Below are 72,089 nucleotides of genomic sequence, written 5' to 3'. Positions count from 1 at the left end.
TATGAAACAAATAACTTCAGCTTTCCTGATGGGTTCTGTCCACTTCACGTAGTATCTGAGCCGTCTGTGAATATCCTGAGTATGCAAACACCTCTAGCTCTCCTTCTTAGGTTCTGGTTAGAACATGGGAGATTAATGGTTTGAGTTAAAGTAAACTCATTTGATACTTTAGGCATGAAAGCCAGATTTATTCCCAAAAAAACCTCATCCTTGTAAAAGATGAGGTAGATTGGCTCACCATAGTGGTTTGTAACTCAGATGCCCTCCAAGCAGACATCAGAGCAATAAGGACAGTCCTCCATTTTATGAACCATAATTCTGCTTCATGGGCTGGTTCAACTGGATCAGTTCTAAGTTTTTCAAGCACAAGACTGAGATCCCCAAGAATAAGTCAGCTGTTTTCTAGAAGGACAAATGTAAAAGACCGCCTTCAAAAACTTGAAAATAGAAAGAAACAGGCATCTAAGTACAGACAAGCGTAGATGGCTGCATACCTCTCAACTTCTTAGGGCAAGAAATCTGGACAGTTGAGAAGTATGGATGGCTGGCAAATGAATCTTGATGGAAAAGTATGAAGCCAAAGGACAGTGACTCACACAATCTAACACCAGAAGCAACTTGGACATAAAAAGGCACTGGCTCATAGAACGGCACCAGCTAAAAATCACTTCCATTTACACATATATGATTTTCTAGAAGCTGGTCTTCTAGCCTCCTCTAGTATCTGCTGCATATCCTCAGAGAAGAGGTGTCTCAAAGGAATCAAAACTCTATTATCCAGCCAGCTAGTTGTTGACTTTCCAGACTGGGATGGCTCAAACAACATTTATTTTTTGTGAATAGATTCATGCTGTATGGGAGCCTGTGATAATTGCTCTTGGCCAGATGAAAAGAAGGGAAGACCACTGTTGCCTGGGCCAAAGGTAGTTACCACTATAATCTTTGATAAGTCATTCTAGATCTCTAAAAGAAGTCTGGGTATTAGTGGAAAGGGTGGCAAAGTACACAAGCTCATTCTCGTCTAGGGGAATTCCTGGATCATAACTTGTTCAACTGTCTGTTTTCCAAGGAGGTGAATAGGTTACGGCCTAGTATAATGGTTAAGTTACTTGACTCACAGACACAAGGTACAATATTTGATTCTCACCTTTGAGAAGGAAATGGGTTCGGCTTAGAATGGCCTATTAAGAAAGCTAGCCATGTAATTATCTATGAATTTATAAAATCATGAATCTAAAGAAAAGGGTAAATAAAAATTTCCTGGGACGACATGATCAATAGACTTCAATGCTTTGCCAGAGATGGTTTTCATCGGTCACCCCTGGGATTTCAGCTACTGGCAAAGGCTCTTGCCATCCCATAGTGCCTTTGTTAGGTAATGTCACAAGGACAAAATTCCCAATGTAAAAATTTAATCAAAAAAACAACCTGAAGGTTATCCTGCTAAATGCTAGGAGTCTTAGCATGAAACTGCATTCACTGGAAGCAATCCTCACCTTGGAAGATGCTGACATCTGTGCAGTCACAGTGACCTGGTTCTCTGCAGAGAGCACCTCAGCCATATTGGGTTACACCTCCTACCACATGTTCAGACCATGAATGGAAGGCGAGAAAACTAAAGGAGGTAGTGTATCAGTATTCATTAAAGATAAACATACCTCCAGATTGGCTAAAGAGTATAATTCCTTGGAGAAACTTCAGGTGCAACTAACTGTTGGTAGGACACCTATTCAAGTTATTGCCAGTTAAAGGACCCCTCCATGAATTAAGATACCCACTCTGCCTACTTGGGTCTACTGGAATCCATCAAGACACATCCAAGCACCATGGTTCTGGGTGATTTTAATTACCCATCCATTGACTGGGTAAATTACTTGCGCACAACCTCATTGCCCAAAGGTTCCTTGAGTTTATTAACTCCAACAGCCTGGACCAGCTGGTGGACAACCCAACTAGGGGTGCCAACATCTTGGACCTGGTGCTTGTCAGTATGGGGGACCACTGCAGCACCCCCATTGTGAGGCGTTCCCTTGTCAGATATGACCATAAGCAGTCTTATGTGAAGTAACTATCACCCCCCCCAACAGCAACTAAACTAAAAAAAACCTCCAAAGCAGATTATAAGGGATGGTATAAATAGCTTCACTTCACCTCTCCCCTCAGATGGAACTGACAACTATGCCATGTCCTACACCAATGCTTTTTACAAACACCTGCATAACTGCATTGATGCAGCCATACCTGATATGACCAAAACAAGCTCTTCAAGGAAGAGCAAACCTGCCTGGTGGGCAACTGCCATTATCAGACTTTACAATAAAAGAAAGAAATTCACCAAAAGTAAGAGGGAGTGTGCCCTAAACTGGAAAGCCTCCCTCCTCAACTTAAACATGCAAATAAGACTTCTTGTGAAGACCTCCAAAGCAAACTACAAATCCAAATTAGCATTCTCAACTAAGGACAACCATAAGGCGCTTATTAGTTGCATCCATAGCCTAAAAGATAAGACCCAGATTTGTGCCAAACTAGTGGTTAATATGCACTGAGCCTGTGGACATAGCAAACCTATTAGCCAAAAGGTTCTGTAAAAACTTCACTCCCCTGTCTCCACCAAACATACCCAATGACATTTCTTCCCCTGTACCCACCTTGTATCTCTAAAGAACAGGTCAAACATGCCCTGTCTAAGGCCAAAAACACAGCATTTGTGGGACTTCATAATATCCCAGGCTATGTCCTACATGGGCTCCAACAAGAATTAGTAACACCATTGGGTACTTTTTTCAATCATAGTCTAAGCACTGGCTTCATCCTAGCTGAATTGTAAATGGCCACCATTATTCTCTTGCACAAAGGTGGTGCTTCCACTCACCCCAGGAACTATAGCCCTATTAGCCTGACTAGTCTGATCTGCAAGGCCATGGAATGAATCATCATGGATCTTATCAACAAAGATAAAGGTAATATCCAAACATTTGACCCTACTCAGTTTGAATTTGTCAAAGGGAGATCATGTCTGTTAAACCTGGTGGACTTCTTTGAGACAGTCACCAGAGCCCAGGATGAGAGGAAAACTGTGCATACAGCCTACACTCACCCAGCTCAGTATCAACAATTACATTGTTAGGTGGGTCACTAACTGGCTCACCGATAGAACCCATACAGTCAAAATAGGGGAATCCACCTCCAACAGCTGACTCATAACCAGTGGTGTTCCACAAGGATCAGTCCTGGGACCTTGACTGTTCAGAATCTATTTCTTCAAAGGACAAGCAAAAACTAAAGGTCTGTGACTGACATAGTTTGCTGATGACTGCAAACTGAGGGCGGTCATAAAATTCCCAGATGATGTCAACATCCTACAAGAAGGTTTTACTCAAACAAAAGATTGGTGCTAAAGTCACAGCCTTAAACTCAATGCAGAAAAAAGTATTACCATTCCTTTCAGTAAGAGTGATGTTCCAGCTAACTACCACATCAATAGAAACACCCTAAGCACACAATCAGTGGTGAGAGACCTGGGCACACAGGTCAACAACAACCTCACCTTTGATCACTGTGCCTACTCAGTGGTAAGAAGGGCATTCTAAATTGCTCATCTAATAAATAAGGGCATTGTCCCCAGAAAAAAAAGAAGTTATAACGTTTCTGTACTCTTCCCTCATTGGGCCAATAATTGAGTACAACTCTCCTTTTTGTATGTCCAAGAATCTAGAATCTATGCTCTCTCTCACTCAAAACAGCAACACAGAAAAGGTTGTCAACTAATTCACCACTACATATTCACATAGTACCACTACTCATACACATAGTACTCATCAGGCATGTAAATTCACATACATGGATGTTCTCTTGACAAGCTTACTGAAACACCAGAGACCTCCAAAATGCAATTCTACTACAGCTAACACAGTCTCCACAGCACCCATGGGACATAGCAACACCAGTGTCTCACCCACCAAGCCCGTAAGGCATAACACTCAACAAGTTTTCTTGTCATTGAAGACTCAATAGTGAGACACACAGATGTCCGACTCATCAGGTTGGACAAGGAGAAAGACATGGTCAGCTGCCTGTCTGGTACCAGGATTCACCAAATCATGCATGCACTCATGTCTCTCAGCAACAAGAACTGCTATGACTCTGTCATAGATCATATTCGTGTGAATGACCTGAGATATACCTCACTGGACTATATGAAGAGAGACATGGTCAAGCTCTCTGAGTATGTGTCCCAGGCAGATATGTGCTTAGACTTGAGCAGCATATTACCCTCACTTAGAATGATGCCACACTATAAACAAAAAATGATTGATTTCAATAATTGGGTTAGTTTTTTGTGTCATTCCAAGGGGATCCAGTTCCTGTCTGCCTGGGAAGCCATGGTCAACAAACCTCACTGCTTTGCCAGAAATGGTTTGCACCTGGCACCCCTAGGCTTTTGGATGATGGCAAATGTTCTTGCTGCCCCATAGTGCCTTTTTAGGCAAGGTCACAAAAACAACATTACAGATGTGAAATTAACCAATCAGAACAAAATAAGGGTCATGCTGCTAAATGCTAGGAGCTTAAACCAAAAGCTGCACTCCCTGGAAGCACTTCTATCACTAGAAGATGCAGATGTCTGTGCAGTCACAGAAACCTGGATTATGGCCTCAGATCATACCCTGGCTCTGCAAGGCTACAATGCCTTCTACACCTTTAGACCACAAAATGAATGTGTGAAAACTAAAGGAGGTGGTGTTTCACTCTATATTAGAGATAAATTCACCACATCTAGTTAGACTGGACAACCCCATGGAGTTACTCTAGGTCCAGGTTATGGCAGGTAAGACCCTCATTTAAGTCCTAGCCAGTTATAGATCCCCCTCCATGGGTCACAACACTCACAAAGCCTACTTAACCAAGATGAAGACAATTCAGATTTTACAAAACACACTGATTATGAGGGATTTCAGTTATCCCATCATTAACTGGAAAACCTACTCTAGCTCAAACTTGTTATCACAAAATTTCCTTCACTTTATGAATTCAAATACCCTCAGAGCAAATTGTCCATACCCCTACAAGATGAACAAACATTCTAGATCTGGTCTTCACCAACATATCAAACAGGTGCACTGCTGCAACTGTTGGACCCTCAGTAGTTAAAACTGACCACCAATCAGTCACCTTTGAACTGACACTAACACCAGAGCTCAGAAAGGGTGAAATCAGACTAAAAAACTTCACCAAGGCAAACTATACCCTCCTAGGTGAAGGTATAAATGTATTCCAAGCCCCACTCCAAACTGAAAGTGGTAACTACGCCAAAGGTTACACTCAAGCCCTGTGCAATCACTTGTATAAGTGTATAAACTGGCTGTATCAGATAGAGTCAAAGCCAGGGCCCCAAGTAAAATCAAGCTGCCATGGCGGACTTTCAGCATCAACAAACTCTACAATAAACACAAAAAAATTGCTGTCCAAGAAAACAAACACCCAACAATGGAAAAGCACCGTCCTCAGCCTTAACAGGCAAATAAGGTAACTTGTCAAATCCTCCAAGAGCTCCTTTGAGAGAAACCTAGCAAGTACTGCCAAGGATAACCATAAGGCCTTTTACAGCTATGCACGTAACATAAAGGGTAGGACCCAAGCATGTGCAGAACTGATGGCCAATGGTATCATACACACTGACCCACACAGATTGTGAACCTGCTAGCAGATAGGTTTGGAAAAAATGTCACTCCCTTATCCCCTCCTAACTTACAACAAATCCTCCCCCAAACTTTCCCCCCAGCTTACATATATGAAGAGCAAGTCCTCAAAGCCCTGTCCAAGACAAAACATGCAGCCTCTATGGGACCTCTATAGGACCAGATGACATCCCAGGCTGTATACTAAACAGGCTAAAACATGAACTACATCACCAAGTACCCTGTTCAATCATAGCCTAACCATAGGCTTTGTTCCCAAAGAATGGAGAACAGCTACAGTTATTCCCCTCCACAAAGGTGACCTAACAACAAACCTGAGAAATTACAGACCCATAAGTCTGACCAGTCTCAACTGTAATGCCATGGAACATTTCATTATGGACCTCATAAATAAAGACATAGGTGACCTCTAAACACTGGATCCTACCCAATTTGGCTTTGTGAAGTGCAGATCTTGCCTGTTAAATTTGGTGGATTTCTTTGAAAGTGATACCAAGGCAATTGATGAGCACAAATCTGTAACATGCCATACGTTGACTTGGCAAAGGCTCTCAACACAATCCCACATTCAAGCATTACCGGCAAACTTAACAAACTGAATGTAAACTCCTTTGTTGTAAGATGGGTTGCCAACTGGCTCACAAACTGAACACACACTATCAAAATGGGTGACTCCACATCAACCAGCAGACCTGTTACCAGAAGGGTGCCACAGGGGTCATTGCTGGACCCCTTACTGTTTGGTATATATACTTTTCAGACGTTCAGGTCAAAACTAAAGGTTGTGGCTAACCAAGTTTGCATTTGCAGACAGCTGCAAACTAGGTGCAATCATTGAATCCCCAAATGATGTCAGTATACTCCAGGATGGTCTCACACAGACCAACTACTGGTGTATTAGTCACGGTCTCAAACTGAATGCAAAGAAATGCATCATCATTCCTTTCAGCACAAACAATGTCCCTTCAAACTATCAAATCAAAAACAATACCCTAAGAACCTATGAAGTGGTAAGGGACCTGGAATCACAGGCTGACTGCGACCTTAACTTTAACCACCACGTGGCTACCATTGTAAGGAAAGCTTTCCACATAGCTCACTTGATTAGTAAAGGCTTCACCTTGAAAACAAAAGAAGTTTTAACCTGCCTATACTCATCACTTATCTAGCCCATAATTGATTATAACGCTCCATTCGGTATGCACCATACTAAGCATCTAAAGCAATTAGAGAGACCTCAGAGGTTTCTAACAAAACAGATCAAGGGCCTCCAGCATGTACTTTACATGGACTAACTAAAATCCCTGTCACTGTACTCCATATCGTATAGACTTCTTAGGGGAGACTTATGCCTGGCCTGCAGACCAACCGAAGACCCAAACCTAATGAACTTACTGCATATCCATAAATCAAATGGGTCTAGGGTTACCCATTCCAAGGAATTAAATATGACCTGTGACTTAAATAGGACATGCTGGAGGGACAGATTTATCTCCCAGTGGCTTCTGCATCTTTGGAACAGGCTACCAATTCATGTGAAACAGACCAACTCTATGACACTCTTCAAGAGGAACCTGGATGAGGCACTGTGAAGTCTTACCAGAGATAGTGCCCACAACCCTGCTGGACATGGGCAGTCATCACTAACTGCAGTCTTGGGTATTGACTAGCACCTCTATGATATTACCCTGTGTTGTAAAGGCTAGGCTTAAAATGACCACCGGGTTGATAGCCTTATAATCTCCTATGATCTTGTGATCCTATGATTCTACATACCTTTCCAGGCACCTGTAGCAATTGAAGAGACCACAAAAGTTCCTCACAAGGAGAATTCAAGGTATTCAGCATCTGTCCTATGTGGATCGGTTGAATAAACTGTTGCTTTACTCCATTTCACACAGACTACTCAGAGGCGATCTCCACTTTGCATAGAAGTCAATCTCTGACTCACTTTATTGGAAATACTGCATATCCGTAAGTCCAATGGCTCAAGGGTTACTCACTCTAAAGACCTTAACCTGGTATGTGACATTAATAGAACCTGCTGGAGGGACAAAGTTGTCTCACAGAGGTTACTGCACCTGTGGAACAGATTACCAATTCATGTCATGCAGAGCACTTCTTTGGCCCTCTTCAAGCGAAATCTGGATGATTGGATGAGTTAAACATAAATTTACCCTGAGGGTTCCATCTGTGTCTCTCTTGGACAGGGGCAATAGGTGCTGATCGTGGAAACAAGGGCAGACATTGGCTAGGCTTGTAAGGGCCCTAGGGCCATTAGCCTAGTAACTTCCAATGATCCTATGATTTTATGATCTATTTGAGGTGCTCCTTGAAAATAGATCAATTCTTGGCAGTCTCCTTGGTGATGTTTTCATTCATGAGGGTCTGCCTTTGTTCTTCTCAGCTTGTCTGCAGCTATGTTTTGTTCTGACTGGAGGTATGAAGCTCAAAGAGTCAAATTAGCTTGTTATCTGTCTTCCGGGCTATCATAGCAAGTCTACAAAGGGGGATAGTACATGGTTCTTGCTGTTTGCTCAAGTGCCGCATTACTATTGTGTTGTGTTGCTTATGATTACTTGAAGATGTCCTGTTGTTTAGAAGTTGTGTAAGGTTTTCAGAGACTTGATTGCTGTGATCCTCTCTTTTTGACTGTCCTGCTTGTACCACAAACCTCACACTTTGATCCCTTGTGACACTGCTCCCAATGAAAATCTGGGAGATCTGTTGCTACCAACTAACAGGAGGTTGTCAGAGAGAAGGGAAGTCCTGCACTGAGAGACAGTTGGGTCCTCCTTTAAAGCAATTTCCATTTCACAAAGATATAGCACTGGAACTTGAAGACCCAGTAGGTGCTAATGCTGTTACCACATTGGTCTAATGAATCAAGAATCCAGCAAACCCTGACTGACAGGACCATGATGATCAGAGATGCCATGAATCCTGATATCCAGCAATACTCTCCAGCAGAAACTAGTGTCCATCTGGAAAAGTCCAGAAGGATTTCTCTATCAAGAGCTACTTTGTTTTGAGGAAGAAAGACTATGGCAGTGTCTAGGAGGCTTCCCCAAAAAAGCAGCCCATGGGAAGGAATGAAAGAAGATTTGTCAAATTTAGTTGACACCCCAGATGGAAAAATTCCTGACAAAACTAAAGGAATTTGTATATTTGGTAGAAGAGCCTGCATATGTAAGACAGTCTTCCAACTATGGAAAGATATGAATGCTTTGAAGTCTGCAGTATTCAATTACCGAGGCTAGACCTTTTGTAATTATCTTGGAGTAGTAGATTACCCAAAGGATAAGACAGAGAACTGAAAGTAAAATCCAGGCTCAGAATATTATGAAATACCTGTGTTGCTCGTAGAATGGGATATGGTGATAGGCAACCTTCAGTTCCAGAATTACCATATAACTGAATGAAGGGAAACGAGATAATGAAAGGTTGAAAGAGATGCATCTTTAAGGCTGCTGCATTTACATGCAGGTTGAGAAAATAAAGATCCAGAACTGGTGTCTGTGTCTTGCTCTTCTCTGGAACTAGAAAGATTCAAGAGTAAAACTTTGCATTTCTGCTCTGGAGACACACTTACACAATGCAGATTGGTTTGCTATATGAAAGGGTTTTCCCCTGGAATAGAGGAAGGGACTCCCACTGCTGTTTGCACCCTGGTTGGATTTCTGTCAGTACCCAGCTGTTGGAGGTTATTTTATTCTGGAGAGGAAACTGAAGGTGTAGACGTGTGGGAACTTTAAAGAAATGCCAGGGTGGGAGAGGGTGGGAAGAAAAGTGGCATATAGTCACTCATACTTTTTGGGTTGCCTCTGATTCTGGTAAGCTCCCCATTGCTTGCTAGAGTTTTCATGTCATTGTACTTACTTTTTCCAGCTGAGGTTATTTGTTTTGCTCTTTTTTAAACAATATTTTTCTTAAAACTGTCAAAGATGTCTGGAAGAAATTGAAAAAAACCCTAGTCACTTGCCCTATCTCATCAAGCTTTTAGAGTACTTCAGAAGCAAAGAACCAAAAAAACATCTTTTTCCAGAGTCAGTTAATAATGTTGGACTTCACCTGTTCAAGCAGATATTGAGAGTGCGACCAAGCACATCTTCTCACAACAGAATTAGTGGCCCTAGAAAGAGTATTAGCTGCATTGTGAGAGATTGAGTGAGGGTTTAGTAACTTGGGAAGTAGACCCAATGAGAGAATTTAAAGAGGTTTTGAAATTAAAAAAGGCAGGTTGGAAGATAAGTTCTTTATCAAATTCTCCAGCATGAAAGTGAAGCATGCGAGCTTGGTAGTTTAAATCTCCAAGGTTGAGGAGGCGTACTCTTCTTTCCTATAGTTTTCATAGGCTTTCCCATCCTTATTAAAAGGGATAGGACTAGTCTTAGCAAACAGTTTAGCAGACAAATTATTGCCAGAAATTGTAGCAGGCTTTACCTGAGGATTAGTCATCAGATATTTGCGAAACTGAGGGGCATTATAGAATTTATTAGGATATTTAGATGTATGAGCTTTTGTGTCAGGCATATTGCCAGCTATTAAGAAAATTTCCTCCAAAGCCACTAAAACTGGAGGAATAGCTACTGGATGAAGTAAATACAATTGCAACATACCGCAAAATTTCTTCTGAGGGGAAGAAATTCAGTCTGCTTTCACTTCAAGAATTATGTCATTTTATTAGTCTTAGAAAAAGAAAAGGATTCTGAAGGGATATCTGAAGAGACACTTTCTTCAGAGTCAGAATTTTCTGGGGCAGAACAGTTTTCAGAAACAACATATACTCCCTCCTATCCCTTTCCATCTGACACAAGTTCAGATGAACAGTTGGAGGAAAACCTCTTTCTTTTTCTGTCAGTAAGAAAAGAAAGGAATAAGCAGGATTTAACATTTAGAAAGACAACCCTTTAACAAATCCAAGTAAATCTTCCTTATTCAAGGAAAAAGAGACAGAAAAAGCAACATTCTTAGATTTCTGTTTTCTTCTCTAGGAAATCACAGAAATCAGTCCAACTGAAGCTAGTGGTACTAGCCCAGAGATCAGACACTCTTACTTGGCTATATAGTATAGCTGGAACTATTCCTTTTCCCATATTTGCCTTTTTTAATTTCTCTAAATCTTTTAGGTTTCTAATACCATGACGGGAATGAACCCCATTACTAAGTCAAAGTATGATGAAAGTTCATGAAATTAGGATTGTTTCAACCTTTTATATCAGCTAGAAGTGCTCTATGCAGCACCCACAGTATGCCCATTAATGACTCCTTCTGCATTTTGTATGGGGTTACATGGATTGGTAACATATCTAAATATGCTTATAAATTCTTTTTTATAAGACTCGTTGCTCCTGCTACTATTGGAACTGTGTGGGTATCTTTTTTTTACATTGCTCTCATTTCTGCCTGAAAATCCTGATATTTTATGACTTTGTGCCTCTCTGTACACAAGACACTGTAGTCACTGGGTGTGGCAATTTCAGTAATCAATGCTGCTTTTGTCTTCTTTTCATGGACCACTATATCCAGTTTTCTAGCATCTAATTTTAGAACTGTTGGTAATGGATCATACGATGTGATGTAGACTTCATTTTCTATGATGCTTTGTGGCTCATGTTTCCAGTGCTTTTCAACCACTTCAATACCATAATGTTTGCACAATCTCCAGTGCAATCTTGCCACATTATTATGCCTTTCAGTGTACTGAACTTCTGCCATTAGTATGTCACAACCAGCAATGCTGTGTAAGACTGTTTCCAGTTCTGTTTTACAAAACTTAAATTTGTCTGTTTCTCCTACATGTTCAGTGGACTTTGTAAACCAATGTGTATGTAGCCCACTATCTTGGGCCATCAATATTAACCTTTCATCCCTTGGTTTGAATTCACCTCTCCTTAACCATTCCTGCATTCAATCCAGATCAACATGAATTTCTTCCAGAATTTTTCTATACATGCAACTATATTTATGCATTTTCCACATTTCTTGCCTTCTCATCTGATCCTTCACATTATATTCCTTCTTTTGTTTTTTGCCACATTCAATTGTTGCTTGTTTTTTTATCTACTTCTGCTTTTATTTCCATTCCTGCTTCATGATGATATGCTTCTGCTAGACTAAGCAGGGATGCCATCTTAGATATATTCTCCTCATGCTTCAAAACTTTCACTATGTTTGGGTCTTGTGAGGTCAGCAGATATGTATGCAGTCCCACAATTGAAGATCTATACATGTAATCAATTTCAAGGAAGCCCATACCCCCTTCAGAATAGGGAATATATAATTTTGGTATGCACTGATATTTATATATCATTGTGAGCATGAAGCATCCTTCTTGCTTTCCTGTCTACTCTATCCACATGTTTTGGGGCCAATCAATCATTCCAAAACTGTAAGTTAGGACAGGAGGAGGAAACTGATTTATAGCTTGAATTTTGTTCCTAGATGTAAATGCTGTTTTCAGGATTATATTATGACTTCTGAAATATTATTATTATTACTAAGTTTTATTTGCATTGGTTCATGTTTTATTGTTGATCCTTCATCAATTCCCAAATATGCATTCACTCCCTCTTCTTGAAGTTCTTTTATATCACCTTCTTGTCCCAAATTGACGTTTTCTCGATGCTGCAGTTTTCCTGCTTTAAGGTTGCTTTTGTACATTTATCAAGACCAAATGACATTCTTATATCATCTGAAAAAGTTTTGACAACTTGAAGTTGTGCTTTCAGTTCTTCATCTTTTTGAATCAATTTTAAATCATCGACAAAGAGAAGATGAGAGGTCTTTACACTCTGTTGTTTACTAGGAGCCAAATTATAGCCATGGCCTAAGCTGTTAAGTAGACAGCTTAATGGGTTAAGGGCAAGACAGAATAGCAGTGGTGGCAGACAGTCACCCTGGAATATCCTTGTTGAATATTTATCTCTGGAATAATTATCATGGCTTAATTGCAAAGTGGTCTGCCACTATTTAATCGTCACTGCAATTTAATCAGTGTAGGTTATATCTTATACGTTTTAAGCACTCTTTTATCCATAAATGTGGGATACTATCACATGTTTTTTTGTAGTCTACCCATGCCATATTTAGATTCTTCCCCATTTTACAGTTCTCCATTATGATGTTATTTAACAGCAAATGATCCTTTATTCCATATGACTTTCTTTTATTGCCCTTTTGTTCTATTGCCGTGATTGAGTTTGCTTCTAAATGTCTATAAACTCTTGTCAGCATCAATTCCATTGTATAGTTTATATATTGTCAGAAGGCAAATTATTGGTCTATAGTTTTTAGGATAGCTTACAGTTTCACTCTTAAGTGGGAGTATTGTATTTCCTGTTGTTAACCAGGCTGGTGTCTGTTCGGGGTGCACATATAAACAGTTCTTACTCATGGCTAAATCTTCATGTAAAGATGTTAATATTTTTAGCCAGAAGTTAAGTACTGCATCTGGGCCTGGAGTTCTCCATTTAGGAGCTTTTCTTAACTTTGTTTTGATCTCTGTGGCCATTACTTCATCCCATTTCATATCCTGTACATTTGAACTTCTTATTCTTTCTTTTACTTCTTTGGTCCATTTAGCATCTTTGTTATGTTCCACAGGATCTGCATAGATATTTCTCTAAAATTTATTTATTTCTTCTTTTTTTGGTGGTGTTTCATTTACCTTTACCTCTATAAAACCTTTTTGGGTCATCAATACATTGTGTATTTTGTACTTATATTTTCTTTTTATCTGCATATTGTCTAAGTTTTTCTGCCTGTGTTGATATTTTTAGTTTATTATTTGCAATAGTGTGCAATATATCCTCATCTCACAAACTATACAGTTTTAAATCATCTGCAAAAAGAAGGTAAGTTTTTACACTTTGTCATTTTCTGGGAACCAAACCGTAGCCATAACCTAATCTATTAAGTAGACAGCTTAATGGATTAAGGGCAAGACAAAAGAGCACTGCTGACAGAGAGTCACCCTGAAATATTCCCCTTTGAATTTTTATCCCTGGAATAGTAAATTGTCCTTTATCATGGCTTAACTGTAATGTGGTTTGGCACTGTTTCATGGTTGCTGTAATGTAATCAATCAGTGTAGGATATATCTTATACAGTTTTATGCAGTCTTTTATCTATGAATTTTGGATACGGTCAAATGCTTTTTTGTAGTCTACCCATGTCATACTTAGATTCTTCCCCTTTTTGCAGTTCTCCATCATGACTTTATTTAACAACAAATGATCCTTTGTTCCATATGATTTTCTTTTATTGCCCTTTTGTTCTACTGCCATAATTGAGTTTTCTTCTACATGACTATAAACTCTGTCAGTATCAGTTCCAACTTCCAGTGTATAGTTTATACATTGTCGGAAGGCAAGTTATCGGTCTATAATTTTTAGGGTAGCTTGTAGGTTCACTCTAAGTAGGAGCATTGTTTTTCCTGTTGTTAATCAGGCTGGTGTCTGTTTGGGATGCACATATAAATAGTTCTTACTCATGGCTAAATCTTCATGCAGAGATTTTAATACTTTTAACTGGAAGTTAGGTATCACATCTGTGCCTGGGGTTTTCCAATTAGAGTCTTTCCTTAACTTTGTTTCAATCTCTCTGGCTGTTACTTTATCCCATTTCATATCCTGTACCTTTAAACTTCTTATTCTTTCTTTTACTTCCTCTAGCCATTTAGCATCTTTGTTATGTTCTACAAGATCTTCATAAATACTTCTCTAAAATGTATCTATTTCTTCTTTTTTTGGTGGTCTTTCAATTCCTTTTACCTTGTTTCCCAATTCCCTATAAAACTTTCTTGGGTCATCAATAAATTGCTTACTTTGTACTTTTCCTTTATATTTATCTGTGTATCTTTTAAGTTTTTCTACCTGTGCTGAGATTTTTAGTTTGTTATTTGCAGTAGTACATGATAAATCCTGATCTGTTCTAATACTGCACATTGCCTTTATCACAGCTATATTTCTAAGTATTTTTGTTGATCTGTTCCTTCTTCTATACTCCTCCAACAGTAACAGTTCTTGTCTCAACTGCTTTATAGTTCTCTCTGTTTGATACTTCCGTGATGGTATTCCGTTTCTCCCCTTCCTTTCCCTCACTACCCTGTGTTCTTGCAGCAGAACTTTATCAGTTATTAATTTATCTTCACAGTAACGTATCCTGTTATTTCTGTTATATCACATGGATCTCTATGGACAGTCTTAACTACTGTGTTCATTTGTTTTATCAAGCATCTAGCTTTTTGGGTTTTATTGACCTTCTGCAGTCTATTTCTTTATGTCTATCCATCTCTATCAAATCAAGCAACTCCTCTTAGCTCATTTTTTTCTAAACTGAGGTCATATTTTTTTGTTTTGAGGACAAATTTTTTGTTTTCCATTTCCTGCAGGCATTGTTTAGAAAGTTCTATAGCATCTTCCTGTGTCACATTATCTTCAGTTTCATCACGTGCCATTTGTTGCTCTGTCATATGGGAACTCACTGGCCTATCATTCCTCAACACTGACTGCATCAGAATTTCCACAGTTTCATGTTCCTACTCTTGCTGTTCAGCTTCAAGTGAACATTTATAGTGGTTTCCTGTGGAAAGCTCCAAAATACCTTCCTATGGCATCTGACCAATTGCTTCCTATTCCACTGGTTTCCCCCTTAATTTGGATGTCTATTGCTCTATCCTGTTGTGGTGCTTTCTGAATTAGATTTTCTACACTGAGTCCTTCACTTTGCAGCTGCTGCATAACTTCAGTTTCTATTTCTTTAACTTCTCCATTACAAATCTCCTTTTCTTCTTTGTCTTCTTATTTTTTGTATTGTAAAGTTTTCCATGTCCAGATTTATTTGCTTGTATTTCTCTTCAAATAACGGTGGTGCTGCTCTTTTTGTATTGATTAGTTTTCTCCGTTGCATAGACATTACACCATATTAAATCTCTTTTTCTTTCCCATGTCCATATTTCTTCCTCAGATGTCTCCTGATCTTCCTGTTTCTCCTTACTCTGGGGACTCATCACATCATACGGTGATGTAACCTGTCTTAGACCTTCTACACCAAATCCTTCACTTCACAGGCACTCCATAACTTCAGCTTCTGATTTTTAACTTCTACTTTACTAATCTTCATTTCTGAATTCCCTCTTTGTGATATTATTTTTTTTATTGTGAAATGTTCCGTATCTGGATGCCTTTGCCTGTATTTCTCTTTGAATATGTTTCAGGCTGCCATCTTTATATTGATTAATTTGGCTTTCACCTTTGCATAAATATTGCACCATATCAGATCTCTCTTTCTTTCTCATGTTCGTATTTCTCTTTTATGCTTTTCAAAAATCTCTAGGTCTTGCTGTTTATATTTTCACACTTCCTCAGATGCTTCTATTTCCAAACAGATAAAAGTTTCTTATCTATATGCTGACTTTTCACAAATCTGTTGCATTAATGAACACAAATTTTTACTTGAGGCTTCTGTCAGTTTTGCTTGTGGAAGTATTTTTCTTTCCTCTAATTTCTCTCTTAATCTTTTTGTATATTGTGTGTCTGGAAATTCTGGGCTTTTCGCATAATAGTAACAATACATAATTTCCTTCTTATCCTTAAAAATCCACTCTATTGTCTTTATGGCTCTTCTTTGGCCTATCTGTTTTTGTGATTTTTGTGGACTGCTACATATTTCTACAGCAGGGGGGCCAATTGCCCTTTTTTAATTTCTCCAAGTCTTTTGGGTTTCTAACACCATGATGGGAATGTACCCCATTCATAAGTCAAAGTACGATTAAAGTTCATGAAATTAGTATTGTTTCAGTCTTTGATGTTAGCCAAAAATGCCCAATAATGACTCGTTCTGCAATTTGTACAGGGTTACATGTATTGGTAATATGTCTAAATATGATTGTAGATTCTTTTTATAAGACTCATTAGTTGCTGGAATGGGTGCTATACTATACAGACAGAGTGGATGGTCTAGAAAATTGGCTTTCTCCACTGCTGAGTCACTCATCCACAGCTGAAGCACCAAAGAAACTGACACTACTCCCAGCTCCTTACTTTTTCTTCTTGGGTGCGGAGCAAGGAGAACTGAGGAGACTGGAGATTGCTTCACATTCCAGCTGAAAAAGAATTCTGAGCATCAGGTGGCAGAAGCTGTAAGTGATGGTAACCCTTCTGACAGAGTTTTTTTTTTCCCCAAAACAGTTACACTAAGCACCAAATGTTATACAAACAAGATGTTTCTCAATGGGAACAACGTCCCTAAATGTAGTACAAAATACAAACAGATGGTGTACTGCTACACAGACCAAGACAAGAGGCCCTTGTCAGTAAGAGATTAAAACAATAACAATAAATCCTAACATAAGAAATCACAGCTTCTTTCAGAAACAAACCTTTCGCTGAAAAATGATGAATAGCAGGTATTAGTTCCCCAAAAGACACTTATCTGCTCAGAAAGAAATAATGCTTGCTGGTTGTCAATTCCAAGAGGCCCCTAGTGCAGATGTACTTTGGTGACAAGAAGGCTGTAAAGCTTTTAGAGCCATAACTGCTCCTTTAATACAGCTCTTCTCAAGCCTTGCTGTGGTTAGAGTATGTGGAACGTGCCCTAAAGCTGTGAAAAGGTGTCTGGTGGTCATATTCTAGACAGGATATAACTCATTTAGGTTTGACTACTGTAACAGTGGTCATTATGTTGGACATTTAGAAGATGACCTGATTTTGTCTGGCTTGCTGCCTTTGCAGTTATTGACCTATTCTACATCATCAATCTACAGTTAAAATATCTGATTTTGATATGTTCAATATTTTCATCTCTGAGATAAATGCAAAAAAACTATTAGCATCTAATATTTTCTAAGAATGAAGGGAGTACCACCCCTTATTGAACTATCTGTATGACATTGTACAAAAAGATAGTAAAATGCAGGTTTCCTGGTAATAGCTTGATAAAACTCTATAGATATAACAGAAAAAAACATGTTTAAATGATAAAAGGATCCAACAGGAAAATAACGGTAACAAATGCACTAGTCTGGCTTTAGAAGTGAGTATGACTGCAGCCATGGATCAGTCAGAATGTTGGGATTTCAAGGAAAAGGTGTTAAAGGAGCAGATCAGATGAAAAACAAAATAACTCAACACTGAAGGAGTTTTAGTGGACAAGACTGAAGTTTGTGATATTTAATACAAAGAGAAAAAAGTGGAGAGTGAAGGAAACAGACAAAGCCTATTATGGACCTAAATGGTGCCAATATTAGTGTGATGCCCCTGCAATAGTCCAGCAATCAAGGAGCCACAATCCTCACCACTGGTAACAGCTAGGGGATGTACACACTGGGAAGGTGACAAGTACACACACAGTAAAGTGCAATTTCCCTTAAGAGTACACAGAGATTACAGTCAGTCTGAGGCTGGTTTCTCCATATTTCTCCAGAACCCCAATAAGACTCCCCACTGGCACAATTAAGAACTCAACTCTATACTTGTGCCAGAACCACAATAAGAATCCTCAGTGGCACAGCTATAGCACTGAGTCCTTAGCCAAGGTTCCAAGCCAAGTCCTCCCAACACTCTCTTTGTCCAACCAGTGCATCGTGTCCCTGACAAAGTAGCTGACACACACACACACACACACACACACACACACACACACACACACTTTGAGATTTGATTTATACACAAACACACACCTGGGAAAGGCTGGAACAGGTTTACTAGCTATGCCCCTTCTGCCCCATACTATAAGGTAGTTACCATTGCCACCAGAACCCCTTATCAGCTACTTTTAAGGCCCCTAACAAAGGGTGTCTAATCCTACTGTGTAACGTTACTATTATCCAAATGGTAGTCTGACCAAGAGCAAGGCTATTGGAGTGACCTGTACAGTGTCACCAAACAGATATGCAAGTACTCTAAGAGCTTAAATATGTCTCACAAATATCAGCCACAAAGATAGGGTTAAATAAGTTTAGTAATAAATTATAAAAGAACAAAACAATACTCAGTAAATCCAACACAGTTACTTCAGAGTTCAACATCACAGGAAGTATTTAAAATAACATTGCAGGACAGTTTCAAATAAATAAAGAAAACATCTAAGTTATTTTTACTATATTCCTATCTATATCTAAAAGAGATAATATGCCCTAAATCTTATTTACAGTAAGGCAAGTGCAGAAGGTGGCGATGAATGGATGTTCATACTAGGCCCAAGACAAAGTACAAAATGCACAGTCTCTCTCTGAGAGAATTCTTAAATTAATATCACATATTACTGCTGGGTTAGCTTGGATGACATCACTTTTTGTCACCTGACTTCAGCTCCCAGGCAAAATCCCCCATTGTAGCATTTGACATCTCCTTGTGAAAAATGCATAGCCTTCAGATATTTGCAGTTGCTAGAAGACATAAAACAATAAAACACAAAACAATGCAGAAGGCACCCTAGTTCTACACATCCTGTCTCCTTGCTTCATTGAAACTAACTTTTATTACACAATCATAAAACAATTTAATTTCCACTTATTTTCTTGAAGTTTTGCAAGTTAACTCTGCATGTTCCAGTTTCTACTATTAAACCATACATTTGCACAGGTATGTAATTTATATACATTTCTGTTCTTTTCCAGTAGGGTTTTGCCTTGCATGTAAGTTTCTTATCAGCAGGCAAAATCAATACTTTATATGTTAATCAGTACACATGATGCAAGCTGAAAGCTTATTGTAAGCATAATGGTTTCAATAGCAGATATGACTGTTTTGTTTAATGCTGTTTGGAAATCTCAATGAAATATGATTGTGTAAAATTAAGCGGAGATGTCCATTTTTTGGGTATGTGTTGGGAGGCTATTAAAACTTACGACCTGTAATGCACAAAAACAACAGTTATAATTACTAACACTTTACTAAGAAGTAATAGAAATCAAACAAATTATGACTGAGATTAAGCATGAACCAGAATTACTGCAACAGTGGAACAAAACTAGGACTAAAATGTAGTATTTACTCATGGCATAGAAAAATGAGGATAAATTAAGTGGATAAGATTACAGCATAGCAAATGTAACTTGCATGTAAGATCAGGGAATGCACAATCATAATAAAATAATTTAATTGTATCAGTCACAGAGCGAGTGTCTTGATCAAAATATACATGTACTTTCTAGAGACCTACATCTTTATTTTGGGCTTAATGATTTCTGCTTTCTAAAAGCTGTGTATATTTATGTACGCTTGCGTGTGTTTTGTGTGATGACAATTCACTTATTTATCTACTTGCCAGGCAGTTTGCGTTTAAAAGTTGGTATCCCACAATTGCATTGGAGTGGGTGGGGTTACATAATTATGTATACAAATTTTATGTTAATCAGTGTACAGATTTTTGGCCATTTGTACCTCTTTTTCATGGGCCTTTGTCCAGATTTGTGATGCTTTCAGTTTGAGAGGTATGGCATCAAGTAGCTTAAAAGGCACAGTCATGAATAGGAAAACAGTGATAATTGGTGACATTAATTTAACCTTATTTTTTTCTATTATCAGCCTTACATATGTACTTCCAGCCATAGACCAACCTCTTAGCCATAGACACTCAGACTTTCCCATCCATGTTTTATAAACCCCCATCCTTAACTGCCCATTTTAACAAGCAGTCAAAACTCAGACTTCCAATGAGAAAATTACAAGTTCCTGCACAGTTCATCTTCTTCACATTGCACAGATCTTCGCATGTTGACCCCCCCATATCCCCAAACAAAAACATCAGGAAAAATCCATGCAAATGAGGTGAATTTGCGATCCAGGAAGCTGGAAACTGGCCGTGCAGGACTAGTGTAATCAGCAGAAATGTACTCCATCAGTAACGGAATACATTTCTGCAAACTACAAAACGGAGCCATGACAGCTCCAAATAAAGGGTGGATATTATGTAGAAAGCATGCCAATGGCCAACCATAAGGCCACTGACATGGAAAACAGTTGCAAAAATAAAACAATCAATTTTTTTTAGCCAAACTTGGCTGTTTAAGTGTAGGGCAGCAGCGCGCAAACGGGATTGGGCGGAAAATAAGAAAGAAAACATAAAACAAGCATTCTAACCAAAATCACTATTTTGCTAATATACTCAATGGCAGGCAGAAGACAACATGGCCAGTAAATAGTGGTTGCTAACGGGGAGGCTCAGTGTGGGACATGTAACTATGCATCAGCAGGCAATCCTATGCAAATGAGGGAAATGATACTGAATCCCAGATTTCCCCTGCATGCTAGTCAGCACCCAACAGTGTAAGACAGGAATAGCTTGATGCAAGCCTAGGAGTTAGCTGACATTATAGGGGTGTGTTCAGGCATACTGTAAGTGGATTGGAGCCCTGTGGCTCGGGTTTTCCCTTAGCTTAGCAGAGCTAAGCAAGGGAGTGTGTCTGAGGCTGCCTAGTACTCTTTATATTGCCTAAGCGGGTGTGTGCGCAGTGCACTGGGTTTTAAAGGAAAAAAAAAACAAGAAATAGCAGCTCTGTGTACATTTGAGCACTGTGTTTGCACAGCGCACCCCTGGGCTTAAACAGGAAGGCAATGGGAAGGGAAAACAGCAGTAGTAAATAATTGAGGAGAACTAGCATAGCTGGCAGGTGAAATGTATCAGAATCAGCCAATTACACAGGCAACAGACCAGTCCAGCCCAGAACACTACTATAAACTATGCACACACCTTTTCCTCTGTTTTTTCCCACATACTCTACACCACCGGTGTATACAAGTGGGAAATCTTTAACAAACAAAACAACAAAATAATAGGGGCTGCAATAGCTATCATACAACATGTGGAAGAGGCTGAGGGTGGTGAGGATGTGAATGCTGTCGTCCAGCCACAGTGAGGAGATGCAGAAGAGTGTACAGACCCAGGGTAACTTACCAGGAGCTACATGAGCTGGAGGTAGTGGAGCGCTATATGGTGGACAGGAACCTCCTACAGCAAATTGTTGAGCTGTGCTAGCCACGCCTGACACACAGAACTAACAGAGGGGAACCCATCCCAGTAGATGCCAAGGTATGTGTAGGCCTAAGAATACTAGCTACAGGCACCTTCCAAAGGTCAACTGGGGATATCATGGGGATCTCACAGGCATCAGCATCCAGGGGACTCCACCAGTTCATGGATGCCATGTCAGCATATGCCAGTGAGCACGTATATTTCCCCAACACAGTGAGATGTTGGCCAGCAATATGCATCTGTTCCACCAAATAGCAGAATACCCTGAGGTAGTGAGTGCTATAGACTGCATGCACATACACATCAAAGCACCACCCGGTGAGCGTGGTAGAGTCTACATCAACCACAAGGGCTTCCCCTCCATCAACTGCAAGGTCATGTGCAATGGCCAGGGCATAATAAGGAATGTGTGTGCTGGCTGCTCTGGAAGCTATCATGGTTCTCACATCTGGCATCTGACACAGCTGTACCAGAGATTTTCCAATGGGGACATCCCTTACAGTCACCTAGTGGGGGTGATGACACCCATCAGAAATGCACACACACCCAAACAAGAACTCCATAATGAGTCACACGCACAGACCAGAATTATAATAGAGTGTGTGTTTGGGATGCTCAAGTCACGGTTTTGGTGCCTGGACACATCCAGTGGATCCTTGCTGTACTCACCAGCTACATGTGCTCAGATTGTCATCGTAGTTGCCATGCTACACAATATGATCCTTCAGAAACAGCTTCAGCAGGAACAGCACGGGGCAGGGCCACAAAGCCCCCCCATCATTGCCAAGGCCTGCACAGGCACAGAGTGACTCGGAGGAGGAACAACCTGAGGCTGCTCCAGTAGGCAGAAGGAGGCATGCCCAGTATGCCATGGTCTTGCCAAAGAGGCAACTCATAGCACATACACTGACACAGGAGGGACCCAGGGAATGACACCTCTCTCTGACTCACACATACAGAAAAAGGGATGTCAAACATGACACTACCTGTGCTCAGCCATGTGTAAGGAGTGTACTATGTGCATCTGACATAGGCAGCCCTTCAGCACCACCCTCAAAACTGGCACACCCACAAGGTAAGTCACTCAACTTACCAATTGCCAAGTGTTGTAGTATGTGTTGTTACCTGTATCTATGCTATGGATGTGAGCATGCAAGGGAATCGGATGGCTAAATGGGATGCCAGCAGATAGTAGACAACTATAGTGGCAGCATGAGATCTGTAACAAATACGAGTGTCACCACAGTAGCCAGTACTACACATGGTGACAAAACCCACTGCAGGAAATGTGCTGGGCCACATGTGTGTCCATATGACACACACATGCCAGTCAGGGAGGTTCACATACCCAACAACAGTCACAGCCAGCAGGACAGGTGTAGACAAACACAAACAAAGGCTGTGCTAAGGCCAATGAATGATCCCTATGGGTAACCTTCCCCCCAGGCCTACACAGACAGACTACATCAGGTCAGGCAGTGGGATGTTAGTTCTGAAGGGTAGGAAGTCAGAAACTAATATGTAGGTCAATCAAATGTAAGACCTGTGGTACACTGACATGCCTCTAGTCAGCATGATAGGTTAGGAAACAATGAAATGCAGTACCTGACATACCAGTACAGTCACAGCAAATGTGTACAATTATCAGGTGTGCCTCCCCCAATCCTGTGTAGCAGTGTAGGATCAGTTAGGTGTGCCCACCCCTATAGCCTATATAGACATGTAGTAACTGTCAGGTGTGCCTCCCCAATCCTAAGTAGACATGTAGTAACAGTCGGGTGTGCCCCCAATCCTGTGTAGAAATGTAAACATAGTCAGGTGTGCCCCCCCATATCCTATGTAGACAGTAGAAACAGTCAGGTGTGCCCCCCCAATCCTATGTAGCAATGTAGTAACAGTCAAGTGTGCCCCACCAATCCTATGTAGAAATGTAGAAACAGGTGTGACCCCCCCATCCTATGTAGAAATGTATAAATAGTCAGGTGGCCCCCCACTCCTGTTTAGAAATGTAGTACCAGTCTGGTGTGCCCCCCCATATCCTATGTACACACATTGAAACAGTAAGGTATGCTCCCCCAATCCTGTGTAGCAATGTAGAAACAGTCAGGTGTGCCCCCCCATATACTATGTACACATGTAGTAACAGTCAGGTGTGCCCCCAATCCTATATAGAAATGTAGTAAGGTGTATGTGTAGGTATAATACCCGTGGAGCACAGATGCCCAGAGGTGGCCAAGGTAGCAGGTTAGATTGTAGCATTTGCACAATATGCATGTATGCATGTGTTAGGTTGGTGTGTGTTTCATATTGTGTGAGAGTGGTTAGTATGTATGCATGCTGAGGTATGACCTGGTGGCCATTGCCCACTACTGCTGATGACAAGGCCAAATCCTCACAACTGCAGTGCCAAATACAATCCCCACCAGTATTACACATGCTAGCAGTAAGCCATTGTAAATGTATGGTGGTAATATGTGTCATCATCTGAAAGATTGACATGGCATGGCTATTGAGCTAGATATACAAGCAGTACACAGGGGAAAGTACCCCAGACATGCAGTATATAATGTATAACTGTGAAATGGACACACCCTTGGAATTGTACATACAGGTATGCATCACATTATATGGGCCTGTAGTAGGGGATGCCGGTGTCGTCTGCCCTAACACTTGCAGATCACAAAGGTGGTAAGACTGATGTATTGGGAAACAGCCGATGTACCTGCACATGGCAGCATAACTGGAATGCCCCATGCATATCTGTGCGTCAGATGCAAGTAGTGTCCATAGCTCACATGCACCCAGCTCACCCAAACACCACCCCCAGGTACCTCTCTGGTGGTATCCCTGCTGTTGGGAATGGGTACAATATGACCCCACCTGTATATGGCAATAGCAAAGGAATGCAGCATGCAGTGCAGGTGTCCCATGCAGGTGTGTCACTAGCTGTAGGTAGCACCCTGCCAGCATCCACACCACCTGATCAAGACTGCTAGAAAGTATTGGAATAAACACCTAGCACACCTACCCTGTCACCCCTGGGGAATATACTGTATGGTGGACGGAGACTGTAGGACTGACAGAATGCAATGGCCTGCCAGAGCTGGCCTGCATCACCACTAAATGGCCTTCAGGCCTCTGCCAAAGGCCTGTGTCTCACACCTACTGCCAATGCATGTTATGTCATGGACACCCAAATAACATAACACACTCCACATAAGCCATATGCAAGGCCATGTGAACAAACCACAGTAACATGTCCACCATGTCCTACTGCATGAACTGTGAACCAACACCAAAACACAGCTGTGATGAGGGGATAACCTTAGGGAAAGTATCACAGAATGTATGCATAATGTATGGCAGAGGATAGAATAATGGGGGGGCGGTTGGGAGAATGGGCAGCATGGAATGTGCAAGGTCTGACACAAAGCTGTGTGCACACACTATCCCTGGCTGCAAACACATAAATGGGTAGCTACAAACTTGCCCGTACATCACAACAGGGGTAATGTCCTGACTCATGGCCCCTGCCTCTGGGTAACCTGTGTGAATCTGTAGAGCTGTGAGGTATTGCCACAGCAAGATAAAGCCATACTGTCATGTCGATGGGATGTACAGGTATGGGATCCTCTGCCAGCACTGTACCAAGGTGCTGAACCATCTACACAGACCCAGCGACAAGTGTCTGCAGCTCCCTCTCCAGAATGGCATAGCTTACCATGAATATGTAGGCATCTACCCACAATACTGGACACAGCTGCATTCACCCTTGTTCCCCAGGACATCACTGTGAGCAAGAATGTCCACCTTACAGTACTTGAGGACATAAAAAATCACAGTGTATAACAGTACACATGTCTGAATAAATCTGCTAATACCAGTACCATGTAGCAAAAGCAGCACAGACACAATCACTATCCCTTACACAGTTTGTCCCCATATTGCCAAATGATCTATGGATACCCTGCAGAAACAGTTTGCTACCTGTAGGTGTACAACAAAAGGTCTGCACTGGAGTACTAACTACCTGGAATGGATCCACTCCTTCAATACAGAAGGGCATACTGGGCATGCTCACACACTTAGAGAAATGAAGGCAATGTCAGACAACAACATACCAAAAGGTAATACTGGGCATGCTCACACAGCTTAAACAAATGAAGACCATGTCTACAAACAACAGTGGACCATACATATCTGACAGTTGCAGACTTTAGTGCATACACTCCTCAGTATGCACCAGTCATGCTTTGCACACACACTGGATAGGAATACAGACATATATCCAAGGACAACACACTATAATAAGCCAAAAGTAGACATACATAGATGTGTGGAAGAGAGTGACTGTGACAAAGAGCCATCCATCATGAGGCCTGTCCCACCCAGCACACAGCCAAATGGCTACAACCACATGATGTGTAAATGTCACTCAATGTAGAAATTAGCCACTGGTATCCATCAGCATTACAGACTATGTGGTGCAAGTGCTAGCTGTGCAACATGATTGTACAACGCAGTAGTCATCTAGCAGATGTACACATGTACCTGCGGAATATAACACTGTGTGTGCCTGCATGTAGTGTGTCAACCTCTAGATGAAAGGGTTATGGCCCATGCACACACACTGCCCTCCCCATAGCCCTACTATGACAAGCCTGCTGATGTCTTCCACTTTGAAATACACCTTTGGGAATGGAGTAGCCCAGTAATCTCTGTGGCACATTTTAATACTGCATAATGCTGTAGTGTGACAAACTAGTTAGGTAGGAGTTCTAATCTCAGACATAGCACCTGTGTGTGTCTCTGCCTGTGTAGGGAGCAATGCTTTTTAGGCTAGTCACGCTCACTACAATTCAAATGCCCTACTCTGGCAAGGCTGCTGATGTCATCCACTGAGAAATACACCTTTGGGAAAGGTGCAACCCAGTAATCTCCATGGAGTGTCCTATAACTGTGTACTGCTGAAGTGTGATAAACTATGTAGGTAGGATATCTAATCCCAGACATGGCAACTGTGTGTGTGTGTGTCTGTTTGTGTTTCTCTGTGTAGGGGGCAATGCTTTTTAGGCTAGTCACACTCACTACAATTCAGATGTCTTACTGTGGTAAGGCTACTGATGCCATTCACTGTGAAATACACCTTTGGGAAAGGTGTAGTCCAGTAATCTCCATGCTGTGTCCTATAACAGCCTAATGCTGTAGTGTGATGTAGTACTCTGAGAGGGGTTCTATTCCCACACATGGTAAGTGTGGATATTTGTGTGTGTGTTTCTATGTAGGGAGCAATGCTTTTTAGGCTAGTCACACTCACTACAGATCAAGTGCCCTACTTAGGTAAGGCTGCTGATGTCATTAACTGTGAAATACACCTTTGAGAAAGATGTAGCCTAGTAATCTCTGTGGCGCGTCCTCTAACAACATAATTCTGTATTGTGATATAGTACTCTGGTAGGGGTTCCATTCCCACACATGGCAAGTGTGGATGTTTGTGTGTGTGTTTCTATGTCTGTGAAGGGAGCAATGCTTTTTAGGATAGTCACACTCACTACAGATCAAATGCCCTACTTTGGCAAGGCTGCTGATGTCATTCACTGTGAAATACATCTTTGGGGAAGGAGTACACCAGTAATCTCCATGGCACGTCCTATAACTGCATAGTGCTGTAGTGTAATAAACCCATTAGGTAGGAGTTCTAATCCCAGATATTGCAGGTGTTTGTCATTCATATCCTGTGTTGAGGTGGCCGTGAGTGTGTAACTACTGGACTCATTGTGGAATGGGCTTTGTAAATTTCTTATATGGTGGCCCTATTATATGTCACAATGTCCACCTTACAAGGCGACAGATGTGAAATAGCCGAGAGACTGGGGTGCCAATCCATACCCCTACATGTGACATCAAGACCTGGTGAACAAAGTTAGCAACACTTGTATTAATCAGAGAACACTCTCAACCTATGTCTCTTACACAAACACACTTGCCTAGTCAACAACAGCTATGGTGGTAATACCCTGCATATTGCCCACAGATAGTAACCATGGTGTGATTGCAGTGGATTACAGAGGGCATGGCACCCTGTCCGTCAGAACAATAGGCATGTACATGCAGACAGTGCACCTTCACTATGTTCCTCACTGGAAAACTGCAACACCTGTGGTGCCATCAAATGTGACCCACAAAGGACATACCATGCCTTAAACACATGCTCTGTATGGACAGATGCCACTGACACCAGGGAATACCTGTATCATGCTATCAATGTAGGTGCAGGGTCAACCTGCTGTCCATTATCTGTTCCCGTCACATGAGGCCAGGACTGCATATCTGATGATAACAATCTGTGTACACAACATGGGCCAGCCACCCCAGGTACAGTTCCACATGTCACTGTACATGCATGTGGGATGTGTGCACATCCCAGACACTGTCCATGTCATGGATTAAAGAACACATACATGGCAAGCAATGCACAGCAATGGCCACACACAGTAGTTACCCAGGTGACTGGATGGTGAATACATTACCCACCTGTGTGGGCCAGTCCAGACACTACACCCGTGAGCCACACTTCAGACCTTTGTCATGTGGCTTAATGCCAAGGTATACCCATCACCTAACCTTGTATAGCCTTCTGGCACAGTCAACCACTACACACCCGTGAAGTAATGCACCCATGCATGTCAGTACCAGCACCCTGTGTCTGTGTATGTGGTGTATGATGCTTTTGACCACATTCATACTCACTACAACCCCCACTGGCATACTGAAGCATGCTGTCTGATGTCAGATACCTCCACATACCGTTTGCCCATATAACCTCTGGATAACCCCTGTGATGCATGTGATACCTGCACAGAACTTTACTGTGGCAAACTAACTATTGAGGATGTGTATTCCTGACCCTGCCAGTGTGTCAGTGTGTGTGGGTCCCAGAGAGAGTGTGGCTGTGTTGACTCTGACACCTGTTCATGTGGACAGGTACGTGTACTACACCTACCGTATCATTACCATATCACTGTTGCAGATGTCACTCACCATCACATATATGTTTGGAGAGCTCTTCAACATGTAAGCTATGTGGCGCATCCAATAACTGCATGGACATGTGATAGCAGTACATAGTCAGTCAGGGGTTTGATATTCTGTACTGGTAGGTTTGTGACACAAACATGGTTAGGTTTTACTCTCCTACCCCCTCCCTGACCTATCTTTGCCTCTGTCTGCCTCTTACACTCCCTCTGTGGTGGTTGTGAAGACTTACACCTGCTTTGCTTAGGCAGCAGCATGTGCTTTGTAGGTGATGCTCATGATCAGCTGATGGTCTCTGCACGAATTGCAGCCCTCCTCTAGCTAATTGTATGTGGAACAGCTGTGGTAACATTCCTATGGCCAATTGCATGGAAACACACTCCAATATTTAGGAACATCATGTTGGTGTTGGGCCTTTTTATTTACTGTGAGCAGGGCCTAGATCTATTGTTTGGCAAACAGCATCACAGATGGATTGGGGATTTACCTCTAACAACATACACTGTGGAAACAGGCCAACATACAGGAGGGGGTGTGCCTGACATGATTACAGAATGTAAGTGTCGCTATTCTGCATTTGGTGTAATGTTGGTTTAACAGGGTGTGTGTGGATATGGCTGGTCATGTGTTTTAATACCTGTCATGACAATGCTATGTTTCTGAGGAAACTCCCGTCTGTAGGGTCATCTGCAGATTTGGCAGTGTGTGGTGCCTTTTGTGTCTTGTGTTACTCACAGAGCACCTATCTGTGAACTGCAGAAGCATAGTGTGAGGATTGCAGACAGTGCATGGTGACAGACATGAGAGTTACTGACTTCATATCCCTCATAGGACATATGTCACAACAAACCCTGTTGCAACAGTAAATGTATGAGGTTATCACAGCAAAATGTCAATATTGGCCCTGTGATTGTGCCTCCAGCCACAACTCTGTCAACCTGTGTACATATGTCATGCAGTAAGAGGTGCATATGTTCTGTACACCATAATTTATTAACATCATATCTGATAACAAGCCAGTGAGATTTCAGACTGCGACACGTTATGTATAGTAGGGGTTATCTTTGAGGACATAGCCTGGACATTCTGTGGTTGTGTGTACAGTACTGAGGTTTGTGTACTTATGGTGATTGTCGATAGTGTGTCTATTGTGAATATGTACCTTGGCCTGTGTACAGACTGTGGTAGATGTCATTGTCCTTGGTATTGTTCTATCTGATGTTACATGCTGCTTCAATGTATGTTACCCTATCGGCTTACATGTTTGTAGGGCCAAACACACACATGTCCCATACCACAGACAGGCATCGGACCACACTGTGTAGTGGCCCAGTATATGTAGGATTAGTGTGTGAGTGGCACATATGAGGATGGTGTTGCTCAGATAGTCCATATACTATAATATTACGCTAGCTACCATATGTGGCTGTGGCTGTGTTCACATTGGTTGTGATTATGCACTTTTACAGAGGTGTCTGCTACTATGTGCTGTGACATGTCTGTAGAGCCTGCTATATATGCAGGTACATGTGTATGCCCCCATAAGAAATGTAGGCCAGTGTTGTGGCAGTCTGCCTGTAGCCTGCACAGTGCTTTGTTACTTGCCTAGCAGCTTAGTGTACTTACCCAGTGTGATGTTATGTCCAGATACTTGCCAGATGTACTGCTGCCAGGCCACCATAACAGTCATATATGTCAGACAAAGCAGTGGGATGCTGTACAGATAGATGTCACTAACTAGTGGGTAGTATGTGGCCATGGCACCATTGTACCAGTGGTTAGTATGTGTCAGGACAGACAGGGGTGTGCAAAATACAAAAATGGAGGCAAAATGGTAAACCACACACACACAAAATTTAATGTTAGCGCTTTCGTACACCAAATGTAATGTACTCCTTCAGACATTATTTCTCAAAATGCAAAGGCTTAAAAGCATCATTGTCTTACCAATTAATTAATTGCATAAATTACTTAATCACAAGAAAAATCATTGTTGCTTAAAGGAACATACTAAAATCTCACTTATATTTCTAATTCATAATGCAGAAGTATGCTTTTACTAAAATAATCATATCTAAATTATTAAAAAATATCATATACATGCTAATATTAATTATAATAATAATAGACATAATAATTTAAAATACTTTGATCAAATTTGTGTATTCTTATACATACACGTACTAAAACTTAATCAAACATCACCTATCTAGTGCTTTTAACTTTAAGAGACATTTAATAGAACATGTCTCATTGAGTCTAGGATAGGTGTGTGCATTAGTCTGGAGCTGCCACATTAATTATCTTTCTTCAAGCTTAAGCTCCCATGGACCACCCCTGATGTTCTTTTCAACGTAGTCAACCACCATAAATTGAAAACTGTGGGACTGAAACTCAGCTATATGTCTAGCTAAGGCATTAGTACTAATATTCTTAGAAATATTATATAGATGTTCATATATACACTGTTTGAAAGGGTGTTCTGTCTTGCCCAAATAAAAAACTGGACATTGGCAACAGGTAGCCAGATAAACTATACCTTGGCTTTCACATGCAAATTTACCTTTGATAATATATTTAGTCCCACAAATTAATACGTATGTACCTGTCTTAATGTACCGACAATACTGACATCGTCCACATTTGTGCATTCCCCAAGATTGGCTATAAGTGATTATGGGTGCTTCTAATGGTGCCTTTAAATTAAGTCCTCTTTTATAGGTCACCAAGGGCCTCAATCCTAATGCATTCATGATTGAATGGTCTTCTAAGATAAAATTCTAGTTGTGAACTAGGAAGTTCTTGAAACCTACAGCATTAGTAGAATATTGAGTTAAAAAACTAGTAACATAGTTATTTGAAATGTTCCTATTTATAAGTACCTCATTAACAAAAATGAGTTGGTGAACAAGGAACTACCTCCTCTAGGGAATGACATCTTGACAAAATAGGCTTGAAGTGACCTCTCTCTCTTTTTATTTTTACTTCCAAAATAAGGTGGTCAATAATGGAATCCGGGTACGCCCATTTGATGAACATATTTCTAAATTTATCACATTCTTCAAAGAATTCATCATCTCTAGAAATCATTTTCTAGGCCCTTACCAACTGCCCTTTGACCCCTGCTCTTTTCTGATGGTATGGGTGATTACTATGGAAGTGTAGGAAGCAATTGGAATACGTAGGTTTCCTGTATATTTGTGTTGCATATCTATTATGTATCCCATCCTTATAAAGCCTTATATCTAGGAAGTTAATAGTCTGGCTATTAAATTGGAAAGTAAATTCCAAAAAATTGGTAAAACTAGTCATCTCCTCGACCAATTGGGTTGCTTCCCTTTCTTCACTTTTAAAGATAAAAAAACATGTCATCTTTGTAGCTAGTGTGGCAAGCTACTTTTTCTTTAAAAATTTGGTACTGAAAGAGAAACGTCCTTTCCCAAAATGCCATAAAAGCATTGGCAAAACTTCCACCACAAGGGGAGCTCATGGCAACCCCTGATTTTCTTAGAAAAAAATCCCCTTTGAACATAAAATAATTGTTGCTTAACACAATTTCAAGCAATACAATTATAAGATCAATATCTGTTCCTTCTGCTTGTTTAACTAGAAGAAATTCACAAACCCATTCAAGTCCAAGTTCTTGGGGTATGACTGTATAAAGATCTTTAATATCTACAGTCAAAAAATTGTAAGAGGAATCAAAGGGTAAACTATTAAGGCCTTCTAAGAAGGCCCAAGAATCACGACAGATCTGTGGTTCTGACTGCAAAGGTAATTTTAATCTAGAATCAACCCACTTAGCACAGGCATATGTGATAGACTTACGTACATCTATTATGGGACGAAAAGGTGGGTTCATGAGGTTTTTATTATTTTCATAATACCGAAAATAACTGGGATGAGTGGAGCTGGCATACTTAGATATTGATATGTATCTATCGAAACAGAAGCATCTACGAATAGATCACATAAATAAGATTTAATGTGTTTATACACCTGATTAAGTTCATTTAATGAAACTCTTTCATAATTGTTGCCTGTCATTCTTCTGTCATACTCCATTTCATCCATAAAAATGATACCCACACCCTTATCTAGTTGCATTACTCGGATTTTTTGTGTTTTTAAATAAGCTATAAAATCCATTTCTGCCTTTATATTATAGCCTTGAATCTCAGGGTTATTTTGATTATTAACCAAAGCTCTAAAATGAACTTCACTATTTTTTCAAATAAGGCAAGAGTCCCCTGTAAAGGGGGGTTGAAAACACTAGACACATGTCCACTCGTCACCATACTAGCACTATTGCCAAACATGACATTTAAATTGAGTTTATGGGCAAATAATTTTAAATCACAGATAGTTTTAGCTATATTAGCTTTACAACTAGGTACAAAATTAAAGCCCTTTGCCAAAAATGTCCACCATTTGTTGTGGAATGCATATTGAACTGAAATTATAAACATTAAAGTCACCTTGTTCACTTTTATATATTGTCAAATTGTTCAAATAAGCTTCCTGGTCTATCTCCTGCAACGATTGTTGTTCTTCTTCTGCTGTTTGGAATTGCGATTGTTGAAATGTACCCAGTTGGTGTTCTTGTTGCCTCCCTAGTAAAAAAGCTGTCCATTACTATTTTGTTGATCATTTGCATTATGCAGACTTGGTCTATGTACATCCTCACCATACTTGACATTGTTGGTTCCCTCTAATGCGTTCACTTTGCCGAACAACAGGATCAAGTTGGCCATTAGTTTCAGACTGACTATCCGTGATGTCATCAGACTGAGCCCTGGTCTGGTTTACTGTTGCTAAGGTAACTGTCATGTTATAAGACAGCTTATTAAAACTATCTGGTGGATCAGGATAAGCCATTGTTTGATCGTATTCGAGTCTGTCTCTTTTCAATTTACATGTTTTAGTGTCCATAATCATTACAATGAGAGAATCTATGCTGGAAAAAATTATTTTAAAATCATATTCATATCTACTGAACCCCGGATCTGTTTTGATCTCCCTGTCAAGAGTCTCGAGTTGTACTTGCAGTTTATTCATTTGCTTGTCATTATTGACAATTAGCAGTTTAAGAAACTCGAGACATTGTCTATTGAACATGTCCAGCAAATGTAAATGAAATTCCAAATTTTTAATAAGGCCGGAGGGGTACTTCCATAGTCTTAACCCGTTTGGTACTAACTTGACTTTGATACATTATCTAAAATAGAGAATTTCTGTCTGTAATTTCTTATACTTTAAAAGTTTATTATCAGATTCTTTTAAGTTAGATATGATATTTTTCACTGGTGACTGCTCAACTTTTTGTTATTTGAGTCTCCAGACATGAATTGCAGCAGCATTTTTATAAAATCCGCCAAAGACGGTATGAGCAGTCTGTTCACAGGCATAGGCATATCCTGAGTATTGTTTAGACCACAATTGGTTCGCCTTAGTAAATTAAATTGTTCATTACTTACTTCTGCCATACCTGGTGTAATAATGGAAGTAGAAGCTCAAGCCACTTCTGAGTATGTTCCCCCTGAGTTTTGACTGGATTGAGCAATGGATCAAAGGGTGTTGTCCTGTTTGGAAATTCTCCTTGACAGGTCATCTACCCAGTTTGTAAGTTGTTGTATAAGAGCAGTTAGGGCCCCCACGGCATTCGCCTCTGTTGAAGAACCTCCAAGAACACTGAAATTGTGCTCTTATGAAAATAGAGACAGAGTGTGGGCTGTTACCATTCGCCATCAAACCTGAACAAACCAAGTCAAATTCAAAAACAAACTAGTAAAATACAAAAATTGAGGCAAAATGGTAAACCACACACACAAAATTTAATGTTAGCGCTTTCGTAGACCAAATGTAATGTACTTCTTCAGACATTATTTCCCAAACTGCAAAGGCTTAAAAGCATCATTGTCTTACCAATTAATTAATTGCATAAATTACTTAATCACAAGAAAAAATCATTGTTGCTTAAAGGAGCATACTAAGATCTCACTTAAAATTCTAATTCATAATGCAGAAGTATGTTTTTACTAAAATAATCATATCTAAATTATTAAAAAAAATCATTATTATTATTATTTGGAAAAATTAGTGAAGTTCATTTCAGAGCTTTGGTTAATAATCAAAATAACCCTGAGGTTCAAGGCTATGATATAACAAAGGCAGAAAGGGATTTTATAGCTTATTTAAAAACACAAATAATCCGAGTAATGCAACCAGATAAGGATGGGGGTATCATTTTTATGGATGAAATGGAGTATGACAGAAGAATATATTCTATGTTGACAAGCAATAATTATGAAAGAGTTTCACTAAATTAACTTAATCAGGTGTATAAACACATTAGATCTTATTTAAGTGATCTATTCATAGATGCTTCTGTTTCGATAGATACATATCAATATCTAAGCATGCCAGCTCCACTTATCCCAGTTATATTTGGCACACCGAAAATACATAAAAACCTCATGAACCCACCCTTTTGTCTCATAATAGATGGACATAAGTCTATCTCATATCTCTGTACTAAGTGGTTGATTCTAGGTTAAAATTACCTTTGCAGTCCAAACCACAGATATCTTGTGATTCTTGGGCCTTCTTAGAAGGCCTTAATAGTTTACCCTTTGATTCCTCTTACAATTGTTTGACTGTAGATATTAAAGATCTTTATACAGTCATACCCCAAGATCTTGGACTAGAATGGGTTCGTGAATTTCTTCTAGTTAAACAAGCAGAAGGAACAGATATTGATCTTATAATTGTATTGCCTGAAATTGTGTTCAGCAACAATTATTTTATGTTCAAAGGGGAATTTTTTTCTACAAAAATCAGGGGTTGCCATGGGCTCCCCATGTGGTGGCAGTTTTGCCAATGCTGTTATGGCATTTTGGGAGAGGACATTTCTCTTTCAGAACCAAATTTTTAAAGAAAATGTAGTTTAGTACACTAGCTACCAAGATGACATTTTTTTTTATCTTTAATGGTGAAGAAAGGAAGAAACCCAATTGGTCGAGGTGATGACTAGCTTTACCAATTTTTTTGGAACTTACTTTCCAACCTAATAGCCAGACTATTAACTTCCTAGACATAAGGCTTTATAAGGATGGGATACATAATAGATATGCAACACAAATATACAGGAAACCTACGTATTCCAATTGCTTCCTACACTTCCATAGTAATCACCCATACCATCAGAAAAGAGCAGGGGTCAAAGGGCAGTTGGTAAGGGCCTCAAAAATGATTTCTAGAGATGATGAGTTCATTGAAGGATGTGATAAACTTAGAAATATGTTCATCAAATGGGGGTACCTGGATTCCATTATTGACCACCTTATTTTGGAAGTAAAAATAAAAAGAGAGAGGTCACTTCAAGCCTATTTTGTCAAGATGTCATTCCCTAGAGGAGGTAGTTCTTTGTTCACCAACTCATTTTGTTAATGAGGTACTTATAAATAGGAACATTTCAAATAACTATGTTACCAGTTTTTTAACTCAGTATTCTACTAATGCTGTAGGTTTCAAGAACGTCCTAGTTAACAACTGGAATTTTATCTTAGAAGGCCGTTCAATCATGAATGCATTAGGGATGAGACCCTTGATGACCTATAAAAGAGGACATAATTTAAAGGCACCATTAGAAGCGCCCAGAATCACTTATAGCCAATCTTGGGGTATGCACAAATGTGGATGATGTCATTATTGTTGGTACATTAAGACAGGTACACATGTATTAATTCGTGGGACGAAATATATCATCATGGGTAAATTTTCCTGTGAAAGCCAAGGTATAGCTTATTTGGCTACCTGTCACCAATGTCCAGTTTTTTTATTTGGGCAAGACAGAACGCCCTTTCAAACAGCATATATATGAACATCTATATAATATTTCTAAGAATATCAGTACTAATTCCTTAGCTAGACATATAGCTGAGTTTCAGTCCTACAGTTTTCAATTCATGGTGGTTGACTATGTTGAAAAGAACATCAAGGGTGGTCCATGGGAGCTTAAGCTTGAAGAAAGAGATTTAATGGGGCAGCTCCGTACTAATGCACACACCTATCCTGGACTCAATGAGACATGCTCCATTAAATGTCTCTTAAAGTTAAAAGCACGAGATAGGTGATGTTTGATTTAGTAATAAACCAAGTTTTAGTACGTGTATGTATAAGAATACACAAATTTAATCAAAGTATTTTAAATTATTATTGTCTATTATTACTATAATTAATATTAGTATGTATATGATTTTTTTAAATAATTTAGATATGATTATTTTAGTAAAAACATACTTCTGAATTATGAATTAGAATTTTAAATGTGATCTTAGTATGTTACTTTAAGCAACAATGATTTTTCTTGTGATTAAGTAATTTATGCAATTAATTAATTGGTAAGATAATGACGTTTTTAAGCCTTTGCATTTTGGGAAATAATGTCTGAAGAAGTACATTACTTTTGGTGTACGAAAGCGCTAACATTAAATTTTTTGTGTGTGGTTTACCATTTTGCCTCAATTTTTGTATTTTACCAGTTTGTTTTTGAATTTGACTTGGTTTAGACAGGAGTGTGTGAATGCATAACCTATAAGGATGAATGTATACCAGTGTTTACGTGATATACCCATCTACATGGCTGTTAACATCCACATTGTCAGGCTTGTTTCACATGTCTTGCACTAAGGAGGTCTGTGTATACCTCTGGACTAACCAGAGTGTGTCAGACTGTCCACATTTGTTGGCCATATCTCTGCTGTAGCCACAGGATCATTACTGTGCTAGCAGTGGTACTGTACTATGATGTCCTTAGGATGTCTGTCTGTGGCCAATGGCACATATGTTACAAGCAGATGTGACCTCCCACACACAACATGTCTGTGAAGACAACCCCATATCACAGTAGCAATAGTCTACATATATATCTGCAATACATACCTGACATCCCCTTGCACTAAGAGGTTGGGACTATTGGAGCTGAGGTAGGGCTCCACTCCATGTTCAGGACATATGGTGAACATATATGTATATATACTTATCCATATATCTGTATAGATAAATACACATATACATATCAACATACATAGATGGATATGTATATGTACATATATATATACATATAAACACTCAGACATATACATATACACAGCAATATATGTCTACACATATACAGATAGAGATACATATACTTATGGATATCTACATATATTGACAGTAATATGTATATCAGAATAGATATGTATGCACATATAGTTATAGACATCTACATATATATCTACATAAATAGGCATATCTGTACACATAGGATGTGTATACATATATAGCTATATATACATATATCTGTATATACATATATCTATACATATATATATATATATATATATATATATATATATATATATATATATATGTGTGTGTGTGTGTGTGTGTGTGTGTGTATACATACGAAGAGATGCACACATGGCCATATATGTGTTGCACTATACAGATGTGTATACAGACATATGTATGAATATACACGTGTATGTACATGTAGACATATATCAACCAATTATATGTATATATCCATATTCATGCCATGTGTAAACCTCACAGTTGTGTATACACTCCCGATGTATCTCACTGTATGTATCTGCTATGTGTACATTATGATAAAATGACATATGTGATGCAATAGTCATATTAATAACAAGTACTACACAATTGTGGAAGTAAAGGCAACTGTTCAAATCTAATCAATATATATATTGACAGATATATTGGAAAAGCAACAGCTGTCTTCACAGTGGTCATGGCATTATGATTAAGTATTGTGACTTTAGTGTACAGGTTCCTGGGTTCAAGACCTGCAAAGGCTGTTCATTTTGTCACTGGGCAGAACAAGGGCTGTCAGATACAGAGTGGTTAAAGCAGTTTTGAGCAGCTTTAAGTGCATTTGTGTGGGATTGCGCATAGCTAAGTGGTGCTAAGCTATGAGTATATGTATGGGAGCTTACACAGTGTAGGCTTCGCTTACCAGTGCACAGATCAGCTTAGCTGTTATATTACAGCAATGTTGATACCTGCTAAACATGGCTTAGCCCTGGTAACCAGTTCACACCACCCAGTCTGATAAAATAGCAGGGTAATGACATCTGTAATAAGTGTATGTAATGCCATGTACAATACATGCGCCTATCTGCTGTCATTACAGTAGCAAGGGGTGTGAGTGTCATGTGTAGGACAAAGATGTATATGAGGCCTGTACAGCACTATCTGTGTGAATGTGTTACATATAGGGGTATTAGTCCAGGGTATGTGCTGTCACACTGGCATGTAGTGTATCATGGCGGTACTACTGTTAACAGTGCTTACCCAGGCAGGAGTAGAGTGCTAAATGTAGTACTGACAACAGGCACAGCTGCAGGCATAGCTGGACTCTCATGCCTCCCTGCTGTATCCCTGGTGTGTGAGCTGTGTCATAGTGTATAACCCCAGTGGGTAATGATCCGACATGTGGAATGTAACTGTAAACTACCATCTGTACAGCACATGATAGCGAGGGCTCCTGACATGTAGGTATGGCATACATATTGCTGTCAAACTTCTATCTGTCAACACATTCATCCTACTGCATAGATACTTGCCAAGCTGATGACTGTCAATCCCTGTAAGATGTACAGATGGCAGGTATCCAGCTGGGATATGTACAGGCATCATAAGCTTGATTGACACTGACATGTCTGCCCAGATGTGTAAGAACTGGTACATATTGGAGAGAACACCCTGTATGCACCACATGCCATGGGTACCTCCACTACACTACCACAGTCAACAGAACATGCTTGGGCACATGTTTCCATCACAGACACTAACCATGTGTTGTAATGCATGTTGCATGCATGTCAACCTTATCAACTCAGTGGCCATGTGCAGGAAGCACATGGAGGAATGGCTGATGCATGTCACTCTCACCCTGAGGGTCACCACAGTAATGTCTGTCGATAGATTGCCTGCTGCCACATGGCAGGTGGCAGGATACCACTGTACACACAACCCGTACACAACCCATCTCTCCTTGGACAATAGCTAGGTACACAGGTATGACCACCTGCAGCGATGCACCCCAGTACTGACACATGTGTATGTGTGCATGACTGAGTATAGCAATATCTGTGTGTTAGCACACCTGTACATGAGAATTCCATGAGGGCCTTCACAGCCACCGCAACACCCATTGCCATAGCCAGTCGTGGCTGCTGTTGTATGGGACATTACATGTACCTGTTAAGCTCTCCTCCATACTGGCTACACGAGCCTTGAAATACCATCACAACAGTGTTGTACAAATGGGTTGATAGGCATGGGATACCCATTGTGTTCTGGCAGGTGTGTGTATGTGTGCATGTCCGTTTATCTGTAGGGTACAGTATTCCGAGGCCACATACTCCTATTACAATACGCATTGCCACACAGTAGTACAGATAGTGTTGTTGCTGCCCATAAGTGAGACATGACTATGCAACACCCTATTATGCAAGTGGCATGTGCATTAGATGCATATCCCTGTAGTACCATTGTTGGGATCTACAATGGGTTGTATTTCAGCCATGGCCAAGGTGTAATGTTGGGTATGCCAGAGTGCCATCATGAGTTTCAAGGAGTACAATATCCACTGGGGGATGTGGGTGCTATGTACACTTTCATTACACCAAGGTACACTCGTATATGTCCCATGTACCACGTTATGGTTACCACTGTCACCATCAACCATACAGGTAACTTATACCACAATTCAAGCCAGTTATGCATTTGCTGTGTGCAGCCTACCTGTAACACATTGGACACACGGTCAAGTTAGTTAGCAGCAATAGGCCCAGGTCTCTTGGATGTGTGTCTGCCTGTTATATGTCTGTTAATGTGTATATGAAGGTATGTCACACTATGTATTGTCCATATACACCCATTACACCCCCCATTAGCAAACTGTACATTTCTGGGGATGTTCTGCATGTAACATGTAACCTGGAACACACCTCACCCTAAACACTGTGTGGTGTGTGCAATGGAAGCCACACACTTCAGTATCACTACATACCTAGGTTGGGGTCTAGTCCCAGTGTTGCCAAGTAAGAGTGTGCATCTTTGTGGATGGGTCTACATCAGGTTGCAGATTATACATGCCCCAGTGGGTCATCTGTCCATGTGGCACAGGCAATAACTGTTATACAAACATGTGACATGTGTTCAACTGTACTCCAGATATGTCACAGCCATGGTGCCACCACAGTGCCATACACCATTGTGGGATATGACTGCAGACCATCCTCTTGCTGACACATGTACATCTACAACACAAATGGATAACATTACAGACACCCCACTCAACCAGTGTTACTAACAGTTATAATGCATCATTGCTAGATGCATTACACTTTATTCCTTACATGTTACACTGCAGTACTGTAGTACACTGTAGTACAGTCACCGTGTGCATCAGAACCATATTAGCTTGTCCCTGCATCAATGGCATAGATGACAGGGATGTGGCACAGGTATCATCATATGCACAGGGTATGTTGTTGGTTTGCCAGATACCGAGGGTGGGCCATACATTTGAAACCATGTGTGTCGGTGAGGGGTGTACTGAGGTGAACTGGGCATGGTGATATGGTGTGTGTAGGTATGGAGTTGCCCTAGGTGTGTTTGTATAGTGTGTGGGTATGCATGCACACAGTTCTGCCATGTGGCTGCCCCACACAATTGTTTTTGGACACCTGCAGTCCATACCTGACAGAGTGTGCAGTTCACTGCCTCCAGCAATGGACACATGGACTGTGCTTGCCAGGGGTTCCATGGGCACATCCAAGTGCAGGCCTCGATGTGCTACTCTCACCTGATGATGACATATGTCCGCTGGAACCAGGTCCCTCCTGGGACTGGCCAGGACCACATGCTCATGGCCTGCTGTGGTGTGATGTGGACATCACCCCCCTGCAGTGATAGGGCTTGTACTGCCACTAAGGGAGCCCCTTGGTGTCCTAGCACATCCATGTTGACTGCCAGATGTTGGCATTGCTGGCCTATGTCCATGCAGCCATCACCACACTCCCACCACACCTTCAAACACGGACAGACCATGGTCGATGAGGGCCACCATCTCACCAGAATGTCTAGCCATGAACTCAGTTAACGCACGGATGGCACCAGCCAATTCACGGACATTGTCACTTGCAGATGTAAGAGCAGCCCTCTGCAGCCTCAGGCCCTGTCTGGTGTAATATAAGTATGAGTAAAGAGACCTGTAAGCTGGAGAATAAAATACTTGAAATTTATTCCAAAACACAAAGTTAGGTAAGTGCTTTTGAGGCAGTCCGCTTCATCAGACCTTAATACACAAATAAATTAGCACACAAGGTTTAAATAAAACCAACAACCAATACAAATTCTTTAAAAATCAGTGAAGCAACCCTCTTTTTTTCAAGAGAAGTTTTAAGGACACAGCACTCTTAAGGCCAGGTATTAAGTATGCCTTAGTGCACTATCCACCTTAATTCAGCATATTCAGTATCATTGTTAATGTCACCTTCTCTAAAACTCACATTCATTTTCTGCAAAACCAAAAATTTAAAATTGTGCTGGTCTCCACTATCTAAAACATGCGTGGCTAGTGCATTAGTAAGCTTGCTGTTCCTAATATCATTAAGATGTTCCATTACCCTTTCCTTTAAAGTTCTATTAGTTTTACCAATGTAGAATGCACTACAGAGATTACACTTAGTAAAATACACAATGGTTTTAGTAGAGCAATCTGCATAAAATAAAAACTCTACAGGGTTCTGATGCACAGGGTGTAAAATCATGCAAGTAGACCAAATACTATTACAAATTCTGCAATTTCTACAAGAAAAAGTCGCTCTACGCTGAGAGACAAACCTGTCACATATTTTCTTCTGTTTGTAACAAAGTTTCTTTTTCAAATTCTTGCCATTTTTAAAACTAAAACTTGGTATAGAACCACCAACATGACTGATTTCAGGGTCAGTAAGGGGAATGGGCCAGTTCTTTTTAATGATGTCACATGTCTTGTTGACATCATTAGAAAAAGTAAGACATAGCCTATTTACAGATGTTGAGGAGATCTACCTTTCTGGGAGTGCATTCACTAGATGCTCATCTGAATAGTAAGGTTTGGTTTTGTAACTTTCATATGAATCTGCTTCCACTATCGCTCTATCAATATCAGACTTCTTATATCCTCTCTCAACAAACTCTGTAGTGAGACGACTCATGGCTTCCATTAATTCTTCCCTGTCTGTATGTAATCTATTGCAGCATAAGACTTGGTTCTTAATTATATTCTTAGTAATGTGTCTAGGATGCATACTGGAGCAGTGAAGAATGTTGTTCTTCCTACAATCCTTTCTATGTATTCTGGTTGAGATATTACCAAACATATTTTTACTCACAGTTACATCCAGAAAGTTGATTTCACCTTTGGAGTGACTAAGGGCAAAGGATAGGTACCCAGTTGTGTTATCAAGGGACCCTAACATATGTATCTAATTGTGTCTCATCACCACCATGCCAAGCAAAAAAGATATCATCCACAAAACGTTTATAAAACATAAAGTGCTGCTTGTACACGTCGGAGGTAAAAAACATTTCTTTCTCCCATTAGGCCAAAACAATATTGGCATATCTGTTTGCACATGCCGTGCCCATAGCAACTCCCACTTTCTGAAGAAAAAATTCTCTTTCAAACAAAAAAAATCATTCTCTAGGATCAAGTCTAGAAGGGCACATATCATATTGGTTTTGGTATTGCTGAAGTTGCTCTCCTTGGTAAGAAACTGCCTGACATTCTCAATCCCTTCATCATTGGGGATAACCGTGAACAAAGAGTTCACATCCAGTGTAACAAAGATAACATCAGTTAAACCTACAGCTTGCTGAGATTCAGCCCAGTCATAAAGATGTTCTAAGAACTGTTTGCTGTCATGAAGGACAGTAGTCACCTTATTAAACACAAATCTTAGCTGTTTTTCTACATATATAGACATGTTGTACACTAAAATAGTTGAAAAGATTGCAATCTATTTGGTTAGTCATGAGCAAATCATATAAATAGAAATTCAGTCTGTTGATAATACCATTAACTTGACTATACCAACAATTTATGGTCTTCCAAACGTGCACAAAGAGCCGCAAAATCCCCCACTTCGACATATTGTATCAGGAAGAGGTTGTCTCACAGCATAGAGGGACTTTTTCTTGTAGAAATTACAGAATTTGCAATAGTATTTGGTCTACTTGCATTATTTTACACCCTGTGCATCAGAAGCCTGTAGACTTTTTATTTTAAGCAGATTGCTCTACTAAAATCATTGTGTATTTTGCTAAGTGTAATCTCTGTAGTGCATTCTACATTGGTAAAACCAATAGAACTTTAAAGGAAAGGGTAATTGAACATCTTAATGATATTAGGAACAGCAAGCTTACTAATGCACTAGCCACGCATGTTTTAGATCGTGGAGACCAGCACAATTTTAAATTTTTGGTTTTGCAGAAAATGAATGTGAGTTTTAGAGAAGGTGACATTAACAATGAAACTGAATATGATGAATTAAGGTGGATAGTGGACTTCAAGGCATACTTATCACCTGGCCTTAACAGTGCTGTGTCCTTAAAACCTCTCTTGAAAAAAAGGGGGTTGCTTCACTGATTTTTAAAGAATTGTTATTGGTTGTTGGTTTTATTTAAACCTTGTGTGCTAATTTATTTGTGTATTAAGGTCTGATGAAGAGGATTGCCTCGAAAGCACTTACCTAACTTTGTGTTTTGGAATAAATTTCAAGTAGTTTATTCTCCAGCCTACAAGTCTCTTTACTCATACTTATATTTATATTTGTGGGTTCTTGGTTCCACCATCTCTCAACTTCCTACGCCTGTCTGGTGTAATGTTCTATACTTGTCTGTGCCTCCATGACAGCCTGAAACATGCACCTGCTGGTCGGCAGGGGATGACCAGCAGCACTACCATGAGCACCCTGGGACATCTGCCTATGTGGTGCCCTGACGGATATCTGGCTATGCCTGCTGTGACCAGACACATGGTTACCACACTTTCCTGTGCACTGCCACCAAACACCATCTGTCTCTCCACTATGGCCACTGGTGATGGGGTATATATAGGCACTGTCACTGTGTGCGGGGTTGGGGTGGCTAAAAGGGGGATGTCAAATGTTGCTGCTGTTTCGGCCCCTGACAATCCCACCTGCGCCTCAACAGTACTATCATCATCTTTGGTGTCTGTATGGATAGCAACATCAGATTGCATGTGGGAGGGACCCTGACCCACCTCACCACCTGTGGGGAAAAACAATAAACACACTTTAAAACCTGTACAGCATTGCTTAACAGTACACATACACACACACACACACACACACACACACACACACACACACACACACACACACACACACACACCACTTTAATACCCATATGTCCATGACTTTACAGACAATCCCATGTATATTTTCATGTGTTCCCCATCCTGCATCACACTTGGTAACATACACACACTGATACCACTCATTAACATATCAGTCTTCTAAATGACTAGACAAGTGATCACAACACAAGACCTGTTAACTACATTACCTGCCTGACCTGTGAGTAGTAGTTTTAGATGGCCTCACTGCTGTCATTCATTGTTCACCCTGTGTATGTCCGGACATCATGAGCATGGCCCCTATATGTGTGGGCTACTATGTTCACTCCATAATATCACATACTGGTGTGTCATGTGTATGTATTGCTCAGTACATGCCAGATATGCTGCTCAATCAGCCTCTCATGTGACAACTGTAATATATGCATACACTTCCTGGTGTTATCTAGTACTTCCCCAATATATCTGTAGTGCTGCACACATGGGTTGTCAGTCACTTCTCTGCTAAATGTGATATTAAGGGTCTACCTGGTGTCTACCTTCCCTCTCAATGCCTGTTCCATGCTACAGACCTTATTATACTATCAGCTGCCCTGTGATTACATACATGACAAGTATTCCTGATGTGTAATGTGGCAGTCCATGTCCATGTACTGCACTATCCCAAAGGGAGGTACTGCTGTATGAACAACCCCACAAATACACATGTGCATACATGGCCACCCACACAAACACACACACACATGTACACATGCATCCTACATGCATCAACCTCCCTCCACTTCACCAGAGTGACCCTACAGACAAACTAACTACCCACCAGAATGCACACACACACACACACACACACACACACACACACACACACACACACACACACACACACACATACAGGTGAGGTTGCACAGTGATAGTACACATAGTCCTCCTATTACCCATCTGTCAACATGCATAACATATGGTACACAACAGCATACAGTGCCGCTATAGTCAATCCATGCTAGCAACAGTATACATGTGTGTGATGCATGTGCTGTCTCACTAGGTGATGCCCCTTCCCCTTGATACCACTCCACCCATGTACACAGTATTGCTGTGCACCTGTTCTGCACTATGCCATGTACTGTGCACCACACCTCACAGGTGTACAACCCATTGCTGAATGTGTAGGGGGTTGGGAGGGTGGCCTAATGGTTAAGGTGTTTGCCTTACAAACACAAGGTGCAGGGTTTGAGTCTCACAAGGGACAATTGGCTAGGCTTAAAATGGCTCGCAAGGGCAGTTAGCTTAGTACTAATCTATGAACCTATGTACCTATGTGTAGTACTGTGTCAGTTATGTCAGCTTTAATGCTCATAACCCCTATGTTTTTCAGCAACACATGCCTGGGATGATATGTGGACAGATGTAATTTGTGAATGCCTGATGTCTGATTTACATCTCTCAACATTAGCGGACCATGTATGACCAATCCAATAATATTACACTGACAACCATCAGAGCATACCATGGCTATGGGGATGTACACACCCTTATTGATATGATGCACCAATCCTTGATCTGCCATGGGACCACATCACCGCATATCTCAACAGTACATGAGTCCAATATGTAACACATGTCCTGTAGTTTCACATGTAGTGTCAACAGAATGTGTTAGGTGTGCAGATGCTAACCGAGATGCATACACTCCATGTGGGCATATGTGTGCACACCTTATCATGGTGGTTTGTTGCATATATTGTTATGTGTGCTACAGCAGTCACTACTTCTGGCAGGGGTATACTTGCGTGGGCCATCTGCATTTGCCAGCATATGCTCAGTTTGCCCTACACATGTCCCCCTAATCTGCATAACTGCAAGGTCTACACATGTGCACATCCTTTGGTGTTCACACACTGCTGTCACAATTGCTGTGGGGGGTAGGGTTATGTCTGCCACAGTTCCTAATCCTGACTATGTGAAGATACAGCCATTCTTAGCATCCTTAGGATTCCTGCTGCAGTGCACTGCTGTGTCATGCTGACACCCCCCTCCTTCAGCCTTTTTGCAGATGCATGACAAGTAAGCCCTACACATGTGTGTCACTTTGCAGTGTCCCATACACTGAACACCACATGTTACAGCCTAGTCCCAACTGATAATGTGGACCACAGTAATGCCTTATGCCATAGTGCAACTCTGCAACAGTTGCCATTGTCCTACAGGTATATACACTAGTGATACACTGCATATGGGTGTTGTTCCAAACATTACCCTACTGTAGGCCATGTCTCCCACCATTATGTTACTCCCTGTGGATACATTCTGCCATGACAGGATGTTAGTTATCATGCATGTGTGTGACATACCCTTTCAATACCCCATCATGGTCACCACTGTGATGCCATGCATTTAACAGTAACAATATGTGCACATGTACAGCATGCATTCTGGGTAGGTGTGTTAGATGTCTGGATGAAATATACCATTGGCATTACATGCCCGGTGTATTGGCAAGCATTTACATAAACCATACTCACCAGCTACAGGCTGCTGCCTTGGTGGTATACCAGAGGGACCTACATAAGAGGGTGAGAGATGAAAAGTCAGTGGCCACACCTGTGGTATTGCTACAGGGTGGGTGCAGCATTACAATACATCAACAGTACATGTCCACAATACTACCACATATGCACATTTGTTTATCACTACTATGCAGCAAGAAAATATATATATGACATGTCAGATATGCATGATCTACCTGTACTGATGTGGATGTGTACCCAACAGTGGTCTACTGATGTGCCCTGTGGCATTACCTGCACGCTCCTAGCTGGTGTGTGGGTGGCACCCACCTCCACAAAGGTGTTGGGCGGTTGGTGGCTATGCGGATGTGCAGGTAACATGAGGCTGGCCAGGAGCTCCTCCACACATGTCAGGGGGGGATGGATGGCATAGCCCCCCCCCTGTGGTGAGGTGATCTCCCGGACTGCAGCAACACACCGATGGGCATTGTGAAGCAGGTCAGAACAATGATGCCAGACCTGCTTATAACTGCAGTTGTGCAGTCCGATATCATTGACCCTATGGACTAGATCATTCCACAGGGCGGTCCACTCCTGCTGATCATGGGTGGCCAGGCCAAACAAGACTGCATAGTGCTGTATGAGGTCATTCAACAGTATGTTATTTTTAGCTGCTGAGTACGCTGGCAGCCTTCCATGGGACATTGTGCCTGAAAGACATAAAGATGGATACAGTTGTGAGCAAGTCATGCAGCAAGTTTACCACAGTTCTTAATACAAATCATTGTCACCCCCCCACCATATCTGCAACAACAAACTGTACACATAACTCAATAGGTATGGCTACAGCATACCTACCAGTGGGGCAGATATTGTACTGTACCATACTTTGTGCAATGTGTTTGTAGCCAAGTTCCCTGTGTGGACACTATCATTGCTGGCCTGTAACAAACTATTCACCTGTATGCCATTGTCAGGGCCACAGTGGTTCCATATATGTCTGTGGTATGCTTGCTATGTGTTTGCTGCACATCTGATATTCTGTGTTATTGGGGTTATCTATGCATGCTGTTGGACATGTTCCAGGATTGCATAGACTATTACTACAGAAATATGTTCTATAATAGTGACACGATAGCATGTATATGTACTACAGGCTAGCAGAACCACCTCTCCAAACTCATCTGCCCATTTTACCAGGCCACATCACATGTGTGACCCACCCTGGGGCCTCCTCATATACTGGTCCAGCAATACCATCAGTTGGAACCAACTCAGGGGATATTGCCCTCCGCAGGAGCACACACAGACATTTTCCTGCTCCCTGAGGTCAGGTCTAGGGTCTGTTCCATAACGGGCTCCACAGACACATGTGGGATGTGCTACATCACTTTGAGGCCCCGAGTACACATTCACAGGGCCCACATGCTCTTCCTGCTCAGCCTCCAGGCCAGACACCTTCAGGACGTGGACTGCTGTTGTGAGTAGCAATGGGTGGGAGGCTTGTTCCCATTGTGTCCATACTGGGGACATCCACATCACAGACCACACATACCATCCAGGGTGTTTACCCACCGCATGTGTCACATACCACCCCTGTTGGCTGTCCTCTATATCTACCAACCCTGACCACCTCCACAACTATACCTGCCATACTTCCCCATATTCCCATTCCATACTTCACAGACAAGAGCAATGTGGTCCAAACAAGGGGTTCACATGTGACATACCCATCCATGTTGCACAAACTGACAGCTGTAAATATTTGTGTGTATTACTATGTGTGCTGTTTCTTCGCACATAGCATGCAGCACTCTGGTGGTAATATAGGGGAGATGTATTTACATACATATATGTTTGTGTGTGTGTTTGTACATATGTAGATGTGCATATAAGTATTTCTCCATATATGTGTAGATATATATGATGTATGTATGTGTTCATATATATGTCTACACATGGGTATCTGTATATTTGTGGACATACATGTATAGATATATATATATATATATATATATATATATATATATATATATATATATATATATATATATATACACACACACACACACACATATACATATACATCCCTATATGTGGGGTACATTCAGACATCAGGTCCACAATCTCACAACACCTTCCTGTACAGCTGCACTGTTCTGCCTTGCTACAACACAGACAAGTGCCACATATGGACACAGGCTGACATTAAGGGGTATATGTAGGGCCAGATTGTAGCTAACCCTATTACACACCTATGGCATTCCTGCATGATACAATACAGGTTAACCTGAGTATCCTGCAAGAGGTGGGCTGTGGAACCCACATGTCCATCATTATGGCATTATTTCCACCACCAGTTATTGGCCACAGTAATATACATACTTTCCATTACACAACACACACTATGATGGCTTACATCTTATCAGTCAGTGTTGCTCTGCGCGGTTGACAGGTATGGCCCACCATCCACAGGGATGGACTATATTGACCTTAGCAGTTGTTCAGCTGAACATCATTACAACAAAAACACCTGAAGGCACATATAAATCATTCCACATCATCTATCCCATTATTATGGACCAAGTACTAAGGTCAATTACATGCATATATACTTCACATACCTGTTCTGGTAATGAAGTCTCTTCTGGATGGTTTGCTTGATGTTTATTCTTTTGTTTCTTTGTGCCTTACACTCTCTCTCTCTCTCTCTCTCTCTCTCTCTCTCTCAGTCTCTTTCCAGTAAATGGAATGGGCTGCTTTGCATAGATTGCAGCATCAATTTTGTAGGTGATGCACATGATTAGGTGATGACCTCTGCACCATTCAGTGTCCTCACTTGCTACCTGCATGCTGTGTAGTACTTCCAATTACCACTGTCATGGCAACCAACTACTTTAAATCCCTACATCATATGGGCGTGGTCCCTTTACCTTTCCTGATTGATGGACATCCTTCCTGTGTGTGGGCAGCAGCGTTACAGACAGCAGGTAACAAAACCTCTTAAAGGAAAGCCTGCACACTCAGGCCAGCTACATATTTGTAGGAGGTTCCAGAACTACAGACAGAGTGTGAGTAGTGTTGTTGTATACATTGTATAGCACCAGTGTTACAGAGTTTGTGTGTACATACTAGTTTAACTTGGAATGCAGTCCATCTGCATAGCTCTCAACTGTCGGCCTATCCACTTGATGACCAGAAGTGTGTCTATTATGTTTTGTCTGTCCACCACACAGGTCTTGTGTCAGATATATCACTGGCATCTGCATATATGCGTCTGTGTAGATGTATACTGGGAATGTTGATTGCTTCCACATTGTACATTCCTTATGGTAGCCAGACTGTACTGCATGATATGTTACTGATACCAGCCTGACATCATACAGGTGGGATGGAGAACTGTTAACATCTTGTGCCCATCTTGTGTCAGGTCCTGGTTATGGTATCTGCAACAGTTGATATTATATTGCATGGCAGACATGTTTGGCAGTGCGGAGAGGGATTTCTATACGTACAAGACATATATTGTTTGGGCCCCCTCTACCACATTAACGGTGGATGTGGACATATATGTTTCTGTTATGTTCCCTTTTATATCTATAGATGTATGTCTGTATATACCTATATAGATATATATTTATGCTTATATATATATATATATATATATATATATATATATATATATATATATATATATATATATATATATATACATATTGATGTAGACATATATATCTATAGATGTATGCATATGTATGTATATATGTTTTATATATATATATATATATATATATATATATATATATATATATATATACACACACATATAGATATATATATATATATATATATATATAGAGAGAGAGATGATATATCTATGTAGATAGTAATATATATACACACACATGCATCTACATGTTGAAATACATTTCCTGTACTGTTGAATGACTGGGCTGGAGGATATGTTTGTGAAAACATCAAGGTTATGTGTATCAAACATGGCTTAGTGGCAAGTCACTTTGACTATGGTGTGCAGGGTCCTGGGTTCAAGAATTGCAGAGGCTGTTTATTTTGTTGCTGGGCAGAACAAGGGCCATTGGATACAGAGTGATTAAGGCAGTTTTAAGCAGTTGTAAGTGGGTTTGAGCAGAGGTAAGCACTGCTTACTTGCGATTACAGTTTCTTATATTCAGTTAGCTTCTAAACTGCTTAAACTGTGTAGGCATTACTTACCCCCATGCAAACAAGCTTAAACCCACTTACTGCTGCATAAAAGTGCTTACTCCCGCTTACCCTCATGCTTATTTCTTTAAAAGAAAAAGACGTTGATAGGAAAGTGGTGAAAAAGGGGCACAAAGAGGGAAAGACAGTGTGGAAAATAGCCAGGGATGTGCAGGAGGGTGTAGGGAAGGTCTATAGCTGCCCATTTTTGTTTACAGCAACAGCTGTGCATATACACTGAATTTGGAGGTAGATTTGGACACTAAAACCCCTGAGAGAGGGGTGAGGACAACAATAGTATGTTGTGATGCCAATTAGACCAGATTACATGTGTCCAGTGGACACATGTGTGAAATGGACAGCTATGTATGGGGCAAATTTCTTTTTTGGTAACAGATTGCCCTTTTTTTTCAGGTGAGAGTGGGATGTTAGGGAGGGATAGTAGGTATATTTGGGGAGGTAGGTTGGGTAGGTTAACAGACAAGACAAACAAGGCACATACAGGGGCAGTATATGACACGTGGGGGTAAACACCTTGATGGGAAGGGGTGTTGGGAAATCAGAAACCCATGAGCCCCCCCTAGTGGAAACGGTGGGACTGAGATCCCCACCCATGGGCAGTCACCACTGCACCTTCACAGCCCGCAATTGGCTGTGCTGGGGGCTGAGTTGGAGAGCCAGGTTAACCCTCTAGTCACGACACACGGCCCTCAAGCTGGCATAGAAGATTTCCAAACTGCTGATTGAGCTCTCTACGCACAATGACCCAGATCTGGTGACAGGTGACAGCTTCCTGTCCACACCCACTCCCAGGGGGGCGAGCCCCATCCCCTGAGGCGGTTCCACCCAAAGGTGGTGCAGGACCAATGGATGAGGATGTCCCGGGTTGAGCCCTAGACGTGCTGTTGCCCGGTGCCATGGCCAGCTGAGGTGTGACAGGTGGGTCTGTTGGGACCCGCATTCCCATCGCTGGGACCCGCATTCCCATACGTACTATGGTGTTTATGGTGTATCAGCATATGTGGGTTAGTAACAGTCAACACATTCCAGGGTTAGGTATAACAGCATGCATAGATATTCCTATTAACCCAGACATCAGATATGGAACAGTTGCATAGCAAACGGATCACATGCATATATGGGACCACAGTGGTAATAACAACAGCATGCAGGTACATTGATGGCACCATGCCACAAATGTTGGAGTATTTCAACATAGCACATGCATAGAAACACATTTAAATAATTATTAAGCAGTAGGACATATGTCTCAACATAACAGTGGAGTCATCATGTACCAGTTGAGGTGGGTATTTAGTGGATTGTTGGAGATATGGTGGGTGGGGAGAAAGATGTCACTTAACTTGTATATTCCTGTAGTTCGCATTACTTTCCTACTCAGTGCTGTTATCTGTACCTTACAAGTATTACTACACTACCCTATTGCCTTTGTTTGGACAGTGATATGGCTGGTGATATCTTTATACATGAACTGGTTTTACCTGCAGTATACACCTCTTACCTGGTATACCTGTGGAGGAATTGTTTGTTAACACTAACTGTTTCTAATCATACTCCAAGATTCCAGGTTGATGTTATGCACATACCTATCCATCTCTTTTTGCACAGATTCTTGCCATGTCTTGACCACATGCAGGTGAACCAGGACGTATGTAGATTATTGCCCTCTTCAACCTTTAGTGACTTACAACACTTATACAGGATTTCCTACACAGTTATATTGTGTAGCACAGTGTGGGTGACAGTGATCAGTGATACCTTATTATTCAGAGCAACTGCAACACTCACAATTCCATACAATACCAGAGTAAACAGTGCCAGTACAGGGTATCAAGCTTTTATTTCTTGGCATAGTGTTCGTATCTGACGTACCTGTGGGAGCAATGTCTGTTAGCACTACCTGCATGTTGCAACACAAAGTACCAGATTTCACATTAGTATTATGCACATACATCTCACTCTGTTACTGTATACACTCTAGTCACAGCTTGACAACATGGGGTGTAGATAGGACATACTTGGCTTATTACTCTCATAACAGTTTGGGGAGTTGCTAGAGTAACAGGTTCGTTCTTATAGTTGTGTGACAATCAGTTGTATTTCTTGTTTGCTGCCTATACATCTGGGATCATCCCACTGATTTCCCAGGGGGACGGGGTGACAGGCAGCAGATATGGGCTAATTTACTGGACATTCTGGACCTATCTGTACAGTTGTGGGTTATGATTCTGTATGCAGACTACTACCACTCCCAGGATTTGAACCATGGCTGTGTGTGCTAAAAACACAACAGTTCATGTCTCAGTTGCATATGCTATTCAGATTTTGTTGTTTGTCGTTTCACTGTTTTCTGTCTATGTCTCTCTCAGTTGTACTAAATGACTGCTGGGGATTACACCAGTCATATACAGACATTCCTATACATTATATTTATGTTGCACAGTGTGGGTAACAGTGCTTAATACAACAGTACTATTAAGTGATTGCAAATCTACATTTCCATATGATACCAGAGTATACACATGCAGTCCAGCAATTAGACATTTATTGTCAGGCTATTATGCTTTTATTTACATACAAACTATATGATACTCTTCCTATCATATTCTCTGGTGTATACAGTACTTGCCTTAAACAATGCAGGTTTTCTACAGGCAACTGACTTACTAATACAGTTAGATTTATTTCCTATGACAGTACATGCAAGAGTATTACTAACCTGCCTAGCATTGCAACCTCTCCAAGCAACAGCCATGGGCCTCCTGGTTCACAGCCTGCTCACTTACTGCTTTGAAAGACATAAGAGGAATATTTAGCCATACCTATCCATAATATACATGAGCTGCCAATTATTAAACATGTGGTGGAGTGATACTTGCACACAGCTGGGATCTCACCTGTCCTCCTAGCCTCTTGGATCCACTGATCCAAGAGATCTCCCTTACGCTGCCTCAGGTCATCATAGTGATGCCTGACCTGCTAACTAGTTTGGGGTATGCCAGTGGCACTGGTGAGGTCATGGGCGAGATGGTCCCAGGCTTCCGCCTTATATTGGGGACCCTGGTACTTGCCCTGCAGCAGTCTCTGTTCATGGTCTTTGACAAGGAGTCCTGCCATGACTCTGGACTCCTAGATGCCTCAGCACTGCACCCAAAAGCGCACTCCCTTTCTCCTTTCTGACATGATGCCTGCAAGGGGAAGCTACAACCAGTTATGAGATGTATTCCCACCTGTTGGGTTTAAGTAGGGCCGGATTCCCACACTTTGCTGCGATTGGCCGGTTTTGAAAAGGCTAAGCTATGGGCAAACCTGCTTACTTAAAGTTGGCATTGTTTAAAGGGATATACCACTGGGCAAATTGAGTTAGCTGGCCTACACATTGCTTACACCAACTAAGCTGGTCTGTGCAATGCTTAGCATTGCTTAATATTTAATTTGCATTATATTTGCTTTTTGGCATTGATTTAGTATTCATTACATCTTACACATATATATCTGGTATCCATGATTCATGTGTACTTACACTGTATGGGGTCCGTGTTTTTAATTGGGGACTTCAACACTCTATTACAATTACACCTCACATCTGGGCTTACTGATGTACTCCAGTTCACATATTTATGTTATGTAGTGGGTTATAGAACATATGACTGTATACTGATTCATTTCACATGTTCAGTTTGATTTTACTATAGTGAGGATTTGTTTGGTGATACCTTAGTCTTATGTACTGCTGTGATGGCTTAGTGGTTTACTAACTGTGACTATAGTATATAGGGTCCTGGGTTCAAGACCTGCAAGGCTGTTTATTTTGTTGCTGGGCAGAACAAGGACAACTGGATGCAGAGTGATTAAGGCAGTTTTAAGCAGTTGTAAGCAGGTTTGTACAGGTTTGCGTGAGGGTAAGCAATGCTAACCTCTGGTTAATGTTGCTTACAGAAAGTTAGCTTCAATATTGCTTAACCTGTGTGTGCATTGCTTACCCCCATGCAAACGGGCTTAAACCTGCTTACTAGTGCTTGCATATGCTTACTCCCACTTACTACTGCTTAATAGTGCTTACTCTTGCTTACTAGTGCTTACTCCCGCTTACTGCTGCACTAATTTAGATAGTAATGTCTAATGGTTCTTGGAAAGATGGGGGATTTGGAAGCTGTATGGAGTTATCATTCACTGCACATTTTACCTTACATTTGTATCTCTGATTCCTTTGTACATATACTGTATGGGGCACATGTGTTTATCTGTGGATTTTGCAACATTATGACACTGACACCTCACATCTGTATTAAATGCAGTACTCCAGTTCACAAAAATATGTTATTTAGTAGGTTATGCAACTAAAAATATTGGTCATAACGTGATTTGACATGGAAAATGGAATGCGTTGCAGTGGGACACGAACCGGGAATGACTACTTGTAAGGCAAATGCTCTACCCACTACACTATTGCTATGCTGCTTCATTTGCATATATCTTACTTTTTTCCTCTTCTGCCATTTAAGCTGCATTAACCATAGCTAAGCGATGGGCAAACCCACACAGCTATGGTTAAATTTAATCTGTTTCATAAAAACATAAATTGGATCTTTATATTGTTTGTCTTTACTATTGCTCTTGTACACGTCGGAGGATGTTGCTGGGGGTATAGGGACATGTATGAGTGGTCGCACTCATTCTTTTAAGGCTTTCTGCTGTTCTTCATTGCAGGGGCATGTATATTCTGAGAGCTTTGCTCTCAGACATGCCCCCTTTACTCTTACACGCTCCATGTAAGATTAGGAGCTCAGGCAGTGTGCCTTCATTAATATGCATGGTGTGCTGCCGTACTGCTCCTAAATGGCTGCTTCCATGCAGGACTAAGTTAGTCCTGCATGGAAGATTAGTAAATCTGGTGGAGTATCTTAAATATCAGTGAAGGAACTATGACAAGTTCTAGATTTATGAATCTTACCAAAGCTTTAAACCTTGTAGATAATGACCTGCTTCAGAGTTCCTTGCTAGGAAAAAAAATACACTTTGGTTCAATACTTATGTCTATGGCAGAGCTTTAGAAGTCAAACAGAGTGTACAACCTTAAATTTATACTTTTACATGTATTGATTTACATTTGATAACCAAGACAGTGCACCAGTCCAAGGACTCGTTTTCAGACTTCTAATCCATAATGGCTGGTACATTTTGTAGGATTACAATACAGTGGTACAAATTACAGTCAAATAGACCTTACACAATTTTTAATAATTGGACAAAAAATGCTGCTTATAAGAATGAAATGAAATTCAGTACAGTAGAATGATATGAGTCTATGAATATGAAGCAAAGACTTTGCAAAACAAAGGTAGAGAGTGGTAGCAGAAAATGTATAAAGTGAACTCTTTTAAGTATGTAAGTGAAAGTCTGAGACAAGGGTATAGCCAGGCATACTCTTTGTACTCTAAACAGTATTCTGAACCTGTTGGAAACATGAGGACTTTATCAAGCCATATGATGTATATAACAATCTAGAGTAATGCTTCTAAAACATGTATATAGCTTGCTTACAAAGAAGATTGCACATCTAAAAACAATACCTCTAATAGTTTTTGACTGATCAGCTAAAAATGTTACACACATTAAGTCTGGGGTGGGGTGGGGCAACAGCTTAAGTGATATGACCACTTTTTCAATGTCAGATAGATGGGAGATAGCAATAAACATTTGAGAGTACAGAATGGCAATAACTGCTTGCAGCCTTGCTGTGAGAGTAAAGAGTCATGTTAGGTCTACAGTGAGTGGCAAGAAGGTCAGCCACAAATTAGAGCAAGAGAGAAAGGTGGCTACTGGTGGCTGCCAGAGAGAAGTAGTGTTATATTCCTTAAAAAGGTGTAACACGGGGGCTGATGGGCAGAGATAGTGTTATTTTCCCTAAAAAAGTATAATGAGGTGGATGGCAGGCAGCGATATTACTGTATTCCCTATAGAGGTGTAAGGATGTGGCTGCTGGGCAAAGATAGTGTCACACTACCCAAAATGGTCTAAAGAGGTCTCTGCCAGACAGGGATAGTGCTGTATTCCCTAAAAAGGTATAAGGAAGTGGCTGCCAGACAGGGATAGTGTTGTATTCCTTAAAAAAGGTGTAAGAAGGTGGCTGCTGGGCAGATATATTATTGTTTTCCCAAAAAAAGTGTAAAGAGGTGATGCTGGGAAAAGATAGTGTTGTATTCCCTAAAAATGTGTAAAGATGTGCTGCTGGGCAGAGATAGTGTTGCATTCCCTAAAAACGTGTAGGAAGGTGACTTCCAGGCCACAGTTGCATTCCCTCAAAATGTGCACTGTAATATTTTTCACTCATTTCTATCATAATCAGTTCGCCAGAGTTCGGTTTTATCCCCTGTATTGTTTTCAGTACTAGTGAAGTGGCCATCTATACATCGGGACTTTCACACTCTGCCATAACAAAGGAGTATGAAAATTATCTTAGGATTGCTGATGAATGGCTATTTTACATGAAGCATATTTTAACACCAAAATCTAAGAGAATCCCCAATTCATGAATGGTTTTTTCCATGCAGGAACAGTATAGGAGCTACTACACTGAAAACAGCCACCGAGCAATTCAGGAAAGTGCCGTTTTCACGTGCATGAGCGGCCCTACACTGTTCCTGTACAGAAAGCCGTGCGGGATGCAAATCACCTCATTTGCTGGTAAAGATTATGCAAATTAGGTGATTTTGCAATCCACGAAGCTGGCCAGACTCAGTGCAGGAACAGTGTCAGTGCAGAAATGTATTCAGTTAGCAACTGAATACATTTCCGCATCTGAGCAAACAGAAGCAGGACAGCTCATGGAAAGCATGTATTACAGTCAAACACACATGCCAATGGCCAAATATAAGGCCATTGGCATTAATAATAGTTTTTTTTTTTTTTTTTTTTTTTTTTTTTTATGAAATTAAACTTTTTTTTTTTTGGCCGATCATGGCCATTTAAGCTTAGGGCAGCACCACTCAAACGGGATTGTGCCGAAAATAAAAACAAAATTGAGAAAGTCAATTTTAAGATAATTCTGCATTTTACCATTATAGCCAATGGCAGGCAGAATGTAAACAATATGAGGGAGCACTGGTTGTCAAGGGGAAGGGATCCATCTAAGTGCAGTAACTAAGGACTTACACACTGGGGTATGCAAATGAGGGGAGTTATATTGAATCCTCAAAGTGTCAGCTTATACCTAACCATGTAGGTACAGCAATACAACAGTGCAAGTATAAGAGCTGAATGACTTCATAAGGGTGTGTGTCATGCTTGCTGTAAGCTCATTGGAGCTCTGTGGCCCATGTTTGCTCTTAGTAAGCACAGCTAAGGAAGGGAGTGTGAGTCTCGTGCAGCGGGCCTTAAAAAAAAAAAAAAAAAAAAAAAAGCACAGGAAATAACAGAACTGTTTAAGTTTGAGCACCAGGTATGCATGTGCCTCGGGGCTTAAATAGGGAGGAAGTGGGAAGGGGAAACAGCACTAGGAAGGCAATCAAGGAGAACTAGCACAGCTGGTAGGTGGAATGTATCAGAATCAGCCAATTACACATGCAGCAGCCCAGCACACTGTTATAAACTATGCAAATACCGTACATACTGTTTTTTCCCACAAACTCTACACCACCGGTGTAAACAGATGGGGATTTTTAACTGGCAAAAATAAGTAAATATGTTAGAGGCTGCTGCTGCTGCTTTACTCCATCAATATCTGCTAAAGACTGAGGGTGGTGAGGAGGAGAATGCTGACAACCGACCCACAGTGAGGTGGAGGAGAAGAGTGTACAGACCCAGTGTAACCTACCAGGGCCTACATGAGCTGGAGATAGTGGAGTGCTATAGGGTGGACAGGGACATTCTACAGCAAATCATTGAGCTGTGCCAGCCACACCTTACACACAGAACTAATAGAGGGGAACCCATCCCAGTGGATACCAAGGTATGTCTAAGCTTATGAATACTAGCAATAGGTACCTTCCAAAGACCAACTGCGGATATCATGGGAGTCTCACAGGCATCAGCATCCAGGGTACTCCACCAGTTCCTGGATGCCATGACACAACATGCCAATGAGCACATATATTTCCCCACCGCCCGTGAGGCACTGACCACACGTATGCATCTCTTCCACCATATAGCAGATAACCCTGAGGTAGTTGGTGCTATAGACTGCCTGCACATCCACATCAAAGTACCACCCGGTGAGCGGGGCAGGGTCTACATAAACCGCAAAGGCTTCCCCTCCATCAACTGCCAGGTCATGTGCGATGCCCAGGGCATTATCATGAATGTGTGTGCTGGCAGCCCTAGAAACTCTCATGACTCCCACATATGGCATTGCTCAAAGCTGTATCAGGCGTTTGCCCTGGGGGACATCCCATATGGCCATTTTGTGGGGGATGCTGGTTATGCACTGGAGCCGTAATGATTACACCCATCAGAAAGGCACACACACCTGAACATGAAGACCATAATGAGGCACACGTATAAATCAGGATCATTGTAGAGTGTGTGTTTGGGATGCTCAAGTCATGCTTCCGTTGCCTTGACATATCCAGTGGTGCCTTGCAGTACTCTCCAGCTACATGTACACAAATGTTCACAGTATGTGCTATGCTACACAATATGATCCTGCGGAAACAGCTGCAGAAGGAACAGCATGGGGCAGGGCCACACAGCCCCCCATCATTGCCAAGGCCAGCACAGGCACAGAGGGACTCTGAGTAGGAACATCCTGAGCCTGCCCCTGTAGGCAGAAGGAGGCATGCACAGTATGTCTAGGTCTTGGCAAAGAGGCAACTCATAGCACACACACACACTGGCACTGTAGGGTCACAGGGACTGATACCTCTCTCCAACTCACACATACAGTAAAAGGATGCCAAACATGACACTACCTTAAATTTACCATGTACAGGGAGAGTGCTATGTGCATCCAACATGGTCAGCCCTCCAGCACTGTCCTCAGTACTGGCCCAGAAACAAGGTAAGTCACTCTTTCTATCAATTACTGAATGGAGTAGTATGTTCTCATACTTGTATGTATGATATGGATGCAAGCATGCAAGGGAATTGGGTGGCTGAATGGGATAGCAGTAGACAGCTATATGGGACAGCAGGAAAGTCATAACAAATACTGGTGTCAACATACTAGGCAGCACTACACAAGGTGACAACCCCCACTGCAGTACATGTGATGGCCCAAAGAACTGTGGGTGTCAATAAGTCACACACATGGATGTCAATGAGGGTCACATATCCACCACCAGCCTCACCCAGCACGACAGGTGTAAATGACCATGAAGAAAGGCTGGGCTAGGGCCGCCAAATGGTGGCAATGGTGAACAGCCGCCCCTCCAGACCTACACAAACAGGTCTGGCAGTTGCATTCGAGTTCTGAAGGGTAAGAAGTCTGAAACTGAAATATATGCTATTAAGATCTAACATGTGTACTCTAATGATATGCCTCCTGTCTGCATGATAGGTTACAATAAAATATGATATGGAAGCCAACAGAGTAATCGAAATACCGGTACAGTAATTTCAAATGTTAAAGGCGGTAGTGTGTACACCCCCCCACAATCCCATGTAGAAATGCAGTAACAGATGGCCTGCAGCACTCTCAAATGGCCTACAGTCCACTGGCAAATGCCTATGCCTCACCCATAGTGCCAATGTATGGAATGTCAGGGGGTACCAACTAACAACCTAACAGTAAACAGAAAACAAATGCAAGGCCATGCTGACAAATGCTAGTAGCATGCCTCCCCATGTCCTACTGCATGGACTGTGGATCAGGCCATAAATACTACTGGGATAAAGCCTAAACTATAGTAATACCTCTGAGATATTGCTTACATAATGTTAGGTGAAGGAGAGAATAACAGAAGGGGGTCTAGAAGCATGGATGTCATGGATTGTGTGAAGTCTGAAACTCTAATGTCTGCCCATACTACTCCTGATTGCAAACCTATGAATGAATAGCCACAAAACTACTTGTAAACCACAATGTGAAGGTAAACTGACCAGATATATGAGTCCTGCCTCTGGATAACCTGGGTGTATCTGTACAGCTGAGAGGTACGGCCCCAGCAGGATATGGCCATTCCTTGAAGTTGAGAAAAGCACAAGGAGGGGAACCCCAGCCAGCATACTAACAAGGTGCTGCACCATTTACACAGTACCAGCAGTCTATTGTCTGTAGCTACCCCTCCACAATGGCAGGTGTGTGCCAGAGTGTGTAGTCTATATACCTCAGAATACTAGTCTCAGCTTCATTCATCCTGTATTTCCTGGTAAATAACTGTGAGCTAAGAATGATAGCTGTCAGTAGCTGATGACATGACACATCACAGTGTAAAACAGTGCATATGTCAGAATATCTATGCTACAACCAAACGTGTCACACAAGCAGCACAGACAGCAATAGTTACAGTATCTCCTGTATGTTAAGCCCGCTGTGTCTCCATATTGGCAACCTATCTACAGCTACCCTGCCAAAACAATTTGATAGGTGTAGCACACAAAACCCTGAACTGGAGTCAAACCCTCCCTGGAATGGATGCACACACTCAATATAGAAGGTCATACTGGGCATGTTCCTACACCTAGAGAAATGAAGCCCATGTCTCACAACACAGTGGACTACAGATATTGGTTATTCACAGCTGTATGTGCACTCACACCAAATTGTACACCATTGATACTTCACACACACACATTGGATAGGAATACACACACATATCTAAGGCCAACATTATATAATATATCAAACATACACACAAAGAGACATGGGGAAGAGAAAGACAGACAGCGACAGAGAGAATCCCATTATGAGTCCTGTCCCACCCACTACACATCCCATTGACCTATATCACATGATGTGCTGATGTCATTCACTGTAGAAATACTTTTGGTTAGCCCTCAGCCCTATAGTGTCAGTGATGCTTGTGATAACTGTGCAACACTACAGTACAAATAGGTATCCATGTAGCAGTTGTAATCTCAGTCCTGTCAAGTGTAAAGCTGTGTGTGTGTGTTTCTAGATGAATGTGGTTGAGGCCATTCACACTCACTAAATCTCCTGTACTTCTCCTTCAGCACTGCTGCTGATGTCACTCACCTTCAAAGATTCCTTTAGACAGCTCCCCAGCATGTAAGCTCTGTGGCATCTGCAATAGCTGTGTGATACTATAGTGTAACAAACTAGTTAGGTAGGAGTTCCAATCCTGACCTTAGCAACTGTGTAAATGTGAGTATTTGTGTGAGACAGTGTGTGTATCCTTATAGAGACCTGATTTTGTGTTCATTCACACTTACAACACTTCCCTTACCCCTCCTTTAACACTGCTGCTGATGTCACTCACCTTCAAAAATACTTTTGCACAGTTCTTCAACATGTAAGCCCCATGGCATGTGCGATAAATGTGGAACAATGTAGTAGCAATAACTACGTAGGTATTGGTTTGAATCTCATCCCTGGCAAGTGTTTGCGTGTGTACATATGTATGTCCATACCCAAAGATTTTGGCCCTATTTACACCTAGTACACATGCGCCTGATCTTAGCAGTCCTGTAGATATCATCCACCTTAGAATTACCTGTTGGCAACCCTAAACCATGTAAGGTCAGTGGTGCATGTGGTAAATGTGTAACATAATGGTCCAAAACGATAGATAGAGGTTTGAAACTCACCCCTGGTACATGTATGTGTAGGGTAAAATATTTTTTTGGAATCTCTCACCCACTACATCAACTAATGCCAGTATTTAGAAGGGCTGGTGATGTTCCTCACCTTAGAAGTACCTTGGGACAACATCCATCCTATAAGCTCTGTGGTGCGTGCGATAAATGCAGTACGCTGTAGTGGTAATACATAGCTAGGTAGGGATTCGAAATTCAGTACTGGCAAGTGTGTGTGCCTGTATGTGTCTGTCATCAGTATGCTGTGGGGGGTCAGTGTTATTGTGTAATAACAGGATCCATTGGGGGGTGGGTTTTGCTAAATAATTACGTTGAGGACATAGTATATGTCACAATGTCCACATTACAAGGCCAACAGTTGTGAAACACCATAGAGGTTGGTGTAGACAATCCACAGCCCTAAATGTGACAGTATGGATCAGTGAACAATACAGGCAACCCTTCTATTACTCAGAGACCACTCTCCACCATGTATCATACACAAACACACTTGGCTAGGCAACACCTACTATACGGGTAGTTCTCCTGCATATTGCCTCACAGATAGTACCCATGGTGTGATTGCAGTGGACTACATGCCTGTTAACCACAACAGTGCCACTGAAATCAGAAAGTACTTTGATGTGTTACATCTCCTGACTGAGTGTGTGTTATCCAGCAAGTAAAAGGACATGGCACCCTGTTCCATCCCCTCAGTAGCCCAGTAAATGTGTACAGTTGCCCTTTTGCCATGTTCCCCACTGGATGCCTGCAACAACTGTTGAGTCTGCAAACGTACCCCACAAAGGGAATACCATGCCTTATACACATGCCCTGTATGGACAGATTCCACTAACTCCATTGAATACCCATATCATGCTGTCAATGTAGGTGCAATCACTACCTCAGTTACATAGCCAGGCCTCACCAAATGAGGTCAGAAATGCTACATCAGAAGATACCAATCTGTCCACACAACATTTCCCTAGAGACCTCAAGTACACTTCCACACGTCAAAGAACATGCATGTGGGACGTGCACAACTCAGGCACTGTCCATATTATGGAATATAGATCACATACATGGGAAGCAGTGCACATCACTGGCCACCCACAATAGAAACCTGGATGAGTGGATGGGAAATACAATACCCACCCCTGGGGACCACTCCAATGACTATACTCCTGAGCCACACTGGGGACTATTGTCATGTGGCCTGATGCCAAGGTATTCCCTTGGGCTAGCCTTGTAGAGCCTTCAGGCCCATTTACCTACTACACACCTATGAAGCAATGAACCTATGGATCTCAGTACTGGCAAGTGTGTGTGTGTGTGTGTGTGTGTGTGTGTGTGTGTGTGTGTGTGTGTGTGTGTGTGTGTGTGTGTGTGTGTGTGTGTGTGTGTGTGTGGGAATAGTAATCCCGGTGTGTTTGGTTGATAACTATCCCCAATGGCTGTGATTATTAGCAATCAGAGGTGTGTCCAAAGCAGAACATGTGCCATTCTCCAGTCTACAATAGATGTTGTACATCTGCATGTACCCATGTACAACCCTCAGGCCTATAATCTGTGAGGCATATGTAATCACTGTGTTACAGACTGGGAGTTACTGTGCACATACTGTACCCTGCCTATGACATGGTGGATGTGTCACCACACTGCCATACCCTGTGGCCTTGCTGCAGGGCCACATCCTGGTGACAAACAGATGCCTAGAATGGAAATGGGATACAGCATGTGAGAACACATTCACTCAGCACATCTCTTGTGGGGGGAGAGAGGGGTAAAGCTGGCATTAAATGTGTTGCCAAGACTGTGGCCAAAATCTGTTGTCTCAGGACAGGTAGTAGTTTTGTGCAGTAACTCACAGCACTTGTGTTTAATGCTGTGGAGGTTGTTGATGTAACTATCAAGGCTGCTGTGCCTATTGTCAGTGTCTGCTGCATCTCTGCTGCCAGAGATGCCTGTCGAGGACTCCATGAGAGATCCAAAGTTGTGTTTGAGGCTAATAAGGGAGTTCAACAGTCATGGGACACCACCTTTCATTGCAACACTGTCCTCCTTCTGATGTACACTTTAGTAATGTCAGGGGACCATCACATTGTCTTCCAGTGTTTGGAGGACAGTGTCTGGGTTCTGTTGGCTCTGGCTAGTACCATGCATTCCTGCACCTGTTTGTATAGTGCCTATGTGCATGATTCCACAGTCATGCAGCTACATCCCATTGCCATGGGTGCAGTGAAGACATCCACCCATTTTCATGGCTGCAAAGTCAGCTTTGGAGAGTTTTTGCCAGGTGGTTATCTTTGTGGGAGGTGTGGCTGACATGTTGAGTTCCATTTTGATTACACCCTGTGTGAATCTCACCATGCAGGGATTGACATCTCGGGATGAGCAATGATCCCATATTTAAGTGGTCAACACAGATCAAGGTTGTTGCATCCTCTACCAGAGGTTAGTATGAACTAGTCTAGGGCAATGGAATTGATGAATCCCAGACGTGCTGGGCCACTGTACTGGTGATTGGCTACATTCCCCAGGTGATGGAGGGGTAGTTGAAAACCTGTACTATGTCAATGTTCCATTGGACCATCAGAGATGGCAAGGTGTTGAGGAATGTGCATTGACAGTCTAGGGACATAGATATGGACCCATAGCAGGCTATGGTCTGGATAGCACTATTACCCCAAGGCAGTTGTACTGGAAGTATCTCCAATGCATTATTATGGGATACTAATCTGAAGGTGTTCCTATCCATAATGAATATGGAGACACCACCACCTGTGGTGTGGTCCATGTTTGGGGGCTGACAGCTGTGGAATGTGTCATAGCCTGACACTGCATTTCTGCTGCTGTGAACCACCTCTCCATTACAGCAGACATGTTTCCTCCACTCCAACTGCTATGAGTGACTGCATCCTGACAGTTAGATGTCCACTGTTGAGCAGCATGACCCTCAGATTGCATACATGTGTAGCTGTTATGGTGGTAATAACATTAGGAACACTACCTCATAAGGCACCATAGGGTTGGCAAGACATTTAGCCAGTACCTGGCAACCCAGCAGTGACAGATGTAGGACATCCATGGCAAGTCATTGGGTTTTGTCAATCATTCTATCCCAAGCAGAGCGGTCCTGGATCTACTGAGAATGACACATAACATGTAAGCCAATGTTGCAGTCAACCATCTGTTGCTAGTACTGTAGCATCATTTTGGGTGACAGTGGTACACTGCCCAGGGCTACTGTCACACCTGCCTGAACCACATAATCAGAGAGTTCAACCATGTCTCCTGTCATGTAGTCCAGGGAGGTGTGTCCCAATTCATTCACAGCCACATGGATATGGAGTGATACTCGTAGTTGTTGTGGAGTGACATGACTGGTTGTGTCATGTGTTAGATGCTGGCATGTGATTGATATTTGGCTGTGACCTTCTCCATATTCAACTAGTGAGTGGGATGTGTGTGCCTCAGTATTGAGTTACCCATGATCACTGTATTGTGCAAGGTGGTTAGCCTTAGGGGCTTAGGTTGGGGGCACACTGTGTAGGTTAAATATGTGTTCCTTTGCATGTGCCATGTCATGGTGTCTGAGTGGGTGTCTGCCTTGCTGGTCTGTGCTGTTTAGGTAGATGTCCATTGAGTGCCTCTGGGAAGGTGGGTGTATGGCTTTTCACTGTATGTCATGGCTGTCAAAGTGGGTATCATGGTGAGCTATGTGTTCCACATGGTGTGGTGCAGGTGTTGATCTTATCCTCTTGACCTGCTAGTCCATTCTTTGCTGGAGAGTGCATATGTCCACATTGGGTGATATATGGGTAACCCTCACAGGTCTGAGTGTTTGGAGTTTAGCAAGGAGGGTTGTCTGTGTACATGGGACAGTGGCAACAGTGCCCCAGAATGGACATGTGCACCAGGTCAATGGGTGAAAGCACAGATAACCACCCTTCAAACTTGCCAGTTGGGGTGGACATAACTAGTAAGTACTGGGGTGACATCTGTGATGAATGAATAATACTGACAGCTCACAGGTGTGCCACACTTCATGATACAATAACCTGCTAAAGTGCCAAGCCATAATGCTATTTGAAGTGCAAGACAGAAAGAACTAGCATGATCTATGGTTGGAACAGAAGGCAGTCTGTCTGTCACCCGTAATACTTTACCACAGCTGTGCAGTTATCAGCAGCTGACCTAAATTGGAGTGAAGGAAAGTGTAAAGGGTAGTAAACAGGTCAAAAAATGGTACAAGCCAGACAGTACATGACTCATACGCACATACTTGCCAGTATTGGGATGAGAACTCCTGCCTATCTAGGTATTCCTACTATAGTGCTATGCAGTTATGCGACATGTCACAGAGCTTATACATGTCCAAGTCAACCAAAGGTACTTCTGAGGTGAATGACATACGAGGTCTATTGTATTGGAGTGAAGGGAAGTGTAAAGGGTAGTACACAGGTCAAAATGGTAAGAGCCAGATAATACATTATACACACACACACACACACACACACCTGACAGTATTGGGATTCGAACTCTTGCATATCTAGGTATGTCTACTATAGTGTTACGCAGTTACAACATGTGCTACAGAGCTGCATGTTGTAACTGCGTAACACTATAGTAGACAATTTAGTAGACCTGTTGATGTCATCCACCTCAGAAGTACCTTTGGTTGAGTTTGAAATGTATAAGCTCTGTGGAGTGTCTCATAACTGAAAAACACTATAGTAGGAATACCTAGATAGGCAGAAGTTGTAATCCCAATGCTGGCAAGTAAGTATGGGTGTGAATCATGTACTGTCTTGCTCATTCAATTTTTGACCTGTGTACTACCCTTTACACTTCTCTTCACTCCAGTTTAGTAGACTTGTTGATGTCATCACCTTAGAAGTACCTTTGGAAGAGGTGGAAATGCATAAGCTCTGTGGCACATCTGATAACTATGTAGCACTATAGTAGGAATACCTAGATAGGCAGGAGTTCTAATCCTAATGCTAGCAAATGTTTCTGTGTGTGTTAGGCTCATATCATGCATGATTTATACCATTTTGATGTGTACACCATACATGGCTGGTGACCACCTCCCACTACCATTACTTTATATAGTGTGGTGACAGCATCTGCCTTACATGCAGCAGGTTAAGCCATTGTACAGTCCTCTGTAAAGACGTGTCTGGAATATGGTTGCAATTGTCCTTGGTAGTGTGGATATGTCCGATTCATTGTCATAGTTAGCCTTACAGGATGTCACCTGTAAACTTACCTGCTTGCTCAGATATAGGTGGACTTGCTTCAAAGTTGTTGCCTGCCTCCATGTGTCCCTGTACAGCCAATGTAGCAAGCTATTATGCGGTTTGTGTATTGCTGCTGTCCAGCAAAGGAGATTACTCTACCTTACTGGAGGCTGGATGTACAGGTCGGGTACTGCTGTGTCCATGTAGCTACAGTGGATATAAAGAATACCACACCCCAATACACTGCCTGGTATTTGTGCAACTGGAACACGGCACCACAATAACTCATTTCATAACAATTCTCACCTGTAGTGTGACCTATAGCCTGTACAATTCAATTGAAAACATAACAATCTGGTCTATGAAAACATATGGAAATAATACTCCGTACAATAAGCCAGTTGAATTAGTGTGCACACCCTTAAACTTGTGTATGCACCTTTTGAGATGGTTACAGCTTTCATCCGTCTTGGTCTGGACTCTAACATCATGCCACATCTTCACTTGGCAGTAGTTGCTCACCTTCCTAGAAACACCTTTTATTGTATCGTAATGGAATTGGACAGGTTAGGGGTCACATGCAAGATGAGAAGCATTATGAAATTATCTTCTGTGGTCTGATTGTCATACAGCACACAAACCTGGCATTCCAACAGGGGTGTGTACACTTGTGATATCCACTGTATATAGGTGTTGATATAGCTGGTAGTGGTAGGCATGGACAGAGGGTCATAACACAGGTGGACACTTCCCTGATTAATACCTGATAATCATGCCTACTCCAGTACCCACATCAGTGTCAGGGCAATGCAACCACCAGTAGCTGTACACATATATGTCTGTTGTATGCACTGACACTGATATTACACACAAGTGCAACATGCACAACCTATTTACTTGACTGCTTGAAACCCATGTGATTAGTTTTGTGCCTTCCAGCTGAACATATGCATAGATAGATGTGCTAAGGGGATACCTGATATGCATTTCTGTTGAATGTAAGTATGGCACACTGTATTTACAGTCTTGCTGCTCAATCATACTTCTCAACCTGTTACAGCAGTACATCTCGACAATGGCACACATAAATGGGTGTCAAAAGGGATATCAGTATTGATAGTGTATTAATATAGCTGCACCATACAGTAGTACGCTGAGTGCACAGTAGGGTTTGACATCACTGTGATAACCTGGAAGATGTCCAACAGTTATAAGTAGGCTATTATGTTACAATGTCATTGCTCGCAGACCTGTCAATGGCTTGGGTGACATAACACAGGTATATGTGTATGTGACTACAGATATCAGTCACAAATGTGCTTATTGTACAGTAGAACACTGTACAGTTGAATGTTATTAAGTCAATATATCACATGCAGTTCAACACACGTCTGCAACAGTACTCTACTATGCACATGCCCCTCTATAAGTGACTTAGCTTTACAAGGCAAACGTGTGATATTCATAATCACAGGTAACATGGATATGGAAAACAGACCATTAACTGGCCTAGCAGTGGCACAGTCACAACTGTTTGACAGACACCCCTGTGGTTGTCATATATGAGCTGTCCTTTCCCAAGTGAGTCAGGCTCCTGAGCTGTAATCCCACCTCACAACCTCTCAGAGCATCACATCTGGACAATGCCTAAAATGATGGGGGGATAAATAGGGACAGACTTTAAATATAACTGTTACAAACATAGGAAGTTCATAGAATGATACATTTAGAATTACAGTGAATATTCTTAAGGATGTGGAGTCTTAAACTCAAGTGTTTGTCATTATATGATGACTTCAATCCTCAGCTATTTGACAGAAAAGTACAGATCTCTGGAGGAACAGACAAAAATACATGATGGTAAAATGTAGACATTCTGTGAAGATCTGTACAGTTGAAAGGTATGTCTGTGATATCTCCCACTGCAAGACAGGGCCAGATGCTATGGCCATAGCAGCTGTTTAGCAGGGCATTAGTAAAGCATGTCTTGTTGGGACATATATGCCTCCAAACCATACTTACCATTATTACAGACCAAGTTCTACATTCAGTTACTTGCTTACATGTTCCACTTACCTTTTTTCTTTCTTCTCTTTTCCACTTTATGTTTCATTTATTTCTCTCTCTCTCTCTCTGTCTCTCTCGCTCTCACTCTGTGCACTACAGGAATAGAGCTAGCTTGAAAAGGGGGCAGCATGGCTTTTGTAGGTGATGTGCATGACCAGGTGATGGCCTGTGCACCTATTGGGTTTTCCCACTTGTTAATTGCATGCAGAGCAGCTGTGTAGTTCTTCCAATAGCCAGTGTCATGGCAATACACTCCTATAAGTGAGTACTCCATGTGGGTGTTGGCCCTTTCCCCTACTTGTGAGGAAGACATCCTGGAGTTGTGTGGGCTACTACCTCTTACAACAAGACTTGTGAAGACAAGCCAACTAAATGATGGGGAAGGTTCAAGACTTAGGGGCAGAATGTGAGTATTGCTGTTATATGTTTGGAATGCTGCTAGTTTAACAGGGTTTGTCTGCACATGCTACTTCTGCATGGGTTTCAGTCTGACAAAATTCTGCCTCTCCATTGCTCTCAACTATAGGGCCACCCACATAATGGCCACAGGTTAGCCTGTTATCTATGGGCTGTTCCCCAGACAGGTGTTGTCCTTGGCAAATCAGTAGCATACTCTTGTGATTGCGTTATGTAGATGGTAACATCCATTTGCTTTTTGACTTTATATCCCTCAGAAAGGATACGTTACAATTAACCCTGTAACACTAGTGACTTTCTCAGTGTATAACAGCAATATTTCATGTATGGCCATGTATTTGATCTTCTATCCACCAATTATGTCAGGCTTTGTCCAAATGTCATACAGTAGTAAGTGGATAGGTATACTGGTGTATCATTATTTAGTGCTGTAATTCCTGCTGAGTGGAATGGCTGGGAAACATGCTGAAGTCTGTACATTCAAGAGGTAGGTGTATATAGAATGCTCTTAGATGGCCTTGTAACATATTTTATGTGGGCGAGAGTAACACATGTTTTAAAACTAGGCTGTTAGAACATGCCAGACATATTACTGATAAGAAATATGTCAGTTCTATAGCTGTACATTTGAATAAATCACACTATGGGGAAAGTAGTAGGTCTCAGGGTACTGTTTCTGAATACGTCTGTTCCTTAGTGTGATGAAACATTCATAAAAGGACAATTGTTATGTACAGACTTCAATATATTAATATTAATTGCGACA

The sequence above is a fragment of the Protopterus annectens genome, chromosome 1.part0, assembly GCF_019279795.1.
Source record: "Protopterus annectens isolate FY-2018-M chromosome 1.part0, PAN1.0, whole genome shotgun sequence".
In the NCBI taxonomy this organism is placed as follows: Eukaryota; Metazoa; Chordata; order Ceratodontiformes; family Protopteridae; genus Protopterus; species Protopterus annectens.
This window is presented reverse-complemented; position numbering follows the sequence as displayed.